General features: G+C 40.0%; 1 protein-coding gene across 1 annotated transcript; it reads right to left on the bottom strand.

Annotated features, from left to right (window-relative positions):
• Positions 1 to 15,101: 15,101 nt before the first annotated feature.
• On the bottom strand, positions 15,102 to 51,858 carry CEMIP2 (cell migration inducing hyaluronidase 2; the record flags this gene model as incomplete). Its single annotated transcript, XM_082335847.1, has 23 exons — positions 15,102 to 16,137; positions 16,888 to 16,994; positions 17,737 to 17,885; positions 19,116 to 19,214; positions 19,838 to 20,057; positions 21,227 to 21,412; positions 21,962 to 22,170; positions 22,890 to 23,105; positions 23,595 to 23,772; positions 25,955 to 26,110; positions 26,804 to 26,839; positions 27,336 to 27,467; positions 29,418 to 29,506; positions 31,188 to 31,316; positions 34,028 to 34,097; positions 34,679 to 34,884; positions 35,271 to 35,480; positions 38,041 to 38,210; positions 41,158 to 41,346; positions 42,654 to 42,823; positions 45,506 to 46,067; positions 46,610 to 46,750; positions 51,534 to 51,858. The coding sequence occupies 23 exons, from the start codon at positions 51,856 to 51,858 to the stop codon at positions 15,941 to 15,943; spliced, it is 4,146 nt and encodes a 1,381-aa protein (XP_082191973.1). The 3' UTR covers positions 15,102 to 15,940.
• Between the last annotated feature and the right edge of the window lie 20,231 nt (positions 51,859 to 72,089).

Genomic DNA, 72,089 nt, shown 5'->3' with positions numbered 1-72,089 from the left:
TGCAAATACCTGCACAATCTGCAATTCAACACTTTTGTCTGTAGGTCAGCTTTTAAGCATCAAACCCACTCTTCTGTACAGGTCTATTTTGGGTCTAGGCCACTTTTGCAAAACAAGGAGAAAGGAACAACAACAAAAATAAAAGATACATACTACAGAAACAAGAATCAAAACAAAGTAGGAAAAAAGGAAAAATGATTTGTTCTGTAAGTTCCCCAGAACTAAATTGTGATAAGACAAATTCAGTTACTTGTGAAGTCCAACATAAACAGGGGAAGTTGAATAGTGACATGTATGGCTAACTTGAATAGCTTGAAGCTAGTTCATGAAAAAATAAGTCTTGCTTCAAAACATTTTTTTCCCCAAAATCTCCATTTGAGATTTATTTACCTGATGCAGAGCTATGATGTGATAGAAAAGTTTATTTTCAGGAAAGGCAGTTTCCTCATCAATATGATATGTGATAAATGAGTATTGAGCTAAAGAGAGAAAAGTCTTCTGCACCAACAAGGGGATGAAATCACAGTTTGGATACAGAAGCTTTCATGTAGTTATCTCCCATGTAAAGGAGATAATTTCAAGAATCTGATGATGAGCAAATGAGGGCCCAAAAGAGGAGTGGTAATGCATGCTGCATGTGAGCACTGAGAGCCAAAGTTACCTCCAGGATCCCACAAGTATTTGTATCTTTAAAGAGCTATCCATTTGCATCCATTTTTACTCTGGACAGTATCTCTGTATTTGAACAGTACCTCTTGCCTGCAGAAAATAACATGTTTAAAAATATTTGTATTGTAATAACTACCTGTTTAACCATTCTCTCCTGGTAAAAGCAACCATCAAAACTCTTGCCACAATATAGTACCAGCAATTGTGAAGCAAGAACATCTAATTGAGAAATAGAGATGTTACAAAGCAGCACATTCCAATATGGATGCCTTTTCCATAGAAAGGCTTTTTCAAAATGCCATCGCTTAATTAGATCCTGGTAGTACTACACAGGGTCACTGGAACAGGCTCCCCAGGGAAGTGGTCACGGCACCAAGCCTGTCAGAGTTCAAGAAGCATCTAGACGATGCTCTTAGTCATATGGTTTAGTTTTAGGTAGTCCTGCAAGGAGCAGCGATTTGGACTCAATGATCTTTATGGGGCCGTTCCAACTTGAGATATTCTATGATTCTGTGTGAATATGCCTGGAGATCTTTGTGCCATCAGCATTAAAGGGTAATAAAGCTAGGTCTTGAGGTAAACATAATTGCTGCTCTTGGCTCTAAACTGTGCTGAAGAGCATTTATAATACAGTGTTGCCTGCTGGGTTAAACATGTGCTTAGATTGTAAACTAGTGGGTTTGAAGGACATACTTCTGCAAGCAGCCTCTGTTGGGCTGACTCAAGATTTTAGTCTCCTCACCATGCCACTCTTTTTGTGTCAAAGTTTCCAAGCCTCAGCACAGAGAAGACTCTTCTCTTTAACTAGTGTCCATATTCAACAAATTTTCATAAAGACTTGATTGCCTTGTACCCCACTTAGACTAAAAGAAGGAAACCTCTGCTTGGAGAATTAAGTCATATTCAATCACAACATCCAGGGCCTGCAAACATTTGCTAGCATCTGAGCATTCAGAAAACAGGTATGCAATTTTCAGCTACCTCCCTTTATATTACACAATGAAATGTATCTGTTGTCATCCAGAGAGTTTCTAATAGCTAGACTCAGTGTGTGTACACGGCAGCAGGTGTTACAAAAATCTGTTGTGAAAAATACTGCTGAGGGGGCCAACCAAAAATCCGCAGAACTGTATTAAAGACTGGGAGAAGCAGAAGCGGGAGACCAGAAAGAAATCAGCAAGAATTGGTGGATTTGTGCACAAATTATAATGAGAAACCATAACCAATGTTAAGTGTGATGGGGAATCACTTTCACAGCTATCAGATCTAAATTAGGTGAAAGTGATTACAAAATAAATAATCACAATTTAATAACACCCTTGTATCACTTTTAAATCAAAACCTAGCCATGATCACAGAGTCTGCAATATTTGTAAAGGGAACATTAAGCTCTGAAGGAGCCATTTAAACCATTTGCAAGGAAAGAATCAAATAGCATTGACGGTTAAATGAATTAGCATATTCAGAGTCATCAGCACAATTAGTCTAATGGATATGGACACTGGGAGAGAAGCTACCTCTGCAGGAGGAGCATGTAAAGAAATGAAGATGAGGGGCAGAGGAAAGGAGCTGATGGGGAACAAATGGTGAACTGGATCATCTTTCTCTTTCCTGACATCCCCACCATAGTCTCCTTGCCCTCTCTTCTGCCGTGTGGGAGCTCACCACTCCTTCGTTTGCTAACAGCCACAGCAGAAGTGTGCCACAGGCATGTGGCTGAGGGGAGGTCTCACAGGTTTCTGGTGGGACATGGGGTGCTCTTGGGCACCCTGCTCTGGCCCTGGGAAAGCCAGCTCCGCCACCAGCCCCAGTTGCCCATGGCCCCTGTGAGCAATGCAGCGTTTCCCCCAGCGCCTGCTTGTGGCCCCCCGACCACTCCTGCAGCCGCTGGGGCCACCCAACCTCGCGCACATGTTTCCCATGTCTCCAGCACCTGCTCTGCACCACAGCTGCTCATCTTCACTGTTGTCCCCCTCTCAGACTACCTCTTCCTCTGAGACACAACTCTGTGAAATGCCATTACACCCAATGCGTTTTTTTCTGTGGTCTGCTGAAGCCTGACAGGGCACGGCTGTGCTTTCATGGGTGCAATTTGCAAGTTAACCCACAAGAAATGCAAGGTTATGATCTTACATGGCCAAAATGCTATTTACACTGACAGACTGGAGTTCTAACTTGTTTCTGTTGCAAAGGATTTCCTACAAATTATTAGAACTCAACTGAAAAAATATGGGGATTTTTGAGAAATCCATAGTTATAAATGACAACTTGGCTACATAAATTCGATCTTCACATGGAGGGAAGGGTTTATGCCAGTCATGTCATGGTTTGTTCTCATCATTGTGGTTATCACCTGTTCCTTTTCAAGCCAGTACAGATGCACATTGTGTCTCTTTTCCTCCTTCTCCTTACCATAATGTTTAATCATTTTAGAACTTTCTTAAAAAATTAAACATCTAACCTTGTTTTCCATGCCTCCCATTTTATACAGGCCTGGGGGTGGCAAGTAAAAGGCAGTGTAGTAGGTAGGATTTCTTTGTATATTTTACAAGACAAAAAACAATTGAAAGAGTAAGTGGCAGTTATATTGTAAGTGTTCAGTGTACAGAGGCAAGACTGCTTTCTTTGGAACCAGCACTACCTACAGACTCACAAGACACAATAGAGAGGCTTTTGAACATGATGGGAATTGTGTGATTCAGAATCATGAACCAATGCTGGGGTCAGTATAGTTTTGAAGTTGCTTGATTTTGCCATCCTGGCCAGAGTGGCCACAGAGGTTATTGCCAGGGGGCTGTGGGGGACTGTACCAGACAAATAGAGCCATGCAGTGAAACCTACTGAAAGCAGCAAGGGTGGTAACATGTCAAATGAAAAACAGAAGTAAAAAACAAGACATTGTTCTCACATTGTCACAGAGCATCCCTGTTAGCTTCAGCTGTCATGTTTATCCCAAAATCAAAGACATAGAAAAGGTCAGAGAAATTGAAGTGCTGCAACACTTCCCGTGAGTGCAGTGGGTGGAATAGGAACAATAATTAGCTAGAGGTCACTGTTTCGTGGCACGTGGGTTTTATGTGCAGATAGATCTGTTATTCAATGTGTCATGAAGAAATAGTTGTCTCATTAGAGGGATCTTGCTGACAGCTTCTAGTAGGACAGCCTGTCAGCAATGTGGTGGACAATTTTGCCACAAACTTTTGGCTACAAACAATGCATAACTATGGTGCTTGTCAGGTATGTTGCATGCCCAAGGGGCTAGAAATAACTCTCAGGACATTTGACTCCAGTATGGCGAGACTCTACCATGTTGCCCACAGGAAAGTCCCATTTTTGTATTACCTGTTTCCAGCATTGGCATTAGATGCCTGTAAACCACAAGGAGCCTCACATTCCCAGAGGTCTTTTGGTACAAGCAGTGTATAAATGGATCACAACCAACACCAGCTGGTCAACTATATGGAGCAAGTCACAGGTCACAGAAAACTAATACGTGTCTAGCATCACAGCACATTTTAGTACCCAGGGTTATAATCCCACAGTCTAAAGCACAAGTGACAGGTGCTGATATTTCTGTTTTGCAAAACCAGCATGTTTAATCCCAGAGAGGGAGGGAAAGAAGAGGGTCAGTCTTAGGAAACAAATTGGTTTTCCTAAGACATATACTGGCATTAAAACCAAATGGAGATACCTTAAATAAGCAACCGTTGTACCTCCTGCCAAGTTATGTATGATCTGTGAGGAACATAAATACCACCTTTGGATAAAATAACAGCTGAAAGTTTTGGATATAATCCATTCAATGCAGAAAATTTAAAGGATGGGGTTACTAGCCTATATTAGTCTTTTTTCTTTATCCTGACCTCATCTTTCATTGTTAATAGCTACAAATATACACGTACACACCTGAAAGAATGACTGATTTCTCTTTTAGGGAATATTATTGGCTATCTAAACTGCCCCACATGAAAGATCTCCTTCTATTACTACCCTTTTACTGGCATTTTCTGTGTAGCAACTGAATAAATTGAATTAGTAAAAGTGCAACTGCAGCAATGCCTTTGCTTCCTATTCACGCAGGAGTTGTTCATCTCACACCATTTGACAAAGTGGGTACAGCCTCACAGCCAGCTCTGCAGCCCCAGAGACGCGGTGGTTGGTATGCCTTTGGTTAGAGCAAGGGCTTACTGCTGGCTTGCAGTGGGCAATGCTAATGGCCTCACTGCACCACAGGGCACCATCTTGCGCTACATATGCTGCTTGTAACTGTGCCTCCCGTTGTAGTTGTGAGATGCTCATCAAGAAATGCTCCACAGCAGAGCAAGCTGGCATAACACCTGACATCCCAGCCCAGTGGGGAGACAGGTGGCAGAGACCCTATTCCTCCTTCTTTTTTCTTCACATCTTCCTCATTTCAGCAAATTCCTAGTGCCTACCTACTCGTTCAGTGATCAAGACTCAAAACAAGCCTCAGAAGCCAATGTGCTGGTGCCAAAATGCAAGAGCTGAGCCCAGAAGGAAGCCAGGGGCTGGCTGAGGCTCACAGCATGGGCTTGGCTCCCAGAGGAAAGCAAGGATGCCAATTTTACAGTTTGTCCTGGCCTCCCCCAGGTTTAATTGCAGTGGAGGTGTATTTGGTGCTTTTGCCCTTCGTAGGTGGTAGTGCACAGCAGGTTGTGTTGCAGTGACTTGTACACATCAGTGAGGTCTGGGAGTTTTGAAGGGTTTTTTTTGTTATCCTCTGATATAGCAGCTGTTATAAAGTCTTCGTTAAAATGCCTACACCAGGGGTTGTACTGTGGGAAACTATGTTACCCTAGAGGAAAAAAGTCCAAGCCTTTATTTAGCTAATTTTCCCCTACAGAAAAGTAAAGAGATTTTTTTTTCTTTTAAATATATTAATTCCATGAAGTGGTTTTTCTTACTTGCTTCCAGTCTTTTAGCCACAATGATGAGGTAGTTATGGAAATAGACAGTAAGTAAATCCTGCATACATAACCCTGTGATTTAAGGACTGATACTGAGGAAAAATGGTATAATTTTTTTCCATGCTCAAGAAGCCCAATTAACAGATTGAGTTCTAAGTAAGGTCACAGTGCCCTCTGCTGAAATAAAAAGCCCTACATGAGAAAACAAACAACATTAAAAAAAAAACAAACTGGCATAAGAATAACATAATTCCTATTGAACATATAAATGATAAAAATAGTTTTAAAATGCTATTTGGGACCTTAGGCTTTCCCTTCACAGTAATGAAGTTGGGAACCATTTTGATTTCAACTTTGTTGTTCTGCTATGTAAACTGTGCAGCATGGGTCACGACAAAAACCTCAGAAAGCATTGCTGATGTTACTGATGCAGACATAAATGTTAGTGGAAATGTCTTTCCCTTACATAGATAGAGGAAAGAAATGGTAAACTGGTGGAAGTCTTTCAAAATAGGCAGTAGAAAGTCCAAAAACATTTTTATAAATGTTCTCTAGATTATAGTTAGTGTTTAACCTTGCCCTTCCATTGGAGAAGGAAGGGTTAATAATAAGTGTCATTTTGCTGACTGCCTTTTTTCTTAATGGGTGTGGGAAACCATGATGACTAAGAAGAGGAGAGAGAAGAACATCTAGTGGATGTTTAAGGCTGAACTAATGTCGACTCATCAGCTTTAGACATTTGACATCTGGAGAAAAACTGATCTGGGAGGAAAAACCCTGGAACAGGCAAGGAAAAAAGGACTCAGATGACAAAGGTGGAAATGGCCCCTTCTGATATGCTGTGCCAAGAAATGCATGGGGCCTGAACCCCTGCACAGTATTTAAAGATACTTAGGCACTGGGTTAGGAATGAACAACTCTGTAGGGTCTGCTACAGCATTTTTTGAACAGGCTGCTATTGCAGTTATCAGCTGGCACCAAATATCCCAATGCAGTTGCTGTCCTCTGTCTCCATCTGTATCTTTCAATCTGATACTGAAAGACTGAAGCTATCTTAATTGCCCATGCAGATCTGCTGCTCAGAGTCTACAGGCTAATAGCCATTATTTTGATGGAAGCATAGCTTTAAAAGAAAAAAATCTAGCTTGCAAAGAAAACCAGACTCCTACCTCCCAACCGAGTTTAATTTATCCTAGTTTCCAATGCATTTTTGCCATGTTTTATTCAAGAGGCAACAGCTTCTGACGTTTTGTTGATGTGTTTTTAATTACAATGTAAAATGGCAAGAGAGTTATGGCAGAGCTATCTGAGAACATCTTTGCTGGTTGATTAAACCACAATCCTCAGTCATGCTGAGAGACAGCCTCAGATTTTACTCAACAGCCTACTCACAGGTTTTTGTTTGAAGATGGACGTCTGTTGGAGATTTTCAGTGGGGAACATCTGGAATTCAATGCTCAAGATGGAGTGGGAGCTAAGAGGCAAGAAAAATCTCTTCTTCAGTAATTCGTGTTGTCTCTTTTAATCCTTCCTTCATTTCCCCAGGGCCCCCATCCAAGATACTCTTTCATCTGTGCTCACAACAACCCACGCTTTACATTTCTTAATGTGAATCTCGGCAGATAGCTCCAACTGAGGTCACCCAGAGGTTATTCTAATTCCCTCCGTCGAGATTTCAATTTAGAATCTCACATTAGCCCATTAATTAAAGTGACCCCCATTTCATTATAGAAGCTTCACCTTAATCATTTAATGTGACAGCAAGCCTTTCTTTGTTGCTTTGCCTGGCAGGGAGATCTTGTTAAAAGGATGCAATATCTGCTGGACAGGTGCCAAGTAGTAAAGCAATACGAGATCCCTGCCATTTGGCAGTGTCTCTTCTGAGTCCAAGCATGCTGGAGCTGCAAACACCCCAGCAAGTGACTGCTCCTCCTAGACGGGCTCCTATTAGCTGACCATTACAGGCTGTAGCTGAGACACACCAAAAACACTTTGCAAATAAGCGCAAGCGTCCCAGGGTCTGACATACCCTGTAGTAGTTAATGCTCCTAAAAGGCTCAGAAAAGCTGTACTTCAAGAAGCCTCACTCCAAAACATTTCACTTCAGAAATATTTGGCTATGGATTCTCCTTTATTTCTGGGCTGCTCAGCCACACCATTTCCCTCACTGGCTGCTGGCTCTGGCCAGGCAGATGTGACACCTCTGCTTCTCTTGTGGGAGCTTGTGTATGCTTCCTCTGAGTGTGAGACCACAATATGCACAGGAGGGCTTTTTCTGCATCTGTTGGCAGTGCTCATAAAATCAGTAGGGGTAGGTTTGGGTTTTGCACATCATAGCACTTCTTGCTGCATAAGCATTAGCTAACTGGAGGTACAAAAATGTAACTTCCTTCAGTCAAAGCACTCTGTAGCCTCATGCTAATCTTTTCTTGAACAATTTCCTTCATAGGAGAACTTCCCCTTTTCTGGTAGTATCTCAGGGAAATTTATTTTGACAGCAAATATATTCAGCTGCCTGCATTTGTTTTGCCATAGCTCTTACCTTTTGATCTAAGTATCTCTTAGGATGAGAGCATGCATTACTCTCTATCATCTGCATCAGAGGTGATGACTGTGTTGAAAGCTGGAGTAATTGCTTCTCTGCAGCTCTGCAATATATTATGCTGTGGCATGATAGAGGAAGGAAACCAGTAGCTGCTGTACTTGTTTTGTTTGCTCTGCCACTGCCTTGGCCTAATACACTCTGTTCCCTGAACCTTTTTACGGAAGAGCTGTTTCCTGCACGGGAACCCATTCCTGTTTGTGACATACTTTATCTGAAAAAGCAAAATCATACCAGCATTTACAGACATTTCTTTCCTAAACTTGTCCTCTTCTGTGATGAATCAGCTCTCTTTCTGGGTATTCTGTGATCCCTCCACATTTTCTCTGGGACAGTCTCTACATACCCAATGAAAGAAGTTTTCTGGATGAGCTTTGGCTATTTGGCTGGAAATTAAATTATTTATATATATAATTACTGCCTTGCATTTCAAAACCAGTCCTGAAGATCTGGGTACTCCATTCCTAATGCATTATATATGTGCCTCTGGACTGCATTTTCTTGGTACCAGTATAATTGGTTTTCCATCTTCCAAAAAAAGATGTACAATTGTATCCATGCAACTTATCTGTCTCACATGAAAAATAAGCCATACTACCGCTATTGTATTAATGCTAGGGAAGATGCAAACAAATATGCAAAAGACTCAGTGAACACACACAAACCCCATGCTCCTTCCTACCCACTGTTACATTGGGAAAGAGTTTTGTTGGGTTTTTTTGTCTCAAAGATCTCACTGGTGACTTCTCTGCAGGTAGTTGGGTTCATTAATTGTGTAAGAAGGAGATTTACAGATCCAATATAAGAACTTGGTTTGCAAGCAGTAGAAGTTAAAGCAAGAGTTAACAGACTACAAAAAGAAAAGCAAAATTAAACACTCTCTTTAGGTACAAATTGCCAAATTACTTCTGCAACAATTCTCATGAACAAAAAACCACACTTACATTCAAACACTTGTTCCTATGACCTTAAGCTCCTGTAGCTGGTTATTCACAGGTTAAGCATTTATGGGATGACAACTTTAAAAAATTACAAAGATGTCAAGGGTAATGACTGTCTTTAGAAATCAAGGATTTGCCTGCACCTATATTGTCGTATCATCTCTGCCTAATGAGAAATGTCATCTCACTTTGTACTTTCACATCGCAGGTACATTCTAGCAAATGGCATGTCTCTGTTCAACTTTATTACTTTTGCATAACATTTCTAAGAATTCTTAATGTTTACAATCAAGACACAGTGTTTGAGTCTTTTAAGTGCTTGATCAGAATTTGGTTAACTATAGATGTGGGTTCACATATTGGTTTTAGTCTATGTATACCCCCTGTGAAGAGGGAAAATATGATTTTGACTCAAACTTACAACACACTGTGCTAACAGAGCATTTGCTTCCCTATTAAGCTCTGTGTCGGGACTTGTGTCCTGGGGCCCTCCAGCAAAAACGTTGCTTAACAACTTCAGTATAGATTCCTAGAAATTTGCAATGTCATTTACCTTTTCATAGATCCTGAACACCAGGCTTTCACAGGCAAAGAGGGGAACTGTTTGCACAGAAAAATATTTTTGTAATTTTAGGGTCTACTTTGGGAAACACATTAATACAGTTATTTACACACTCACGTATTAAACACACATTAAATCTAGAAACTGCAGTTCACTTAAGACCCTGGTTTACTACTTGTATAATCAGTAACTGCTAGGCATATGCTTATTAATGAACTTAATTTATTAGCTTCATTTTAGAAACTGGCTTGGATGTCAGTATTAACAATGATGTCATGGAGTTTGTGTAGGACTGCCTGGGGCAGGGGAAGGCAGGGGGAGGGAAGAGTGCACAATGACTGAAGTGTGAAAGTAATGAAACCGAAGTATCATAAGAAAAAAAAAGAGCCAATTATTCCTATAAAGAGTGGATATCAACATTTCTAAGCTTCATATTGGTACTCATTCTAATTCTATACTCTGGAGCATAAAGTGTTTAATCTGGTTCATTCAACACGATAGCTATGGAAGAATTCAAACCCATGCTGACTCCCGAATTACAAAGGGCCTGTTTAACACAAAGCAAGCAACACTGCACACAAAAACAGGCAGTAGAGATGAACATTTTTACATAAGTTCTGTGGTGTTAATTTCTTCAGTTTGACATGGGCAGCATCCCCACACCTGATGCTTATTTGCAAAAGATGTTTCCATGCATCTATCTGATCTTGAACACGTTGCTACAATGGGAGTCACGGGGACAAGAAAATTTAATAGAAGAAGTATATTTTGGGTAATGGCTCTGTTAAAAAGGCAGATTACATTTTGAAACTCAGGTCAGGCTGGGTAGACTAAAAGGGTGGGAAAACAGGAGAGGTCCAACCCACTCCCCAAGATGCTTTGGAAATTGAGTTAATGGAGAAGAAGGATGGACAATTACTCAGAAAAATCCACAGGCAGAAAACATTGGGAATATCAGAAATAGAAAATTGTATGGGAACAAGATACTTAACCAGAGCAGCATCCCAGCCCTTACAGAATGAGAGGGAAGTGGTGAGGAGAACGCTGTCCCTACAAAGCAAAAGGAGACAGGTGTGTACGGCTTATAGGGAAAAGAGACTGCAAACAAATTTTTCTTGAACCTTCATTTGTTTTCTTTCATGTCCAACTATTAAAGCCTGATATGAGCTCTTATTTTACATTTGTCTGCTAACTAGCAGAGGGAACACAATGGCAATTATGCATGCTTCTATGATTCATGTGAGTATACATACTCCTATCTTCTAATACTTTGCATTTCACTGTTGTGAAGGACAGAAAAATCTGACATCAATATAGGAATATTAAAAAGAAAAATTTAACTCAGAACATGCTGCCATATGGGAATTTATATTACACTATTAAGAAAACTATTAAAAAGAAGAAACATGCAATATATACTACTGAGTGATGCTCATCATAGAATCATTTCTCAGAAACAGAAGTAATATGAGACCACAGATAAATGGTGTTGTCTGTTATTACTGAGAACATGCGCCAGTCATTTGCACCAGAGATGGAAGAAATCGATTAGATCATGGTTCACATGCTGCAGATGCAGTAAACCATCTTCTGCTGAAGAACATCACGGATATTAAAAAGATGATACGTCATCACCTGAGATCCATCCCTAAAGGCTACCAATTACACAAAACACACCCTGAACTGATCCTAGTGTGTCTGTTGAAAATGTCACTGGAAATGCTGCACAGGAAAAAGTAGTTGTATTTCTGTTTATAGCAGTACTGCAGTATTGCAGTATTGCAGTATAGCAGTATTGCAGCATTATTACTTACAAACTTACATGCACACACAAATAATCCTGAAATATCACTTTGTTTTTATGTTCTGTTTAGAATACATTATATATAAAGACAGGCCATTGCATGTTCTAAGAACATTTCCTCGGAAAAATATTATAAATCAGGATATTCAGCCGTCACCCCATTCAACTTGGACAAACATGAAACAAAGAATTTGCCTCCCAGGCATGGCAATTAAGTCTGCTTTGTACTTTTAAATACAAGAGAAATCAGAAAACTGAAAAAGTTGGCCTTTAAGGACAAAGTTTTTACAGACTGATTACTTTTAAATTTCTCTGTGACCTGACCAAGCCAATTTCTCACTAGTATACAAGTCTCTGAATTTTTTTCAGTATGAGTTAAGGGAAGGACACAAGACCAGGCACAAGATAACATATCAGAAATGACTAGGCTGGTCTCAGGAGATCCCCAGATTGTTATCTCCCAAAATTGTTCCTATTGTATCCAAAAACTACTTACTTTTCAGAGTTTCATCACATAAAAAGGAGAAGTGGGCTTCTGTGACTTGCCAGTACCATCATTCCCAGTCATGCAAGACAATGGCTAGACAAGCCTTTTTTTTTTTTTTTTTCCAAGTTACAATTGTTAATACAATTTAATATACAAAATTGTGGTACTCCCAGGCCATATAATTAAAAAGCTCATAAATTCTCTCAAGTCAAAGGTGGCCTTATATACTTCAATATTGAGTATTGTTTTAGAATTTTAACCACTGCAAGACACAGGAAAAAAAAAACGGCATTAGGAAAAAAAAAAATATGCTTGTGAACTCTAGGAAAGGACAGAACCTTCCCATAAGTGCTAGAACAAGTATGACCAGAAGAGGTGGAAAAGTATTTACTGGGAAAATCTCACATAAGTTCAGAAGTTACTGCTTTTCTTTACACTTCACAGATGTTTGGACACTAGGATGACACTAGGATCACCTTAAACAAGTATAGTCGTGACATACCCTTTTGACCTTCATTTATCACTGCACCATATGATACATCTATTATCAAACCCAGTGGACTGGGCTTTTCAGTCAGAGCTGGGTAACTGTCCTCAGATGTACATCCTTCCTATGTAATGTGAAAAGGAGTTGAAGTGAAGCAGAGGAAATCACAGGACTTGCCCCAAACAGGAAAACTTATTTTCCTGTCCTGGGTCAGAGTTTATCTGGGGCCTCAACTGTCACTACAGTCCCACAATACGCAGAATTAAGTCTGTCTCTTCCTAAAGCATGTTCTTGCCATCATCCCAGCTTTCTAGGGATGGATCTCCAGTCCCTCATGTAGTGGATTTTCAATGGTGCCTTTGACCAGAGAGAGTGCTTTATTGATAGTATACTTAATGTGATCCCTGCTCCAAGTAGTTTATTTATTCTTTTGTTCTATCTTTGTTTTCAAAACATTATAACAATTACAAAATAAAATGCAAAAACAAACTGTGGAGCAAGAACACGAGCCCAGATGTGCCTTAAAAAGCTCTAACATGTTACATTAGAGCTTTAAACGCACCTTCCTTTCTCTAGCCTGGTGAGTTTTTTTAATTTCATTACTGCAGAATGACGCCTTTTGAGAAAGGAATGGAAATCAATCTATTTGTTTACAAAGAGGCAATTACAATACCTTTAAAACTGGGTTTGGGGCGGAGATGCCTCTTTTTTAAGATCGCACTGAGTTTCAGGCATGAGGTGAAAAGTGTGTGGCTCAGCCCTGGCAGGCTGCGATAGTTGGTGAGCTTGGAAAAGAGTGGTACATTGGTAATTTTAATTGCACACAACCACAGCAGCACCTGGGCTGGCAGCCACCTCTGGAGATGGCCCAGGACACTACATGTCTCACAGCAGAGTCAGCTGCAGCTGCTCCTCCACAGACAAAGACCCCACAGCCTCTCTGGCAATCTGTTCCAGTGCCTGACCACCCACTCAAAGTTTTTCTTCTGTTTATGTGGAATTGCCTGCATTTCAATGTGTGCCCACTGCCTCTTGTCCTGTGCCACCAAGCACCATCGAGAATAGCCTGGCTCTATCATCTTTACTCGCCCACCAGGTAGTTATAGACCTGTATAAGATGCCCCCAAGTAGGTAACAATACTGCACTGGCTGCCACCAAGCTGAAATGACTCTACACTCAGTTAGCAGCTCAGACTTTAAGATGATGCAATTTGGAGACACACCCATAACTTCAGTCACCATTAGTGTCTCCTTTCCTAGTATTCCCAACCTGTCTCGGAACGAAGAGTAGGATACACTCCATGAACTTCACAGGTCTATTGGTGTTTGAAATAAAATAGTTTATAGTACTCACACAACACGCATTACAACATCACTTGATGCAAGAACAGAAGAGACCCAAGATTTTATTGCCTTGTCAGACGTAAAAATTTATTTATGCTATTGATGAAGTGTTTAAATTTACACAAAAGACAACACTTCAACTTCAGGTCCAATTTTCCATCAGTAAGCCCTACATCAGAATATCCTTGACACTTCCAATACAATTTTTACAAGATGGCTTAGAACAGCAGAATCTCATAAATAATGGCCAACTTCACAAGCCTGAGGGTCACTACCTCATCAGTATTTCTCTGCTGAGCATGACCCACAGAACAGCAGAAGTCTTAAAACCATTTTAATCCCCAAAACACTATCTCTACTGCACTCAGAGCATTTAAATCACATTGCCCTCCATTAGTAACACCAAACATTATAGCTAGTCTTAAAGATTTACCACATCTCCCCCTAACAAAATTTTTTTTTTAACATTGTAAGAGAACTGTGCATCAAAACAACTGCAAAATACACAATCATCCATTTGGCTTGGTTTTACAATAAAAATAACATCAGTCATCTATTTGTTAACTTCATGTCTTGTGTTGCACTCCTTTTCCCTCCCCTCTCATGTAGGAAACTACACTAGACCAGGCAGTTTAATTGTAGCACTGAGGTAGCATATTTTAATTGAACAGAATAATAGGTCTGCTACTGTGCCTCCTCTCCTTTAAAGCACAAAAAAAATCCCCAGTTTTTCAACTTCTTTGGAGAAGACAGGCATACAGTTAATTTCCAACAGCCACTCCATTTTGAATTCAAAGCACAAAGCATCTCCAAATGCTAGATACATTATACCAGCTAGAATGAATGAGAACATATACAAGAAGGAACTATGTCAGTTTTATTAGAACTATGGTTACATTTTAGCTCTATGGCACCTATTGTTCCCTATTATGAAATGCATCTTTACAGTCTCTGAAATTTAATTTCAAAGACTAGGATCCTGAAAAAGGGCAGCCGAGCCTCAGTTCTTCTGATTTTCACACTATCTGCAGAAATGGTCAAATAATTGCAACAAAACCAAAAGAAATCAAACGGACCTAATATAAAATCAACAGGAATTAGCAACATGAGTATATTAAAAGAATCAAAGTTAAGGCAGAAGATAAAACATGCCTGAATGAACTGAGAGCACTTTCCATTCACTTAAAAGTTAGAGCTGGGACAGCCTTTAAAAAAAAAAAAAAAAAAAAAATCACTGCAAGAGTAGAAGCTTAGTTTCATAACAAACTGAGAATAACAGTATCTCAGCTTTGCCCTTCTGGCTAAAAACTTTAGAAGAAAAAGCTGAAGCCAAGCGGTACCCAAGACTGCAGCCTTAACACTGAGACTGTTTACTGAAGTAACTCTTACAGACACCTGTGTTTTTAAGGGTGAATAGTAAACAGTGACCCCAAAGAACAGTAGTCATTTTCTGCTCTGTATGCCATGCTCATACACATAGCCTTGTTAAACTCTGTTGCATGGTACACAATCCTCACCCAGCCCTGGGCTGGATCTTTGAATCCCCCCTCTCCACCTTTCATAGAGCAAAGCAAAAATTTTACTGCAGTTAAAACCCCTTGAATCAGCTGTATGCATAAGGGAAATTAGTTTTTAACACCTTGGAAAGCAGACTGAGAATGTAACTGAGCTGACTGCTAAATAAACCCTCAGGAAAACAGCTAAACAGCTGAGAGAAAATGCGTAAATTATAATGACCAATTCAAGCTGTTTGTGGAGACTTTAATGTTAATCTTTCAAGTAATCCAAGATGCACTCCAACACCTGTTATCAAAATTTAAGGCTTTTATGAACACCCTCTTACATACAAAAGGAGTATTAAACAGAAGGAACTTGTTTACAGTAAATACAAACATCTGAAAAATCTCTGAAACCTGTTTATACAAATACTAATAAATTCTTTAATATTTTGTACAACTAGAAGGTGCACAGATTGGCATTCAAGCAGTCAATGCTGGCAAACATCTGTCAGACAATACCATGATTTACTTGGATAACAATATAGTTTAAAATGCCATAAATTAAAAAATAAGTTAGTTCACATTTTTTTCCCCAGCTTTTATGTACATCTTAGTCTTTAATAAGATCGTGTAGCCTCCTTCAGAAGCTCGAGGTCTTTCCGTCGGCTTTTGATTGCTCTGGCACAGCCATACTCTTCCAGTTGTAAAGGGATATACTTTTCTATCTGAACGAGCCCATGCTCAGCAGGACCGGTAAACAGCTTAATCCAGGATGGCTTAAAGTTTCCTCTGAAGCCCAGAAAGGCCAGGCTTCCTGCGACAGAAACAGCTCAGTGTTACTGAACCAGCCAAGCCCATCCAAGCACAACACAGGACCGACTGGGAAGGAAACGGCACACTGCTCTTGCATTCCCCCCCCAGATTATTCAGGACATTAATCCACTCTTCAGCTTCACATGCACCTCACAAGGAAATACTGATTTGCAATTTCCTTTTTCACTATTCAATATTAAATACTCTGAAATCTTAATTTGAAAACACGGCCATCGGGACACTGATAAAACCTGCTTTCTCAGACAGGACTTGTGCCAGGGACTTGAATGGACAAGAGCTACCCCATGTGGCCTATAAAGTGATCATCCCTCAAAATACCAACAGCTTCTCATCTCTACCTTCAAATTTTGTTAGAACAGGAAATACTAGTCTGGCACAGGAGATTGTTTAAAAATAGATTCACTGGGTGAGGCACAAAATACAGGCATTGAGAAAAAAAACTGGGGTTCTTTTTCTGTAATCCACAGGCACAAAGAACTGCTAGTCACTTAGACAAGCTTCACACAATGCCCTTTGGGGTAAGAGGAAGGATTTTCTGCCCCATCTGCTGCAGGGCTGCTCACCCCCCCTGCTCAACACGGACTGAAACACAGCAGCCCACACCAGTGCAAACTGGCAACCATCCTCCGCCAGCTGCATCCTTTTCACACACCCCATGAGAAACCCACCATGCCAACATAAACACACAGACCAAGGTGGTGTCAGAGAAACGTGCAAAATTTCTACCAACCGTTGCTCTGAAGATAAGGCGGTTTGGCTGTCCCCAAGGACATTAAGGCTTCTGATAAATTATTAGGAATTGCTACATCACCTCTTGTGCTCAGTAGAACAACAGACCTACAGCAGAAATGGTGCAGAGACAGCAGCTGTTACAAACACAAAGTTTTCTTAATATTCTGCTACATGCTTTTACAGCCAGCTGGCCTCATGGTCCACTTGCTTAATAAGAGTACCCATGCCATGTCATTCATGGCATGGAAATAGTCAACCCTCGCTGAAAGTTGCGCCTAGAAAAGCACCTATCTAGAATTTTTTTTTTAAACTGACTTTTAAATTTAACTTCAAAATCGCTGGTGTTATTTAAATATAGTTTAATATTTTGTACCAAAAAATCAAGTTTAGCTATTGATCCAAAATTATAATATTAGAATGCTGATTTTTCTCACACTAACTTTTTACCTGCAATTTTCTCCCTAGATAGGAAGAGAACAGTATGATATCTTATCACACATTTCTTGTTGGTGTCCTTATGTGACCTTATTAATCAAAAGGTTATTCTTGTTAAAAGCAAAGAAGTGTTATTATTTGATGTTTAGTTAAGAAAAAAAAAAAACTTTTTGAGGTGAAAGACAAGCAACACTGGAAAACTGTAAGTGTTCAAAATTTGAGTTGCTTTGTTTTCTCAAATAAGGCTAAATTGTCTGTTAAAATGCTCTTATGTTTCTCCTTTCCCCTCAACTTAGATACACGTTCTGCTCACTTTCAGTGCTCCTGTATAGACATCATTATTTAAATCCTCATTAGAGAGCAGAGCTACAATTTACATGACATACTGGAAATAAATAGTCATTACATGTACCTTTGTGGAATTCCAGATTTTAAATATCCATCTACACGCTTAATGTCTGCTCCAGAAAATAATTTTTTTCCCAACACTGTGCCAACGCAGGCATCAACTACAACAATAAGTATACCATTATCCTTGTAGGAAAACATTGTGCCATTGACCTGAATGGGATGAGAAAAAGAGAAAAGACGTTTTTCTTTCTTTCATTAAGTTAATATGAATTTAAACAGCGATTCTAGTGCACTCAGTATTAATCGTCATCTAGTTTAGACACAGTGATGTACTAACTTCCTTACAAATACTTGCTTCTCCCTAGCATCTCTTCATTCTTCCCCTTGAGGGAGGCTTTCAGAGGGACTTCTGAAATTGCATAGGAGCCTTCAGTGCCTGGCTTCCACAGGGAGATCATACATTTCAGGTGACTCACTACCTGCCTCATTCATTGCTCCTCCTTCAGGAAGCTAAAATTAAGATACTGCACCACCTGGACTTCTTGGCAACAGTACAGTTACCTGTCTCTGCAGCAGCCTAATTCCAGCCCGCTTTCTTCCTACAGAGTGCTCTTACTGCTTTCGATACAGCACACACATTCCCGTAGAAGTTTGCAGCTGCTAAGGTTACACTGCTCACGTTCCATTTGCCTATCTAAATAATTGACGAGTGTTACTATTTCAACCAAGCTAACACACTGACATTGAGAATGTAAGCCTCACACAGACTTCAAGCTTTCTGGTTTGAGGATGTCTGCAAATGCTATTTCAGCATCACGTGCAAGTCTCCTTCAGCATCCAAACAGAAAAGTTTACTTAAACTACTTTTTGTACAATATCACATCACTAGGCTTATCAAGACCATATCAGAACAAATACAGAAATCTCCATGGATTCTTTAGTAATTGCCATTTTGAAGGAGTTTAGCAAAGCTTAATGGCTTGAATGACTCATCCTGTTAACTCACCAATCTGTTAGCACAAAAACAATTTCAAGTACATGGATTTAAATAATAGGTTGTTTGGTTTTGGTGGTGGTTTTTTTGTTGTTGTTTGGTTTTTTGTGTGGGGGGGTTTTTTTGTTTTGTTTTTGTTTTTCCCCCAAAAGTAGCCATCAATAAATGTATATTTCAACATGAATCTGAAGATTCTGAACTCTCCCTTACTGGTACAATTTTCTCCCCAGCTGGAAAGGATTTGAATACAAAATGGAGCTTTGGAGCCTCATTTTCTGAGGTTAAAATATCAGGTTTTTGACTGTTTGTTTTTTTAACTATGAACCAACACTTTTCATTCAAGTGAAGAAAAGCCAGGTCAGCTTTATGTAGAGCTGTACAACCGTTGTAATACAAAAACTGCTAAAAAGAAAGATAGTTAGAAGAAAATCATAAAGAATACTTACAGAAATAAATGCTTGCTGACCTCTGCTTAACTCTTTTTTACCAGATGAATTAATCTGCACAAGGAGGTAGTTTTTGTGAGGATCGCTGGTGAATACGCTCTGGATATCAAATGAAACACGTTAAGCACACATATCCCCATGTCTTCAACACTTTATCATGCCAGACAGTTTACAACAGACCACCCATGCTCCAAAGCAAATGCATCCATTTGTCAGTGGCACTATTTATGGTACTAGCAATGCTAATAAATATCATTATGTATAGCGTAACTCATTTTATTCCTTACTTTCAGTATTTTTCTCAGCTTACAAGCTTTCTTTTGTTTGTATAGCTAAAATGGATAATGCAATTTCAAGTTCATGCTAATAAGCAAAGATCCAAAAAAGAGAGAACATTGGCCAATAGCATATAGACCTCTGCAGCAAAGCTGTTCTACATGCAGTAGAGCCAATACTGTAGCACAAGACATCAGATCTACCTATGTCCCTTCTCAGTAGCACTCGGTGTGAGAGGTGAAGCAGTATTTTTCAAAGAACAGAAACTGAAACCCTTGTGATACAAGAGAGTCCCCACCTTCTAGTGTACAGGAGATTAACAATGTGACCATTGCAAACTCGTAGGTGCAGTGTTCTGGGCTGAAAGACTGAAATTATGCCTTAAACCAAGTAGACAGCAACATCAACTCTACAGGTCATGAAAGTTTTTGCTTATTTTATTTTACCTGAGTTGTGCCACATTTTGTACATGGTACAGTAGTTTTGACTGGCATCCGCCTGATGACGGTTGGTCCTTGGTAGTACTTTGGGTAAGCTTTTGCCATGCAGTTACTGATCCCTTTTGCTGAATCTTTGGTCACAATCTTGATCCTTTCACATCCCTGAGATGAGCAATAACTGTGACCATCCCTATTATATTTGGCTTGAAGAAATAAAAACAGTAATCTACACAAAAAGGGGAAAAAAGAATCTAGATCAACTGCTGGAAAGACAGGTATTTATGTTAAACCTTAACAGCTCTATTTCATGATTTTCAGAAGCAGAGACACTACAGTATTCACTTCTGCACCATTGTTCAAACTTTTTCAAAATATTTACAGTTTACTAGAGGTAGGAAGTCTCTACTGACATATCTGAAATTCCCAGCAATTAAAGGAGACATCATTATGAATGCATAAGCTTTGAAAAGAATAGCCACTCCTCAAATCAGTGGCTGGCAGGAAACAAAAACCAAACTGCAGAGCATAAATGTTTTCTTTGATCATAGATCTTTGCAGATACCCAGCAGTAACTGTGTGGATATTCAGCTTCACCCACCAGCACTGGACAATGTAATTGTACTGTTGCAAATGCCTGGAAATGCAATTTAGGGGGTAGTGGTACACAGAGACTGGTAATTCTATTATATATTTGACTGTTATCACTGTAGCTCTTAAACAAAAGAAACATACTTGTCTTTTCAAAAGCTATATTCATCTGCATATTTACTACAGACAGACAAAATAGCAGTTAAGGGAACAAAATAAATAGGAGAACAAATTATAAATTAAAGATCAACATTTGCAAAACACACAAGTGATGTATGTACTTATTTTACTCAAAGTTCAGCATAGCTTAAACCTCTCGGATCTCAATGGGCTGTGTCAGAAGTACTTTTGTAAGAGAGACTAGGACTTTTAAATACTTTTGAGAAGGCTGAAAACAGATTAGGGTTTTCAGAAATACATTCTTAAAATGATGTTGGAACAGAAAACTTCTTGTTAAACTGAAAATTCTAGAAATTTCCAAGAAGGCACAAATTTTCTTTGAAGACTTGGAAGTTACCTCCTGAAAGACACTGCTCTGGCAGCACACCAGATACCACATTTTCCCTGGGCACAGAGTAGGAAATATCTGTGGCAACTATAGCGCTCTTGGAGAAGTATTTCAGTGACAACCACTGTATTTTGGAGATTCAAAGTCACATGAAGCATTCTTTCAAATAGGCTTTGGGCTCCTTTGCAACAGCTTTCGTCTTACACAGGTGTCTCAATCAGTTGCTTTTAACACTTATCAAATTGGACATTTTAAGGTTAAACAACATCTTCCAATAGGGTCAAATTACAAGGAGTTACCCAGTACTGTTGTCAAAGTAAAACTTCTTGTCTGATCGATTCTTTTCGAGCTCCATCATTGAAGACACAGGCATGTAGCGCTCCACCTTGCTTGACAAAGCAGATGACCGCCTTTGAAAGGTTTCCAATACTATAACAAAATCTGTATTTGGTTGATAACAAAGACCGACACGAATCCAGTCATTCCTGAAAACAAAATAAAATGTACGATTCACTGTTGGAACAGTTTAGATGACAATACACAGCAAACAGAACACTCAAAAAGCCAAGTAACAGGAACACAAAAAGCTCCCAAATCCTCAACCAGAAGATCTTTCTTCCCCTCTCTACACAAAGTGTTTCATTAAGTGTTATAGTAACTTTGATACTCTCAGGATATATTTGATTTTATAATTTAGACGTTTAATAAGTTTATCTGACAACAAAATCAAGTATGCTAAATTATTCAACTCCAATTCTGCTCAATTTCACTATTTGCACATTTTCTTCTCCAAAGGGTTTTCCTTAAAGACACTGTACTGGACAAAAGTTTAACTTTAGGTGGAGGTCTACTGCTTAATCTCTTGCTTTTCATACTTTAGTACTTGTAATTATGAAAAAAGGAAAAAAAAACCACCCAAACCAAACCAAGATCCAGTCTTACTGATGGTTGCAAACTTTCACACATGCTAATTCTCCAGGAAGTTACTTCAGTATTGCCTTACGGATCAATGACATGAATGAAAGTAAACATACTTGTTGAAGTTAATCAGGTAAAGATAGGTGACATTTGGAGCTTTTCCATTCCAATGTATTGTGTAGCCCTTTTGAAGCATCACTACTGGCTGGTATTGTTGAAAGACAGCTCTCTGATTAATACCTCGAAGAACCATGGGATTGGCTGGGTACTCATCTCGTACAATAGTCATGGAAAGATTCTGTCCATTCCAGGTTTGGACATAAACCTATATGATATTAAGGAGAATGAAAAGAAAGAGGAAAGATTTGTATGCTGTGCAAAAGGAAATGAAATAGTGAAGAATAATCGGTACATTATTAGTCAAAATGCTGTAATTTGATGTTCCGAGTTACGCAATACACAAATATCTCCTGAAGAAGAGCCCTATGTGAAAAACTATTGTAGATTTTGCCCATTTTACAGATTAAAAAGAGGAGGGAGGGGAAAAAAAAAAATAGAATCAGCTATGGTACTTGGCCAAACTCATATAGAACAGGAACTAGAATGGGAATCAAACCTAGGTGAGATTTGTATTCAGAAGGTGGTATTTAACATCTCCATTTAAAAAAAAAAAAAAAAAAACCCAAACAAAAAACCCTTAAAACCCACTCTGTGAAAAAAAACACAGACAGAACTCCAGTGGAAGAAAACACCTCCAATACAAAAATGTTTTAGCAGATAGGGCTCCAACACAGAACTCCTGGCATGCATACACATTTGGTTTTACCTTGCAGCATCTTATACTGTACTCCCAGTTTGTGTGCTGAAGGGAACATGATATACACAACTGGCTGAAAAGTGTAATATGCATAAAAGTATTTTTAAAACATCAAAGAATTTTTAAATCCAAAGATAGGAAATTTTGTAGTTCTTAAACTCCCCCTGCCCCCACAAGTTGTTCATATTGTAGATTTGCCCCAAACAGAAAGCTACAAGAGCACTAGCCTGTGCATAGGTCCCACTGCAAACCACTCCACTCCATTCTGTAATATTAATGCATTTGGGGTGTTGAATCAAGTAGTTATCCATTCTGCCCACATAGGTATCCTTGTAGTCAGTCACTGAACCATCTAGATCATGGAATATAGAGTTCTTGTCACCATCCAGATCTCCTTCTTCAAACCAGGGACCAGGTTTTCCAAAGAAGGCTTTCAAAGAAACCTGTCAACAACAATTAAAATATTTATTTTCTGTCCCCAGGCAAAGCACAGACTAACACTTGCATACCTGCAGAAACACAGGAATTTGACAAAGTTGATTAAAAACCTTATGGCAAGGACAGTGGAATCTTGCAAAACAGACATTTTGATTTGTAATAGGCCCAGGCTAGCATCTGCTTCTGAACAGTGTTAGTATTTGCAACTGAAAATTCATTACTAAGAATATACCAAACCTTACAAAAATCTCCTTTCAGCTTTACCTTTAGCCATGAAAGAGATCATTATTGCAACATATCCTACATCTGCCTTGGTATTATTTTTTGCTCAGGAGACAACGGATGCACCTTGGGTGACTTCCAACCAAGAGAGAAACTCTGGAGTAGGGATGTATGGAAAAGATGACCTAGGGCCCTTGGATGTTTATTTTAAATACAGCAAGAAGAAAAGAAAGCCATTTGCAAGAATAAAAGAAAACTTGTAATAAACTTACATTCGGACCAAACTTCACAAGAGAAATGTTGTTTTTTGGTGTCATCTGCCATGGATTTTTCATCAAGAATCCAACCGCACTGGTAAATCTATCTGGAGTTGGCACAAAGTTTTTGAATGTGCACTTGGTAAGGTGAATAGGTCCATCATAAATTTGAAAGCCTCTGATTGGAAATGTCCTGTTAATGAAAGCAAATATTTATAGCATCCTGTAACAAAACCCATGATAAGCCTGAATCTGTGTCATAAATACATTTCCTCTCAGAGGAATTAATAAAGCAATATTAAGAGAATGACTTGCAGGTTAAATCTTAGCAAAGGAAATCTTGTTTCTGCACTTATCTAATGAGTCAAAGAATCCCCCACTCTTTTTAATTTTCCTGTTAGAAGAGCTATTGCTGTCCATTCGCAAATGTGTTCCTTTCCCAATACGGGAAATACGAGAATACTACTACCTGCTCTTTGATTAATCATGGCAACTGGGAGAAGTGCCTGTAGACTGGAGGAAAGCAAATGTCACTTCTAACTTCAAGAAGGAACACGCAGGGAACTGCAGGCTGGTAAGCCTCAGTTTGATCCCCAGGAAGGTGATGGAGCAGCTAATCCTGGAAACCATTTCAAGGCACATCAAGGACAAGAAAGTCATCAGGAGTAATCAGCCTGGATTCACCAAGGAGCTGTATGCTTGACCAACTTGATAAACTTCTCTGTGATGAAATGACTGGCCCGGTAGCTGAAGGGAGAGCAGTGGACGTGGTCTACCTAAACTTCAGTAAGGCTTTTGACATTGTGTCCCATAAGATCCTCAGGAAGTATGGGCTGGATGAGAGAACAGTGAGCTGGACTGTAAACTACCTGAATGGTTGGGTCCAGAGGGTGGTGGCATGAAGTCTACTTGGAGGCCAGTAACTAGTGGTACATCCCAACACTGGGTCCAATCTTGTTCAATATCTTCATTAATGATCTGGATGATGGGGCTGAGTAAAGTCTCAGCAAGTTTGCAGAGGGCACAAAACTGAGCAGCTGACACACCAGAGGGTTGCACTGCCATCCAGACAGACCTTGACAGGCTACAGAAATGGGCAGATGGGAACATCATGAAGTTCAACATGGGGAAATGCAAAGTCCTGCACCTAGGGAGGAACAACCCTATGCGCCAGTGAAAAGGACCTATGGGTCCTAGTGGAAACCAAGTTGACCATAGGCCAACAACATGCTCTTGCTGCAAAGAGGCAAATGGTATCCTGGGCTGCACTGGGAGAAGTGTTGCCAACATACTGGGGGAGGTGATCCTTCCCATCTATTCAGCACTGGTGAAGCCACACCTAGAGTGCTTGTCCCCAGTACAAGACAGACATGGAGCTACTGGAGAGTCCAATGAAGGGCCACAAAGATGATCAAGTGACTGGAGCATGTCCCATAGGAGGAAAATATTGGGAGACCTCAGACTGTTCAGTGTGGAGCAGAGAAGGGTCAGGCGGGAATCTCAAAATATAAGAATCTCTGAAGGAAGAAGGCTGCAAAGGAGACTGAGCCAGGCTCTTTCCAGTGGTACCCAGTGACAGGACTAGAAGCAATGGGCACAAGCTGAAAAACAGGAGGTTCTTTCTGAACATAAGGAGAAACTTTTTCACTGTGAGGGTGACTGAGCACTGGCAGAGGTTACCCAGGGAGGCTGTGGAGTCTCCATCCTTGGAGATATTCTAAAGCTGCCTGAAAAAGGTCCTGGACAACCAGTTCTAGGTGGCCCTGCTTGAGTAGGAAAGTTGGACAAGATGACCTCCAGAAGTCCCTTCCAACCTCAACTGTTCTGTGATTCTGCTCAACTAGACAGAATACTTCATATATCACTGCCACATTAAGTTCTTCGCTCTAAGTGGCTAAGCACCAAAAAAATAGGGTGGCCTAGAACTACCTCACCCTCCTTTCCTATTCTGTGGCAAGGGTAGGACTTGGCACTATGTTCAACAAGCATTAGAGCAAGCCAGAGAGAAAAGAAAAGGATCATGGTCACAGACGGGCTGTAGTCTCCAATTCTAAACTGACCCTTGAAATCCTTTTACTGGAAAGCTTTTTCTCTTTCTCTCTTCCAGGCCCAAATGTTGTTTAAGACTAAGGTTTCATTAAAGTAGGATAACATAAATTGTTATGGAAAAGCGACCTGTGGTAGCATCAGATGAAAACTGACTCAGCAAAAAGCAGAGAGTGACACAGCTGCACACAAAGCGTTACAAAGAAAAAGAGAGCTTCACCTTCAATAGAGTCCTAATCTCTCGCAGCTCAAGCAAGAATGGTGTTTACATCTGATACAGAGAGCATTTCTTGCATAATTTCTACTTCCTTCACTCACAACATACTTACCGATTTCTAGGCAGAGTGCGCGCCTTGTTGTCTATTCCTCCAGTTCCCGCATATTTATTTTGGCCACCTGGAAACCCATAATTCTTGCTCTCACCTATGAACAGTGACTCAGATACCTCCTGGCTGGCACCTTCATCATTTGGGAAGCTCCCATCACTATCAAAGCAATGTCAGAGATAAGCTTTTAGCCAAGACTCTCCAGCAGATGAACACACTGAGGCACAACAGTCCTCCTAAAGCAGAGCAGTCTAGACTTCATTTACAACACAGAGAATAATAAATTTAATCATTAACAGTATTACAGGCTAACCATGAAACACCAGCAGAGAGCTAAGCATTAAATTTTCTATCTCCCTTTGTAGTGCAGAACTCCTCCTTTCACAGCGCACTTTTGCAATCCTAGGACCAGTTTGTCATAGCCTAAATGGCAGCAATTTTGGCTTACTACCCAAGTTACTTGATCCTTTTTTATTAGAAAGAGACTTTGCCCCCTTTAAATGCTCATCCCCTTTCTCTTCCATTACTCACTTCCAACTGCTCAGGAGGAAAACCAAAACTGCCTAAGGAATCATACAATACCAAAAATACCTGGATAAACATAACCCTTCTGGTAGAAGAGGCAGCAAATTGTGGTGTAAACCAAGCACAGACTGAATTAAATTGCAAGCCTTGGCAGCTGTGTCAGTTTACAGCCTTTATAACATCATCTGCACCACTGGAAATAGAACTGGGCCCAAAAATAGAACTACAGCCTTATGAAAGTATACCTATTAATTTTAATAGATAGATGTATATTTTCTAAGCTTCTAGGCAAGAAAAAACAGGTGTAATTAACATAAAAGTACTCACCTAGCAAAGGTCAAACCTATTCCATTGTCTGCAAACCTAAAAGAAAGTTCAAAGCTTCAGTCATGTTTTCTGGATTATCCTACAATAAACTACTCCAACAGCACATCCCGCTGTGTACTGAAGAAAGCCTGAATTTTTCTATTAATGGGATTTAGAACCACCACAAAATAACGCTTATAAAAATGTTGCTGTTAAAAAATACCAAGTAATTTTTGATATATTTTAAGCAGGAACACGAGAGCTGCAGGGAAACCATAGATACATCAGTATAATTTACTGTCTCTAAAAACTTTCAGACTTCCTTTTATTACATAGTTTCTTTTCGTCGTTTAAGGCAGACTCTCATCTAATCACATCTAAACTTGTTTCATTTAAAGTAGTGGGATGGTGTGAAAGTGGTTCAAGATATTGAGAAGTTCCTCGAGTTAAGCATCAACCTCCTCTTAAAACCCTGTTGTAATGCACTTCCAAAAAACAAAGCTTCAAGGGACACTTCTTAACAACATGCAGCTGTTTGCTTCCGAATACCTACCCAGAGTTTTGAATGAGGATATCCCCTCCCCTGACCCAGGCCCCATGATCATTGTTTTTGAAAGAGATTAATCTGTCAATCAGGGCAGCAACTCGGGGCTTTTCAGGGTCTGCATCTTGATGGGGTCGAAACCTGGGACAGATAAAAACCCAAACACTCAATATAAGAATACTGTTTGTTTTACACGTGTCATATATGCTGGGCTGAGAGAGCCTGAAATATAAACACTCATGCTCATCTGATGGGCAAAATCGACTCTGCTTCATGTTTGGAATGATAGAAGCCAAAACGAGGTGCAACTCTAGCTCTCTCTCTCTCTAGAAAAGTGTCTTTGGGGTATAATGAAGCAGGAACATAAGACTTCTCTTTTCCAGTAACTCTCACAGGCTTTTGCTCAATCTCCCCGAGTTTCTTTAGCTGCATCTCACCTCCTTTTGTCCCCTTGCTTTTTCTTTTTGCCCTCCCCAAAGTACTCCCTCGCCACTTGTACTGCAGCATTAACATGCAAGTTTGATGTAGGGAATTAAATCCTTGGAGGGATACACAGGGCTGACACGCACTATACAACACTATACAAAAAAAACACTGGAGGTTTGTCTAAATGCTCCTTTAGATCTTTCAAACTGTTCTGACGTTAAGGAGTGCTCCTTCTTTGAGCATGCCTGAGATATTTTTCTATTCCAATCCAGAGACTACGCATTGCTACCAAGATGGTCTCGGACGGTAAGTTATGTCTGGAATCTATTTTAGACAACAGGAAGAAACAGCCTGACTAAAGATGGTGGAACCTTTCACTTTATTATCCTCAAGATCCCAGAGAAAAAGTAATACATTAAAAAAAAATCACAAAAATGTATTTTGAGTGGGTAAAGATATACATGGCCCTTATCCCGATCACCTTGTACTCGAATTTGGATCTGCCCTGCCACCCGCAAGGGGAGGAAGGTGAGAACAGGTGAATGTTTGTTTTTGAGTCTCGGGTTCCTCAATTAATGTTTAATCTTCTCCAGTTTGGTTCCATGAACAATGATTAGCAGTTTCATACAGTTACAGAATGCCTCATTGCTTCTTTGGCTGCTGTGAAACATGAACCCCATCTCATGCACTGGGTTTCTCACATCCTCTGTTGATGCCCTGTCAACACGCTACAAGTTCTCAATTTTTTTTTTGCCCCTCATATGTTCCTCTTGACTACCTGTTATGACTGAGGTAATCCACAAGGGTTATACGTGTTTTCTGTCAAAACTTCGAACTAGCAAGTTCATTTCCAAATCATGAAGTATCGAGTATCACCAAAATTGGGAACTTTCCTCTCTGCATCTGCAACTATCGCTTAACTATCCTCATCCTAAACACAGGTCAATCATAAATAAAGATAATCTTATGAACTATATTTTCAGTCTTAATGCTTTGTTGTCACAATAAAATGTTGACACATACAGTTATTCAATATTGTCATTTGACCACTATCCCAGGCTATTTAATTTGAAGTTCAGGACAAGACTAACCAGGAACAGTATAACCTGGAATTTTCCTAGACTCTCCATAATTTTCTCTCACTTTGTAAACTAAAGAAAATGTGGTTGATTGTACTATCTCTGCAAATAGCCTTCAGTAAAACTGTACCACTGAGCTATGATCTCCAAGTCTAGAAGGTGCGGCAGGAAGCATTCTGCAGTAGGACAGGCAAGTGGATGTATTACTTGGCTCTATTCAGCCTTTTTCTAACAATTATTTAAAACTGAGTCATAAATCAGAAGAGCAGATTTTGCTTTTAGCAGCAATTCCAGAAAATACTTTAAGCATGACAGTAGAGCATGTTTAAAACAATGTCTTCTAAGAGGCTGAAAACTACCCTGGGCAAGGGCTCAGAAGAAACAGCCAGCTCCTTTAAGGCACACCATACTCTGTTGTTTCCAAAACAGATGAACAAATGAGGGGAAAAGAATATATATGAACTTATTGTTCCATTATTATTTACAAATAATTATATTGTTTTAAAAATGTTTTTCCTCACGTGAATGTAAAACCAATCTCAGAACTTTGCCATTTTTCACTCACTTGAAACACAGTATCCTTTACCTTGCATTGTTGTCCAAACAAAGATATTCTCTGGGATCATCAACGCTAGCATTAGTTGTTTTAACACCCTTATCAATGAACAAACCAGCCTGAAACAAGCAAGGAAAGAAAATTCATGCTATCCAAAACTAAAGATAGAATAAACATTAAATTTATAAAATTTAAACTTCACATTGCATTCAGTACATGTATTAGAAACTCTTAGGTCTTTCAGTTTGGCCTTAATTGACATACTGTCTAAGGGAAAAACAGCATCTGTCTATGCAAATTTGGACAGAGGAAAAGAATTGTCTGGGATTACAAAAAAAAAAAAAAAAAGGAAAATCATTAAAGTTCATTTCAGATTTCTTTCACAACATCTAACTATTTGAGGTTTTACACTTATTTCCAGATGCTGTTCTGGAAAATCTGGAAGCCAACCTTGTGGTGAATTCAAAATATCCTCACAAATGGAAAAAAAAAAAAAAAACAAAAAACCAAAAAACCCAAAAAAACCACACTGTGAAAAAGGCTTTGTATTTCACTTTAAAAACTAAACTACCTTCACCACTGAAGCTGCTTTTTGCCCAAGCAATCATCAACTTGAAACTCCATAATCCAGTATGAAATAATTTACTTGAGAAAATAGAAGCAGAAGGAAGCATTTGTATTATTTAACCTGAGTTACATACACAAATATCTCCAGCTGCTTTCACCTCTAATCCAAATTACAATTACAATTGAGTGCTCCGATACAAGTAGATCCTCAGACCAGCTAGTGGAATTTGCTGTTTTAACATGGAATTTTAGCTCACAAACTCCTACCCTTGTTTAAAGACAATGCAAGCCACACAGCTGAAACACTTTTTTTCTTTACAATGCACTTTTGTATTCAGTATGTTATAATTCCAATCTGAACAAATGCCCTACAGTTCCAAACACACCGTTAACACCACTTCTATAAAACGGTGCATCATTTCTTGGTATCCCAGACACCCAACTGTCAAGTAAAATCAGTTTCACTTCATAAAAAAAAAAAATCCAATAGTGATCCTGAACTTTATCAGGTAAACTTCAAACACACATAAATACTTGTTAGGTAGCTTTGTAAATGTAATTATTTTATATATATACATACACACACACACAAAGCATCTAGACTCCAAATTAAATCATTAATTTCAGGACTTTAACTCCACTTAGCTGAATGTGGAAAAATACTAAAGTCACATTAATAAAACAATACTGAATGCCTGTATCTAGGCTGATAACCCTGTAACAAAAAACTGTTGCCAATGGCTGGGCTCCTGAAGGCAACCTGGAAACTTAATCTCTAGTCTGAGTCTGTACCACCATGTGCAAACACCTGAGTTACTGAACATTAGAGATTGAGGAAAACAAGTCACAGCTATTCCAGGAAGCTATTAGATGAATCACAACTGTAATAAACTTTGATGCTTCAAGTGTCAGCTTTCTTCAGAGTAGAAAACAATGCCATCAGTAAGAGAGTAGCATCTGAAACGGTACTTCTGAGAAAATGTATTTCTTTAGAAGTATTAATTGATTTTAATTGTTTGTGCCTTACAAGGACATTAAACACAGTGAATACTCAAAATGTGGTAAGAAAATACACACATGCTGATTATCCACCGTTCTACAATACCTAGGTAGAATCATGCAGTTCAAACACAGCATGAATCCATCACCTAACCAGCTTAATATGTAAACAGACAAGTGCTAATACAGAATAAAAAGCTTGAATTTTTTTTTTTTTGTAAGATAATAACTTACCTTAAAATTAGAATGAACCCTGTTGTTATAGAAGATTCCTAGGGGTGTAAGCTCTGACTTGGTTTCAATGGCTAAACTATGAGAATCTCCTGTAGCAACCCTGTGGAATAAATACCATATTCCAGCATCCTGCAAGTAAGGAGAGAATGACATTACTTACAAGTGAGCCTGATACTACTATCGGTGGTGATGTATCTAATCACAAAATAAGTGTACGCTAAGTTGAACTTGGATATTTTAAGTAAGGAAGCAAATAAGAACATAGCCCAAACCAACTGTGCATAATGGAATATATTTTTCAAAATAAAGTCTCCAAACAACTGCCCAGTGACAAAGTACAAGTTTGCAAATAAGGGTATAATCTAGTGAATAATATGCACGAAAAAGTGTTTTGCTTCTCAGTGAAGCCATGCAACACCACACGTTTAAGATCCTCTAATATTTCAAACCAGAAAAGTGTCAGAGTTAACGTAACTTTTGCATTTCAGTTATATTTCATCACACACACTTGATTTTCCTTTACTAGTAAATCATACCATTTACAGTAAAATACTCAAAACCCCTCCTCTCCTCCTTACTCTTACAGTCTGACTAAGGTTTGTTCATCTCTGCTCACATCAGAATTTAATGACACAGCCAAAAAACCCGCAAGAGCTTTCAGAAGAAGGGAAAAAAGCACATCAAGAAGTCTGGCCAGTTCAGAGCACTGTGCCAATAACATGCAGTAATAATTTCAGCATCTGTTCATTTTCTCCACTTCAACATCCCTGCTCTTAAAGAAGCTGGATTTATCTGCTAAATGAGACCCACAGAAGTTCGCCTTTCAACCACATCTGGGTTCACAAGAAGTGGCATCGCAATAGTACCTGCATAGCAGATACCTACAAACAGAAAAATTTTGCCTGACCACATACTCTGTGCTGTGCCCTTATAAAATCAAATCATTGCATAAGGCACATCAAAGGGTTAAACAGTAGCTAAAGAAACACTGTGTACTGAGTGCTCCATCTCACAAAAAATAGTCACCAATCTCCTGTTCAAAAATGTGGATAAAGCCAATTCACTCTGGCTTTAAAGATTTCACGCATTTCGCTCTGAGAATATACTCATTTTCCAAACAGTCGTGGAAATTCTGCTTCTCAGTAACATATTCCCATCCGTAATGATGACACACTTTGACATCTCTGGCGATTAATAACTCCAAAGCCAATGTGGATGTTCCATTAATAAAAATACCAAAATCTTACTTCACATATAATTAAATACAGCTCTCTGCTTGGCAGACTAAAGTAATTTTTATCCAAAACACATCCTGGTGCTTGGAAAAAAGTTTAATAAGCTTAAAAGCTCCTTCAGCACTTGCAAGCGTTCAGAAAAATGAAAAAATCCCCCCCCCCCCATACAGCTCAAACAAAAGAAATATCCATTGCTGACACACCCTTACAATAGGCTTCATTGTGTAATGAAGGAGCTGGGGGGAGGGAGGGCAATGGAATTATCTTATTTGCTTGTGAATTGTTATAGTTTATCCCAGCAAAAGCTCTACAGTGCAGAGTTTGTATCAACACAGTTGAAGTATTTTGTTTCTGAAACACAGTAAGTTGTAGCCCCTTTATACCAATGTGTTTACATTCGTGCAAGGGAGGTGTATCAAAGTGGCAAAGCATCGTAACATGAAGAAATGCTTGCTGTGACCACACACATTCAGGTAACAAAAGGAAGTGACATTTACTGGGATACACTACAGAAGCAGAAAAAGACCTTGCAGGTTTTAAGCACGAGACCAGAGAAGCCATTTCCTTTAACTTAGCCTGCAATGCTAAAACAAGGTGAAGGATATTACATAAAGCAGGCAAAATGGGATGACATTGTGTTGGGAAGAGAAGAATTGTTTTGATTCAATAAGTGTGTCCAGACCCTTAGACAGCCAACTAGAAAAGTTTGTCAAAAAAAAAAAAAAGCCAGACCACACAAAAAGCAGAACAAAATTTTCAAAACTTTTTTAATACTCAAGGTATTTCAACTCATTTTGAATCCTGTTCTATTAATAACAGTTTATTATGTATTCTGTGCCTAAGAATACACTGACACACACTCACGTTCTACTTCCACCACTGGAGCCTTAGCAACAACAACAAAAATAATCTTTCCTGTTTTCCATTCCCACTGATCTCTTCAGAAAAATCCACTCAAAACCACGCACGCTGCAGCCTCTCATCCAGCGTAGAAGTAGAACAGACTGAAGCCCCCTCCCTCCACATTCTGTACCGAGTAGTCCAGCTTTACTTTGCAAGAAGCTATGACAAGAGATTTGCACTAATGTAAAGTTCACAAGAAGTAAAAACATATCAGCAGTCACTGATGGGAAACAAATGACTAACAACTGACACTAAAAGTGTTCTAGCTGTTTCTTACACAATGAACATTTTTCATTCCAATGACCACAGCTATGAAGACAACTCTTGCAGAGCAATCACACAGTACACTCATGACAACCTACAGAAAATACAAAAGGCTTAATACGAAATGCACTAGTTCTTTGGAAACAGAAGTATTTATTTCTACATACACACATTGACACTATTGCCAGGTCTATTAACTACGAAGAGGAAGACACCTCGTCTGTTCCAGCCAGAACAAAGATTTTTGGCATCTCTTAAGTGCACACCTGGACAAACCACTTGTAATGCACTTGTAATGCCAATATGCCACCACACTTAAAAAGATACTCATATATAAAAAAAGAAAAGTTTATGTATTTTTGGCAGTGTAAATGTTACAGGTTTTACAAATACCAGTGGCATGAGTACTTTGTGTTGAATTACATCCATACACCTCACCTGTGAACCTGCTGCTGCATTATTTATAAGATGATTGTTGGGATGAGAAATCCAGAATGTCGAAACTGCCCTGAAATATTATTCAGAAAGAAGTTATTATGGAAAAGCTCTAGCTCCTACAGAAATATCTCCCCTTCATAACAAGCACATCAGAAAAAGCTAAACTGATGTCTGAAGTCACTACTTCACATATGAAATAAAAATCACAACACCGCTCCCCCCCATGTAGAAGTCAAATGCTTCTTTTTTTACTTCAGTGCACAGTATTTTATTTAACATTGTCCAGATACTCTGTGCAATGATAAGCCTTTTTAATAAGCTTCTACAGGAGACAATTAGTATGCAGAAAAACTAGCAGTGACAACTTGAGAATGTGCATGTCTTTACACCGAAGATGCAGCCTTAAAAGTCTATTGAAGAAGTATCGCAAGAAACAAAAATCTTCCTACAAACCATCTTATTTAATCTCTAATAAAAGACTAAATGCCTTTTTTTTTTTTTAAATACCACTACTATATGAACTACATTTAAGGTGTCCACACTCATTAAATTATACATAAAAATGTTCCCATCTGTATATTGTCAGGAGATCATCAGCAGTTTAACTGCTGCAGCTGGTTTGATTTTATTTTTTCACCATGAAATACTCACATGCAGTCTGTGGCTGGCACTGGGACATAACTTCCATACACTTTATCCCTAATACCAATACACATGCTGCTGTTCCTATCTGTAGGAAGAAGAGTGCCTGGTTTCGTGACTAGCCCAAGGTTGTGGAACAAAGTATTCCTCTGCTCAATGCCATCTTCTGTGAAGAAACAGTGACCTAGTGTGTCATAGCCAATGGTGTCCTTTATCTGCAGAAATACAAGTTCATTATGTCAGTAGCAACAGCATTTAGTGAGATTTATTTGACAAGTACCATTTAGTTTTACTATCTTGGCACAGCTGCAGAGTGAAGCTTCAGTATCAGCAGTTCAGATGATTCAAGCATACAGTTTTATTTATCCCTTACAAACACACTACTATGTCTGGAGAGCTTAGCTGCCTGGAAGAATCTGAAAAAACAGAATGGTGAGATCTGTTTAAAATAAGTCACTGTTTGCACTTGCTCATTTATTCGTTGCAATAAAAAAAACATTGCTGAGCATTTAACTTGAAGAAGTGAGGGAACTATTTTTGCTCTAAATGCTCTTTATAACATTTATTTCAACACAGTATGTTTTACTCTCCTTGCACCTACCAGCAAGCCATTAGTTGCATGAACAGTCACACATCTGGAAAAACAGTGATGAATGGAAAGACCTTCCAGGTAAGTCTTAAAACTATAACCTCCTTTTTCATCCACATCCCCACACAGGTGAAAGTGAACAGGGTAACTTCCAATCTGCTGCTGGCCCATTTGCTTCAATTCCACATAGGAGAGATGAACAGATGTAAAATTCTTCAAAATCTAAAAATATAATGAGAAGTCCAGAATGAATAACCAACTATTTGCTTTTTAAACAATGGAAATTTAAGTTAATACATAATCTACAGCAGATGTACAGAAGTTACATGTACACAGTTACCACAGGCAAACACAATAAAAGTTAGAACAATAGTTACTGTCTTGCTCTATATCCTGCCTTACAAAACAGTATCCTTCATAAATAAGTGTAAAAGCTAAATCTCCATGTGGCTAAAACAGGGCAATTTTCACCAGACATGTTGCCACACTTTACTGTTTGGTCTTTACCAGCTGGCATGTTAAATATTCTTCACGTATAACCACATACTGTCCAAATAAACAGAAGTCACCCACATCAGCGCCTGTCTATACTGAAGCTGTACTAGCGTAGCCCACCTGGGACAGGTTTAGTTGAATAAAATCACAGAACAATACAGATTCAAAAGAAACCTGTCAAGACACCTGGTCCAAATCGCCAGCTCAGCACAGGGTCAGCTGAAAGACAGCTACTCAGTGCATTGCCCAAGGAATATCTCCAGCCACAGAGATGCTCATATGATGTCAATTGGTTCTTCCCTTTCATTTTCCTGGTATCTAAGCAGAATTTGCCTTGTTGAAGCTTGGTCCCATTGCCTCTTGTCCTACCACTGTGCACATCAAGAATTGCTCTGGCCTCTCTGAGCCCTCTCCAGTGCCTGAAGACAGCAACGAGATCCCTCCTCTCTGCCTTCTCAACACCAAACAAGCCTTGTTCTCTCAGCTCCTCCTCACTCATCATCGTGTACTCCCACACACCAACTTCACTGGACGCGCCCCAGCACATCTACATCTTCTTTGCAATGGGAAACTAAAACAGGACACAGCACTCCAGAGAAACTTCTTTATTAAGGAAGATAGGAAATTGCCTTCAGAATTGTACAACTTCACAGTAACACTACCTAATATAAAGCAAAAACTTAATGGGGCTGTACCAGTAATACAGGAAAGCAAAAGTATTTTCTTCCATCTAACCTGCTACGAAAACAGAAACCAAGTGCAACAGCTAAACTGCAAGGACCTAAGCTGAGAAAAAAAAACTTTTTAGTTATTTCATTAACTTACCTGTACTGGGTATTTACCAAAAATAACCATTTTCATATGTACTTTGTCCTCTAGGGAAATTAGTAATATGGACTTTTTTTCCCCCCTCCTTTAACTGCACTCCTAAGGTTTGTATGCCTAAAAAATAGAGGGATGGTCAAAACCAGGCATCCCTGAGATCTCTGACCTTAACATTTAAAAGCACTAATGCAGTCATAAAACTACAAACCAATGCCTCTCCTCACTGCCACTAAGCCTCCTTTATGCTACTGTCCCAGTGACCAGTAGAAAATCCAGGATGATCAAAACCCCTGAGGCCATTAACATTTTCTAGTGCCTAGGCTCCCTCTGCTTGAGCACACAAGATTAACATAAGCCGAAAATGCTTTTAGTGCTGAAGTCTAGGTTTGGCAGCAGACGCTCAGTTACTCTGAACAGTCTCCTGGGAACAGTTTAACAACTTTGATGACTCAAAATGTTTGTTTTCTGTTCTATCTTCCAGACATCTGAGGGGTCTGCTGTATTTGTGCTATTGTGGCAATCAAGGTCACGCCTTGCAAGATTCACAGCTTGTCATTATCTTCTTTCATTACATTATCTTAAACACAAAAGAGTGCCTAGAGCCCACCTACTTCTCTTCCACAAAACAAAAGCTGCCACACAGTAGGCAAAGGGCATATTTTCTTTCCCACCATTATGTCCACCACTATAAAATTAAAATCTGCATCCAAATATACTAGAAAGAGAGATTTAAACTGTGACCAGCACATAATGAGCACAAACACATTTGCATTTAAAATACAAGGCCTCAAACTTCTCCAGCATCAGTGAAGAGCTGATACACTGCTGCTCAATCCTTTCATCTAAAACCATAACTGAATACAAGTTTAAATATTAGTTTGTATAATACTACTTTCCCTCAGCTTTCTTTATGTTCATGGTAATACAAGAAATTAGAAGCACTTTCCTTTACATAACCCTAGTACTTTCAATTTTTAAAAAAACTAAATAAAAAACCACCATGGTCCAACTCAGTTTCGTTCCTCTCCATGTCCCTCTAGTGCCCCATTTCAGATGAGGCAGATCTCTAGGATTCAATGCTCATTGCTTGGGGATGTGAGACAGTCAGTGAAAAGAGGGAAGACAGAGAAAAGGGAGATCAAACTTTATTCTGTAATATTACAGGATGCACATGCATGGACATCACTTGTAAGGTTTAATCCCTGCCATACCATGTTGCAATATATGCTGAATACTTCTGCAACATTTCACACATTGATATCCCTTCCTCTAATTCTGCAGATTAAGTCTTGATGAGATACAATTAATTTTGGGAAAGCTGAGAACAAAGTCATTTCTACACAACGCAACTGTATGAATTGATGTTCTTGGAGGTTTCAAATCCCTCCAAGTTTAGCATTAATCTTTTTGTCCTCAATATGCCTTTACATGGCAGAAAGCTACTTTAAAATGTTTTTCAGACCTTGATATGTCCACCAAATGTATCGTAATTGAAGAACTGACACTCCTTTTCACGATAGCAGGTATTTTCTGTCTCCCCCTTGATTAAGATGTTCCTCGTAAGAACTCCGACTTCTGCCCTCATGTCCACTCCATCAATAACTTCTCCTATGTGAGGAAACTGAGGATTCTCTGCCCAAAAAGAATTGGGGAGGGGGAGGAAAAAAAAAAAAAAAGAGTTGCCATTGATATTAAACCCAAAACCAACTTATTTTATATAAGCAAGCTAATTGTAGCAACAAACCCCATGCATTCTGATACCTTAACACGCTGCTCTCTCTTACCTTTTCTTATGCTAAGGCACACAAAAAACACATAATTCTTAGATGATAAATATCAACCCAGCTAACACCAAGCAAATTCACCCCTTCCAGACTGAGGTTGACTCAATGATAGTTAAGAATCTTGCAGGATGACAAATCAAGTATGCTACTCCATGTTTCCTTCCAAAACAAAGTGCTGCCTATGTATTTTTCGTTTTAGTAAGACAACTAATCCTAAACAAATCTCAACATTTTATTTGCAAGTGCATCTTAATTTCAGTCCAATAGTTTGTGAACAGAATGGATAAAAAACAAAGAAAAGTTTAAATGAATCCAAGGTATCTAGAAAACTTTTAATGAAACATAGATGCAGATTTGCTTTAAAAGAAAAAAAGATGCTGGCTGCTTAATCTGTTTTGAAGAAAAACTAAGAACTGAAAATGAAGTCGAAACATCTTTAGAAAATACTGTATTCATCCCTCTCAAAGAAAAAAAGATTTACTTTCCTAACTAAATTTGCTCTTTCCTAGATAGCTATTCTGAGGATGCATGAACTAAAAACAGGGTAAACAAGATACTCTAGTTTTACACAGTTCTTGCAAAGAAGCAATCCATCTCTTATTTGACTGCTCCAACTGAAAAAATTATCAGGTCCTGTAAACCTTAAAAAAAAAAAGCATTTATGTGTTTATTTTTTTAAAAAGATCTTTTTCTCCTCTTTTTTTTTTTTTTTTTTTTTCTTTTCTTCTCCATTTATTGATTCCCTGAATACAGACTTGTCACTTCAAAGCTTACAAAAGGATACAAGCCTAAACTGGTCATTACCACAATATGAAGCAGAACCAAGCATGGTATTAATTCTGTACCTGCTGTTGAAGATTTAAAAAGACAATAGATGTCTGTAAATGGGACTGCACTCCTCTCCTTGAAGGCTTACCTATTGTTTTTCCCTATATTTGACTAGCATACATAAATCAAGCAAAGAAAGAGCAACTAAGCCTGCTAGAAAACAGTACTTTCTAGTTTTCCTACTACAAAGTGGCCAAAATAGCTAAGAACTTAGCAAAAAATACAAGAAATAGTTTCAAAAGATGGTGAGTTCTGCAGCATGTCAAGTTTGCCATTCCACAGAAAATTCATTCTTTGTGGAACAAATATATAGGGTGGTTTGGGGATTTTTTTTAAACTGTATCCATTACTATGACAAAGGAAACTTAATATTGGGGGTGAAAAAAAAAACCAGGATAGGCCAGTTCACCTCCTTTAACATCTTTTAAAGATCTATATACAGTGCAGATAGCATTCATTTTCAAAAAAAAGCCAAGATTTTGTATTTTATGTCATATTGTTAATCTTGTAAAAAAATTTTTTTTTTGAAGTCTTTAAAAGCAGCTGCTTTTCTACAGTACATGATCTCCAAGACGAAACTGAGCTTGCACGTACACTATTCAGTAGCGACAAAAACCACCTTAAACTTCACACTGCAACCTTCAAGTTAAGCTTGCTCTTTAAAATACCACGCTCAATAACACACACAAGGTGAGACACTTAAGAACAAAGCCCAGGAAGCATCATGCTCAATGGCACTACGTCAGCTCTGTGGCTTCACACACCCTGGTATTCTCCAATGCATAATAAAGTGAACTTAGATCGCTTTTTTCCATATCTAGGACTTCACACTGCACTAAAACACGTCTGACCTATGCTAACAAATGCTGTGGGATGCAAACTGCACTGCAAAGTGGACATACAAGCTGGCAGTCCCTTAAGACGCAGGGAGAACAGGAAAGTTTGAGGGCGTTCACAGAAAATTTCCGAGAACGGACAAAGAGAAGAGCGGCTTGAAGAAGAGGAAGTCGCACTGTACAGAGGTGAATGGGACAAAACCAGATCCTGAAGAGCACTGATCTAACTGCAAACTAACACTGCAAAATAACACTAGTTAGCTTGTGCTACAAACTGATGCTGCAGCCCACCAGAAGGGAGCGAGAGGGGAAGCTTAAGACCCGAGGCCGGTGGAGCACCAGGAAGGAGGATGCTGGCATGGAGGGGGCACAGAGGGGCAAAGGGAAAACACAGATGCCAGCAGAGCAGGGGAGCCAGTCCCACGGGAGGCTCTTCTGAAGTCAAGCAGAGTGACTCAGATAATAAAAAAGGAAACTGTCAACAACATGCATGACCATTTTGCGTGCATCACGCCCAAAGGAAAAACAGATTGCAACTGCTCAGGGATATCCTGTGTGAGCAGAGGCTTGGAAGTGCCACTTACTTCATAACTGTTTTGCTGGTGGGGGGTGGAGGGGGAACTGAGAAAAAAAAAAAAACACAAAACAGGTTCAAGGATTGCCATTTTATTTTTTCTTCCCCTTTTCTTTTTCCTTTCTCCTTTCTTAATAACAACAGAAAAAAAATATAATGATAACACTTCAAAAGATGGGAAGAGCGCTAAAGGCAAAGGATATGGTAATGACCACAACATCCACTCAAGCACGCATAGAGAGAACTAGTGAAAAGACAGAAAGGAGCCAAGAAAAGAAAACAACCATAATCCTTTTGGAAGAAAACTAAAGCGTTCAATGAGCCTGGGAAGAAAGGAGAAAGAAAAGTTAGTACAGAAAGCTGTTGAGGCAGACCTGACATTATACAGAGCAATTTTAAAGCAAGGAGAAGTACACGTTCCTGTATTTGGCCACAAAGCAATAGAGAGAGAGACGAACAGCCTGTTCTTTACTGCTCCTGCTGAAAGGAACCGTCTGGGGTGTATCATCATCAATATGTATCTGACACGAATCTTCAGGTGGTGACTGCTCTCATACCTTTGACTTTGACCTGATACTTGGTACACTCTGGACAAGGAAGGAGGGTGAATTCCTCTGTCTGATACATTGAATAGTCTGTGCTTGCAACCACAATCCGGTCTCCAGGCTCCCAGCTACTAACATCATCCAGAAGATTCAGTATCACTCCACCTACAGCTTCTACCTGGAAGCCTGAAACTGGGACACCTAATTAAAAAAAAAAAAAAAAAGTAAACACAATGTAAGATTATATCCACCTTCATATGAAACCTTCTCCAAGAAGATACTAAGAAATGTATGAGATTTCACAAGCTCCAAAGCCCTCTGAAGTACAATTCTGCTCTGAAACATGCCAGTGTGAGATACCATTACAGCCTGCTTCTTTGGTGGATCTCAAATAAAACAAATGGAAAAGATGGAACTAACAGTGACACGGGGGAAAAAAAAAAAAAATCTATTAATTTAAAAAAAAAACAAACCAAACAGCAATATCACATGGCAACAATTTGTAGGTCCAGCTACCTTTACTTGTTTCAAGTGACATTTTTCTGCCATTTAAAACTCTACAGATGTAATCAAGGACGTGGCAAAACAATGTAGCGGGACCTTCCTTTTTATTCATAACTAATAAAACAGTTTGGCAGGCTAAATTGCACACACATGCTATTTCACTGCCTTGTGATGGATTTGCGTAAGTTCAGCAACTCTTCCTTACTCTTGACCCTAACTCTACAGTATCAGCAAGTAAAAGATGTATTTTGGTGGATTTTTTTTTTTTAATATAAGTCTAGACATTTTCATAGGGCTGTAACGAACAATAAGTAAATAGTATCATAGCTCAATTACTTAAGAAATAAATATCTGACTACCTTAAAAAACTCTTCTGAGGCAAATACAACATTGCTTAGTAATCCTACAGACAGAAAAAGATGACTGCCCATAAAAAGCAAAACTCAGATCAAAGATATATTAAACACAAAAATGAATAAATGATAAAAGTAAATGAGTGGTAGGCCTCCCAGGCTCTTCATACCACAGATTCAACTTGGTATAAGAAAAGCTGCCTAAAGTTCAGCATCAAACAGCAACAGAAGATTGTAACAAGAATAAAACATTTCACTTGGCTTCTACCAAGTTTTCTTTTCAGGATCATAATCACCATCTCAGAAGCTTAGATTTAAAATATACATGACTGACAAATTACTAAAAGAAAAGAAAAAAAAAGTCTGTCTCAGCCTTTTATAAGACCCCTTATCTCTATCTAAATATATTGAAAATGAAGACTCTTAATGTTACGCTGTTCACATACTGTATAGAAATAGACTGAGTAAATAAGTTGTACTGAAGAACTGTGTCCTCATACTTCATCCATAGCAGAAAAACAAAAATACCCCAAAAACTTACAGCAGCACTCAGAAATCTAAATTGCAACCAACAGTTCTAGCAAAAAAAGCATAGACAATATATTTTTTACTACTACTCCAACTGCAGGATTTCACAAAATGCTTTCCTACCATCATTCCATTCGCTGTAAGCTCTCACAACAAACTTCTGACCATCTACTGTGAAAAACTCTTTTTGAGCAAGAGCTTTCCCACCAGTGCTGTGATTTTCATAGTTTCTCACTGATTCATTACAAGAAGAATTACCACCACCTATGACACCAACGAAAGCCCAGGCTTGCCTGTGAAAAACAAAAGTAAATGTTTAAATATAATGGTCCTTAACAAATTCTTCACAAACAGGTAAAGGACAAGACAAGGAGCACAGAAGTCATAAACAATCCTTTTGCTTGCTCTTCCAAATTATTTTTAAAATCCAACTTGAAAATGCAGAAGGAAAGTGGGCAGACCCCATTGAAAAAAAACATAGCTTAAAACAATTGGATGTCCTATATACAAATTGGCAAATACAAGAGCTCTCTTAACGGAGACTTTCAGATATATTTTTAGTACAACATCCAACAAGACACACTTTTTCCAAAAGCAAATGAGCGATAGAAGTGATACAGGATCTTACACCCAAACAGCTTTACCGGGGCACAGGAAGACTAGGAGCCAGTGCTGACGTTCCTGCCGCAGCCCGTTGCTATCACGGCGCCGTGGCAAGCGGCAGCCAGGAGTCCCTGGAGACCATGTGTGCATCAGCCCAGGAGGGATGAACACAGCCAGCAGCAGCCGCTGGCAATCACTGTACTGGACGGGTAATAGCTTTTGAATCTTTCAAGATGCTCAGATCCAGAAAAGGAACCGCATACTGTTACACAACCTTTGCACAAGGGGATCACCGAAGTTTCTGAAGGCTGATACCAAGGATTTTTGCTTTTTTCCCCACGCTGGCCCTTCCCTCAGCTGGATGCCTACTTGGCTGAGCACCAGTGCGGAGCAGGGAACTGTCCTGGATGTACTTCCCGTTCCTACAGCTCCGCTCAATGCATCCAAGTTTTTGGAAATGAAAAACAAATCACACGCCACAGAAAGCCACCATCAAGTTCAAAAAACAAGACTATTTTGCAGTCCTTTACTGATCTGTAATGCCATAATTATGTGTGTAGAGGAAGCAGTCGAGATCATCTATTAGAAAGCCGAACAATTTTGCAACATTAAAGTTGAATCATTTCACCCCAAATGAAAACAGCGTCAGCTAGCTGGACTGTAGTCTGTTGGTAATGATTGATTCAAAGGCAGGTATCAAAACCACCTTCAATCCAGTTGGCTTTATTTCAGTTTCCTCATGATGTTCTTACTGATTGGGATTAAAACGCCAAATGAAAGTGTTTAGTGTTAACTTGTTCATAGGAATAGTATGTACTGGGGCAGCTTTTCAGTAGCAGCAGCAAACAAGCTGAACATTTCACATACCAACATTTAAAACAGATATCAAGAGATTTTAATGCATGCTATTTTGCAGGAAGAGGCAGAAAGGGAGAGGGATGTAACGAAGTATTCACCTCCATGCCAAAATCTCTTTCGCTACCTTTATAGGTTTAATAAAACAACCCTGCTTTTCCTCAGTGAGCACTCGGGGAGAGCTTCTCGCCCATCTTCCACAGCAGAACACCGCAATTTTATGTGCCTCTAGTGACTAACGAAAACACACAAGAATCATTTCAGCAGAGAAGGAAAAAAGGCTGCTTCTTGCCAGCTGCAGCCTGAAGAAGTTCCCCATTTCAGACAAACTGGCGTGGAGGTCACGGGCAGAGACGAATGCCAGAAACCCACACCCCTCCAGGCCAGGTTCGGGGCTGGCTGCACAGTGACCTGAACAACTGCCACGTGGGCTTCACTGCTTTCAGGAGGCAGCACTTACTACAGGACATCCAGGCCTCAGCGCCTCTGACCAAACTGCTTCAGAGGCAGCGCTGCAAGTACTTTCTATCCCATGACCATGTGCTTACACAGTCACCGACACAAATGTGCTCCTGATGGGAACCAAGGTCAGAAGATGCCATCTGACTGACGTCCCAGCCTGCCTCTGCCAAAGCAGAGGGAGGAAACTAACTGGAATCCAGATGTTGGGGCGGTACTGAGGGGTAAGACTAGAACTAAAAAAATTAAATGACCAATTTCCTGGAAAATAGAAACAGGTCATACAACATCATCTTAATGAAAGCTGCAGAACAGCCTGACAGTTAGTTAGGAGACTTGGTGTCCCCTTCACTTGTATTGCTAACACTGAGCAGCACAAAGCCAAGTTGAGAACCTGTACTGCAAAAAGTCATTTGCAACAACTAAATGAACAGCACAGCAGTTTAAGTTTCCCGCTTTAATAATTTCTATTATACCTCTTCTTCTGTCCTACCATCCAAACCCTGACCAAGTGAAAAGAATGCTCAAAAGATACAGAAACATCTTACAAGTGTACTTCAATAACAAAATACTTTTACAGATCAGTTCCCTTGCAGAATCAGTGGAGGGGTAATATACTTTCATTTCAACAGTGTACAGGTATGAATAAGATGCTGTTTGATATACAGGATTAGCATCCCTTTCCTGTATTCATTTTCTGGCCTATCATTCCTTGCTCCTCCAAACATAAAGTCATATGCATTAAAAGCTACACCTAGCAACTGTTTTCTATCTGTGTGTTTGAACAAGAAAAAAATTCCTCGCTGCACCCAGTTTTAATTTCTGTAAAGACAAGTGAAAGAGAGCAATTATGAGTAAGTAATAAAGTCTATCACACAGATATGTGTAACTATCAGTCTTTGCACACTGAATACTACTACTGCAGTACTACGTACAACACCAAGAATCCTCTGAAGACTTTAAGAACAGACACTGTCAAAGTTTAACGAATCCGCCAAAGGTGGCAGAACCTGTATCTAATCTCTACTGAGCACAAAAGGGAAAAATAAATTATTTACCTGTAACTCAATCCTCTGACAAATTTACTTCCCAGAAGATTTTGAATAGTCACTCTGGTTTCCTCCAGTAGATTTTTAGCAGCTGAATCTCCTACAGCAATAGCAACAATGCGACCAGGACTTCCATTTTTCAGTAAGTTCTGGAGCTTCAAGCTTTCCTCTGAAAATTCATGCGTATCAAACTTCAGCACTTCCAAAATCTCTGCCGTGTCCTGATCAATCACTCTCACATTTAGTCCCCGGGAAAAATTCTTTTTAAATGTATAATGACCATAGGCCAGCCCTGAGAAATACATAGTCTTTGACAGAAGAGTCCATGATAACTTCTGGTGCCCGTGCAACTCCAGCGTTCCTTCAGGGCCCACGCCAATAAATTTTTTGCCAAATTCTGGCACATCAGCACCTTCGTTTGACTTCCCATACAAAATAATAGTTGCTTTGGATTTATAGCGGCATTTCTCTGCTCCAACATGAAGCATTCCACCATCCTTTATCAGGATAAATCGAGTTCTCAAGGTAATATTTTTAGAACCTTCCTTATCATCACCAAAAACAAGTAACCCTAAAAGAAAAAAAGAAAATATTTCTGTAGGTCAAAGAAAAATTCAGATAAGACTCACAGAACCAAGTTCTGCAATAAGAACAACAGAAAAATTACAGATTTATTTTCCACACCCATGAATTAAGCTGTTATGCTGTTATGTATGCTTAAGAATATTTGGGAAATTAACTTCTACCAATTGTGATTTGTCTTTCTAATAATTTGGTCAGTTTGTTCCTGATTTTTCTGCCATTTTGGTAGAATTACTAACATACCACAGTCACCATCAGAAGACAATCAGATCTTGTACAAGGAAGGCTACTATACAAGTCTTGTTTTACTATATCCTACAGAAAACCACATCAATGGTCCACTGAAAAGACTCTACAGTGTTCATTCATCTTTTTAATGATATTCCTGGCCTGGTAGCAGGCTGAAAAGTAAAAGCAGGGGAACTCATCAATAAGCTGCAACATAAAATTCCAACACATTTTTTCATCTAATCACAGAAGTAAAAACTATGCAGTAAACTGAAGCATGATGTTCATCTTGCCATTTCATACCTCCATCCTGTATAACTATAGAGTGTACTGTAGCATCTGAGTTCAGACGAAACAAATCCCCTTTTTTGATAAAAACTCTCTTTTCAGGATCTTTTCCAGGGCTCCAGTTTTTAAGACGAGGATTCTGATCGGGACAATTCTCTGCAATACAATGTGAAATTCAGCTTTTAAAAAAAAACAAGTGTCATCACATCAGTCAAGGCAGCATTAGGATGAACACGAGCAAGGCAGAGTCAGTCACCATAGAGGATTCCCACCTCCTTCTGTGGCTACAATACTGCAGCCACTGATGCTACTGTTTGTATTCAAGCAGCCAAAAAGATACCTGAAAGGCAGCTAAACTCTCAAGGGTGGGAAGGCATTCTTATACTGAATTAAACTACTGATGACCACAGACTGAACTCTCAACATATACTGTTGACAATAGATACTTTTGAACCCCATCTGATTTTTTTTGAGATTTTCTACATCACCTGCAGTAGATGAGGAGAGGTAAGTGGGAAGCACTCAGATCCACAGCAGTCACACTGAGCACTGGATATCCTAGGCCAGCTACCTAGGCCAACTAACATGGTTGTAAAGCATCTAAATCTCTCACCTCCCTCAAGGTCTCTCCATGTGTGAGAAAGGCCGATCCCTTCTTGCTTTTAAGCATCCAAAACACTTCTTTCAGTGTAGTTTTGCAGGTAAAGGATAAAGAGGGACAAGACATCCTTAGTATATTTAGGATAATACCTTTCTGGTTAGAGCACTTTCTTGGGATACAAGACATTTGTGTCTAAACTCATGGTGTGTATTCCTTAGGAAGACAGCTTAAATATCAAGCTACAAACCACATGAGAGCAGAGTCACACGCAATCCTTGCTGAAACCCTGCTGAAGGTCTGGCACTACAGGGGCAATAACACTATACTACGAGGCCAGAAAAAGAGAAGCAGCAGTAAGAAGTGACAGGGTTTTGTAAATACTACATTGCTGCTGTAACTTCATCTGGAATCACAACATGCACATCTTTAGCATATTAAGCAGCTGAGTAATGCAGCAGCATAAACATACTACAAAAACAGAAACAGGAAGTATATTCCTTGATTTTCTTACCAAAAGTCAGACTGAAAATATTTTTCTTAAGCAAAAGACAACCAGAAAGATGCCAAAATAAACAGGTTACCATCCCAACTGAGAGTAACAGTCAAAATAGCCTTTTCACACCTTATCTTCTGGAGAAAAACACACCCCCATCTACAATGCAACTTTGAGGGCAAAAAGCTATTAGCAATAGCCCATTCTTGCACAATCTGAAAAAAGTGAAACTTATCCACAAGTTTAACACAAGCCAGCCTTAGTTTTGCTGACAGAACTGTTTTTCCTTTGGTGTTACTCTCCACATTTCAAATCCTTTCCAACTCAGGAAACCCACATAAACCAAGATTTGACTACCAATGGGAAAAAATTAGCAGAACTGCATAAGGGCAAAAGGCATCCAAGTAACAATATAAAAATAAAAACAAAAGAAAATCTTTTGGGGGGATCCTAAAAAGATAACATTTAGAAAATGAAATTCAACACGAGGGAGAGCCAAAAAGCATGAAGCACTGTGATCAGCAAGACTGCTGAGCACTTACCAGATAATGCAAGTCTGTTGCCTGACTCATGCAGAGTCACTAAACCCCTTCCCCCAGACACCACACATGCAAGCACTGAGAAGAAACACGTATTTCCTGGCTGATAGCAAAGGGCAATATGAGGAAACCATGAGTCAGCAACTTGATGATTTCTGCTCAGCGTTATTCACAGAAGAGAAGATCTAGTAACTGTAATTCTATTGAGTCAGAAAGAAGAGGTATAGCACAATAAGTGAAAAAAAAAAAATCTATTGTACATCACAATCCAGCAAGGAAGCCATCAGCATCAGAAACAGGCACTCCTGTAATGCAAGCATGCTTCTGAAGCACGGTGGATCAACTTTTTGGCAAGCAGATCAGATGTGCTCAGCAAAAGTACTTTGAAATTCTTCCTTAGCAATTGCAGCGGGGCACAAGAAAACATAAAATATTTAGTACTTCACCATATGTTACCTCCAAAATCAGTGATTAGATTTTACAGACCACAGTCATTGCCTCTACAGTTAAGGTTAAATGAAAACAGAAGCATAGGCCAGAAAACATTAGGTAGTTATGGCCTTGCCAAATTTAACCAGTCATGTTGAAAATTTTTCAAGTAAAGCTTCTGCTTCAGAGCATTTCTGTAAAAATGGGTCAGCTCCCCTTAAGGTTGAGTTGCTTCCAATAGAGTTGGGGGGGGAGGAAGTGATATTTTTGCAAATGGTGGAGGAAAAACAAAAAACCACCAAACCACTCTGCCAAAAAAAAAAAAAAAATTCTAGAATCTGCCATGTACTGGAGCAAGGATATGAAATTTGGCAGGAGAAAAGGCAGGAAACAGTTCTCAAGATATAGTTAAATAGTTCCTTTCTACCTGCTTAGCCACCAAGTCTGGAGTTTTTAAGGCCTCTGGGAAAAAGTTATCAGTGTTATATTATGCTCAGCAGAAGTTTATCACAGTTTGGCAGCTAAATTTTCTGAGGATCCTGTTTACCCTGGGCAAACTCCAGCTGAGAGCTGCAATGGCCAAGCAGAACTTTTCCCTGAAAACCTCCCCAGCTTCTCATCCTGACCCTCCAGCACAAGCCCCTGGAAATGGGGAAGGAAATTGCATTTCCAGTGCTCTCCCTGATCTCCAGTGTTTTCAGGACTCCTTAGAAAAAAAGATGATGACAGGAAGATAAAAGCAAGGAGGAAAAAAGAAACCAGCTGACAGGCAGGAACAGAAATGCAGACAAGTATCATTTTCCCTTTGGGGAAGGTATGCCGGAGGTTTAGGATTTACACGCAATTACTACTAAGTCTCACATTCCCTCTACCGCCTTTTAAACAGCCATTAAAAGTACTGACAATATGGATTTTCAATTAGCCCTTAAGAAGAACACACCTAGCTGGAACTGGTGTCGTTGGCTGCAGTACCACTATGTTGGAGCTTAGCATGCTAACATTTCAACCTGTTGGGAAACTTTTGGGGAGTTCCTGCAACAACAATACTACAAGATTAAAATTTCAGCAGGACTTTCCTTGGTGCCTGTAGGAGTTTCTCTAGTGTCAGGGTTTCCAAAGGATTCTATGGGTGCATGCTGGGTTTTTTTAAATGATAGTGCAGGGAAACTTCAGAAAGACACAATGCAACAATTAATGCTGAAAACTGGTCTGGACTTCCATCGAGAAGCAGTGGGATGTTGAGGGAAAGCCGCCATGACCTTGGGTTACTCCTTAGACCTTATGTAAATCATTACCGTAGATAAAAAAAGGCCGTCTACTAGATCACAGCAACTCTTCCCACAACATCCTAAGTATCGCTGGTGATCCATCAAACACATGCTGCCTATGCATTCAGTGCAAAAAATCTGCACAACTCAATGCCTCTGGAATGAGCTACTGCGGATGAAGCAAAACCATTCCAAAACCACTTACATTTTCAAAAAAGGCAATCCATCTCCTTCACATTATTAGCTTTTAAAGCATAAAGGGACTATTGTTTTACATATCCCACAGCATACGGTAACACCCCACTTCTACTAAAATCATCATCAAAATCTGTAACTTTTAATTAATTAATAAGTTAAAGCCTTGGTATCAAAGGAGAAAGGTTTTTTCCCCCCTCTCAAAGTACTTTTCAGAGTCAACTGGATAAGTCACCCTTTGGCCTCCTCTTGAACCTGGCTGCAACCTAGGTTCTTACTCCAAATAAGTACCCCGGTTACCAGTGATCCGGATCACAACATAGCAAAAACTTTCCATTTACTAATCCCTCAGGTATTTTTGTTTTCCTTCATAATTATTAGGAAAACTCACTAACTTCACCCAAGAAGAGATCTTGGCAAGCCACCACCAAGAGTGCTCCAGTTAGGTGTGTGCATTCATTTTGTACTGTCATCTGATATCTTCAGTTGATCATCTAATTTGTTCGGCCTATGTTGCATTGACTTTGGAAACAGAATCTTTTGAGTTACTATGCCAAAAGCCACTGAGGAGTCTAAGTCTGTTGTGTTACAATAGCCAGCAGTTTCAATTCGAAACCCTGTTTAACTTTTAGAAATCTGACTTCTGCCTTAAAAAAAAAAAAAAACAAAAAAACAAAAAAACAAAACAAAGAAAAAAAACCAACACAACACAACCCACGCTCCAAACTATACTACCAACCTTTAGCAACTGCACCTAATAGCAACCCCGAGCAGTATTTGGCCAGATGGATGTATACTTAGTGATCAGCAGTTAATCACATCACCTGTTCATGCTTTATAACCACTGATACATTTGGGAGGTTTTCCAAGTTCCATGAAACTAGCCCAGTTTTCTAAGATGAGTTGAGGGAAAAAAAAAAGATCACAGCTAGTAGTCCCTGCCCAATTTGTGTATAAACAGAGCAAACACATACTGTTGGTATAAATTCTCACAGATTTTTAAATGTTTTTACTTGAACAATCTTTTACTACCTTCCTTAGTTACTGCTTAAACAGACAGGATTGCATTTTGTCTGCAATTTGTGAATGTATCAGACAACTTCTTCTGCAGACAAAAATAATTACACTTATTCATACTTCTGTCCCCCTCACCAACAGTCTGTATTTACTGCTATGCCTTTTTGCTTCATGTAAGTAAATCAAATCACTCACAGTAAAAACATATTAAAAATGACACTGATAACAGAAAAAGGAGCTGATCTTAGCCACCAAACACTGCTTCCCTCTATGTTAAAATTGCAGTAAGCATCCTATTTTTGCACTTAACTTTCAACACTAATCCTGATCTGAATTATTGAATTATGTTTACAGGGACCATAACTTCTAGGATGATTTTGTTTGCAAAAGAACTTACCATCTGGAGCATATTTTGAAGCTATTGCCAAAAAAATCCCCAGTGCAACAAAAAGTGAAAGGCTAGAAATAGCAAAGCAAATGAGAGTATTTTTATGCCTGTTGGCTTCTGCCTGGTGGCGGTGCTGATCCACTAGTAAGGACGGGAGTCTTGTCCGGGCTTCTTGTCTTGCAGAGGTAAATTCGGCTGCAGCATGGCTCTGCGAAGGCGGTGGGGGACGGAGAGGGGCAATTCTCCCTGGGACGTACCCCGAAGACCTGTGACTGCTCCCGTTCTGAGGCCGGAGGAAAGCAGGGGAGCTCCCCCTGGCATCAGTGTCTTGCATGTTACAAAGTCACTGGAAGATGCACACACACACACAGAGGGGAAAAAATAAGAGACAGGCTTTCAAAATACAGAGTACCATACATGAAAGAAAAAAAGAAACAAACAAACAAGCAATTTTAAGCCACATGCCTTCTTAAGAAGAACACCCAGAGAAACTGTGGCTATTTATCAGTCACTCAGTTGCTACTGGTCATTTGCCATAGTATAACAGCTTGAAACAATAGTGTATATATATCTTCAAAAAAATTAAACTCAAAAGCATCTGGTACGGGAACACAGTACAGCACAGACCATTTCTCTGTAGTTACCATACGTATTTTTCACAGTGTTTTCACAGTTAACTTGTATTATGCGATTAAGAAACAAGCTGAACAATGAGAAAGCTAGCAACCCCTTCTTCCCCACAGTTATGCAAAGAATGCCTAAATGTATTTCTTCTGCACACAGAAGCTGAACAAACTCCTCATTGTTTTCCTTTATGGAAAAGAAGCTGAAAGAGACAAGCCTTCCTTCCACGCTGGAAGCAGTAAAAAAGCATTTGATACATAAAATACCTAACACAATTTTACTTGTATTCATGCTGATGCAACTTAGTGAACGCTTTCAATTAGCTAAGGCGTATGGAGCCAACAAACTCTCAATTTACTCACAGTGGGATTTGGTTGCTAGTAAAGGTGCATCAGGAATGGTCCTGTAAGAAAGTCTGCAATTTGTTCAGCAAACCTCGTGGTTTTTCTCATTGCTGAGATGCCTGGGTTTGGACACAAAGCCTGGAAGCAACATGACTGCTCCAGATCTCTCTACCTATCACCCAGAAGTGAGTGCTACTTTTATTTCAGTTACTACTATTGTTTCTATCTTTTTCTGAAGCAATCAATGAGGAAAGCCTACCAAAAACATCACTGCCTGGCCCATCCTCACCAGCAGTTTAACTTACCACGCTTTTCTGGTTTGCTTTAAGAGACACAAAACTGCATTCGGCTGTTTTCTCAGGCTTTCTGGTCAACTCTTGTATGAAGTATTCACAAAGCTGGCATTACTTTTTTTTTTTTAATTAACATTTCTTAGGGATGGGATTTTTTGAGAGGGCTGCTCAAGTTTCAGTTAACTGAAACCTAACTTTCTGAACTAAATCCTGAAGGAAATTTAGCCATAAGTCATGTGTATTAAATAGCAAAATGAATTATGAAAATAAAAACTAACAATAATGGAAGAGCATAAAGATCCTCTTTCTCTTCCATTAACAAAGGGAAGTCTGAGCAATACTCTGAAGTGCCAGGCACGCTAGTGAAGGAGGAACGTGACAACTGTAATCTTATTCTGAGAAGTAGCAAAGGAGCCTTTTGTCTCACATGCTGCAAAATCTGATACTTCACTGTTTCAAGGCAAAAGAGTTGTTATTATCGAACAGGCTGGATTACCCTTTCATGGGAGACAATGCATCTCCAGATGTACGCATAATGACAATAAAGGCACTGAAACATTAACTGGAGTAGCCATCCCAGAGTGTAAAAATTATGCCAAGTCCTCCAGCAGTGTCTCGCACCTGTTCGTTGTAGCAAATTGATTTTCACCATTCTCCTTTCTGTTCTTTGAGAAACTATTTCCCAAACCTAATCCTCTGCTCTCAAACTTAACTGCCCAATGCATTATGAGCACTGTGGAACAGCTTGCTTTCACCACATGTGCTTTTACACTCAACTAGTCATCTTTCAGCAGTGAAAACTCAATTATTTATATGTTTTAGAAGCTGTGTTAAAAGCTGAGTAGAGAAGGAAATTTTCAACTAATTCAAAGGCAGTATTTATGTCTAGCTGAAACAAATACTGAAGTATCTTTTTGATTAAAAATTTAAAGAAATCTAATCCAGCATTGATGTTGTTTTTATGGTTTGGGCCCCAACTCCTTAAACTTGGTTAAAAAGTTTTCAGATACGGCATTTATCTATCACACTGACAAAACAACTACAGAGTGTTCATTATAAAGTGATACAAAGAGTTAAGTTTGTTAATTGCTCAGCTATATCAACTAAATCCAGAGTGGTTATGCAAAACTTAACTTACTTTTACAAAATAATTTTACCACAATTTTGCCTACTAAGGGCTCTTAAAGTACTGCTAGCCCTTTAAAGAAAAAAAAAGTTATTCATTACAGCAGACATCAAAAACACGTGTCATATTTCAAGCATATTTTATTTTGTACAAAGCATTCTGCCTTGTTTGCAAGCCTCATTTTGCAAACTGTAAAAGTTTTCCAACTATCTCACTCAAGTGAAAACACAGGTCACCCCAAGGATAGGTGGAAAAGAGATTGCAGAATCACTGCCTTAGCCATTACAAAATAAAAATAATGAAACAAAGCCATAAGAAGATAAGATACTTAGCACAATCAAAAGATTTACTATATAGTTTTCCATTACAACAGGAGTAACCATTTCAACACTTCCTTCCCTCTTCCTGTGTTAATTTGAAATTCTCTAGCTGAAAGAAGGATCTTTTCTATGCTGTAGAGCAGCTACTGACTCTTCTTTAAAATTAAGACACATTGATAAACTGATTCAAATTATTGACTTGTTTATTTCCACTCTGTGGAAGTCTTCAGATAGCACCACACAAATGCAAGTGTAGTAATTGGCTATCTGGTCAGTTACGCCCTAGAAAGTGTGGTTATTTGGTTGCACAAATAACAGTTTGAGTAAAATGCAGGGGGGCTGAAAATCTGGCTGAACTATTTAAATACCACCTTCCCGTGCAAGTTCCCATGCACTTGAATTTTTCTATGTAACACTTTCTTTCTCCACCCAAGGTTTGCCATTTCCTTTTGACCTGTGCCTGTGCTGTGTTCCTTTAAAAAACAAAGGAAAACAAAAATGTTGAGATCAAAGGCCCCAGGAGACCATTTGCAACTAAAAACACCAGAGAGGACTGGCACCTGTCACCAGGATTTCCTAAACACACAGAAGCAGGAGGTCTCCTAAAGGAGCTCATGATCTGGGCACCTCCTCCTGACGGTGCAGTCCTAGACAAGAACACCACCACTTTTACAGTTGTACTGTAGTATACAGAGAGATACAGTATTTTACTGTGCAGCTTGCTTCAGAGTGATCTCAGTAAAAGTCAAGTTCTTGCAAAATATACAATTGATTACCTTACCTAACAGAGTTATACAGAATTCTATCTGTACAAATCTGTTATTTGCCATGCCATTCATGCAGGCTGCTATCTCATTATCCTCAAGCTTTTCGCCTTTCAGCCTTCAACAGGGTATTATGCAATATTTTCAAATCCATTATTCACCACAGCTTTTAGTCAGGGCCACACATAAGTATGAACGTCCAGCTCACCAGTATTAGGGAAGCTTCCAACACACGGATTTGGCTAGAGCATCTTGTTACCACCCATCTGCTGGAAGGCTATGCTATTTGCATGTCACTCTTCTGTAAGAATAGTGCTACTCCACACAATCCAGATTTCTGTTTATGCACCCCTTCCCACAGCATAAGCAAGCAAGCAAGTACTTCTCCTACTCATCACAACAGCCAACTCAGCTTCAACCACCTTAAAAAAAAAAAGTTTATTTTGCAGAGCATCTAAGCAAAACTATTGATTACCTGCAAGTCTGGCTCTGCCAACAGAGCATCTGACTGTGTGGACAGCAAACCCCAGCAGGCAGGCAGCAACGAGCTACTGAACAGGCTGCAACATCTCCAGTCTCCTCGTGTATTTCTTCACCACTTTTAACTTGTGCCACTACTATGCACTCATACAAACCCACACCATTCCACACTGGCAGAAACTAGAAACATATGCACTGTACAACCAAGGGATAACATCTGAACCTCCTGAGATGTGAGCATGCACTCAGAAGCAAGTAGCAGGCTTATCTGTTACTCAGTTTGGGGCTGGTTTCCTGGAAACGAATTGGATTCTTTCACGAGGTAATTCAAAACACAACCTGACACCACCCCAAACGTGGGAAATATATCAAGATATTTCACACTTTTCTGCTGTCAAATGGTTAGTGTAACAAAACACGTCAAACACGCTAGAAAACTCCCGCACTTTTGCACCTTCTCAAAACTTTGTAAACAAAGAACGCTTACTTCCATGCAGTGCAAAGAAATTAATGCTTGCCTTAAAGCATATTTTAAGGATGCATAAAGCATATTTTAAGGATGCATAAAGCATATTTTAAGGATGCATAAAGCATATTTTAAGGATGCATAGTTCACAGGTCTTAAAAATAAAATGAAAGAGATACTAGAAGAAACCCCAGTTCTGTTGCTGTGGGCTATCAAACACTATCAGCTGTAGTGCTGACCTATTACCGCACCATTTAATCTCAGAGTATGTAATTGCCATTAAGAAAAAGACTGAGGAAGGGTGGGGGAAAACCACAAACATCAAGAAAAATATTTCCCCATGCAATGCAGCGCCACATTGGTTACTGCTGTTCTCCTGGCACAGGCGCTTGTCTGGTATGAGATCAAAACACAGTGAGAAACCCAAGAGAGGGGAAAGGGACAAGAAGTCAGTATTAAAAAGCTCCCAAGTAGCTACAATTACTGAACAGAACGTGGTGTAAAGCGAACTCCTAAAGTATGACATGCACACCTTTACAAGCCTCCAAGCTGGTCAACTACAACAGAGATAACTAATTCCAGAACAATGTTTCAAGTGCCTTAGAAGTCTGCAGTTCAACAAGTCTTAACCTCATCATTAAGAAAATCAGTGGTGCCCAATAGACACATTGGGTGTCCACACGCTTTCCTATCTGGTTCCACATTTTCTTCCACTGCCTTGTTTTGAAATTACACCTATTCACTATGATAATAGACAGCACTTTTGTAGGAACCTACTTTTCCACTCATATGTGCAAAAGCTGGAAAGAATATGTCCTCGGTAAAACACATTAACACAGTTGAGTAACTGTTGGAAATCACAACGATGTTTATAACAGCCTGAAAAATTCCAGCTGACTTAAAAACGTGTAAAAACTCTGGATATCTATCACATCTGTAGTTTGCTGCATGCCACCACTTCTCCCTTGCCCAGCAGTTTCAGAAGAAAAATCAGAGGACAAACAGCAACAGTCAGTGAGAAACAGAGATATAAACATGGTAAGAATTACAAAACTTTGTTCAACGTAAGTTATATTGCACCAGATTTTCTGAATTTCCTGTGTAGCAATTATTAATTTTTACTGAATTTCCTGGCACAGAGAAAATGCACAGAATTGCATGATATGCAACCACTGGAAACTACTCAAGCTGAGGAACGTATTTCCTAAAACTAGTCCTTCCAAAGTACCACAGATCAAGAGACAGAAGTGCAAGCATGCACAATATTTACAGTATATGACAAGGTCTGTAGATAGAAGAAATCTTCATCAGCTGGTCTAATGAAATCTTTTGAGCACACAAGTCTCTCTCCGGGTCAGAAGCAAATTTCAAACCTATATACAAGTAGGGAAAGATTACTTATGTTTAGGTGATACGCAAAACAATTTACTTATTATCTATGGATTAGAAAGGACACTGGGGCAGGGGAGAGAGGATGATGATAAGACTGCTTCCCAAGGAAAGGAGACAGGTAATTTGTAGCCTGTGGAATATTTGTCTGTGGCAACAAGTATGAAATTACAGCACGCCAAGCAAAACCACTCTTGGGTTCATGGCTTATGGCATACAGGAGAGCCACGAATTTAGTTCCTACCCTCTTCTGAAGGTGTTTGGTAGATCTCCATTAAGGATGAGGCTGAAAGATCAGAGGCAAAGTAGGGTTTTGTATAAGCAAAATGGTTCCCCTCTCCAATGACAACTGGGCTTTTGTCCTTCGCCCACAGTTTGTGTGAATAAGCTCTGCAGCAGTCACTTGGTTTCACTTACATAATTGTCAGGAAAGCATTTGATGCAGCAGATGAAATATCTAACTTTTCAAAAAGTTCATTTACAAAATTTAGGGATTTTCATAGCTCTGCAGAGATGCGCCTTGCTGCAGAAACTACAGGGACGTGTTGGTCTTTTCCAATTCTTGGACACCAAACACTATCCTGCAAGCATTTAAGTGTTCTTAACTGACCAAGACATTGCTATTTTCAGTCTGCTCTAATATGTTTGTAACATCTTCAGATCTTGCCCACTGAAACAAAGAAACATAAGCTAGAAGCCACAGCATTGAACTGTGGTCCGTGTATCTAAAATTATGCCCAACACTTCCAGTGACTTCAATTTTTTTCCCCTTTGTTTGTTTTTGACACAGTTATTCTTTACAAATCACTTACAAATTGGAGAACTCTATTGTTTTTCATTCATTGTTAAAACAATAGCACATTCTGCTGGAGGAAATTATTCAGAAACCATTTGGTGCTTTGCATACAAGTGAATTGACCAATGACTTAATACACAGGATCCAAGAGAGCACACTAGGAAATACAGCACGTGTGCTGAAGTAGACAACATGAATGGATTAATTTTTACCGTTTCTCTCATTTTCAGAAATGAAAGATTTAATAACTTGCATAAGAGATCAAGAGTGGAAACTTGCATTTTAATCATGCATCTGCCATCAGCTTGCTGCGTGAGTCACAGCTTATTTGGGCCCCAAGCCTGTAACATGAGAAAAAAAGCAGTCACTAACCTCACAGGGATGTTGTGAGGATTAGTTTAGAGAACACTTTGGTCTCCCTCAGCTCAGCGATGCATCTGAGTACAAGCCTATTTTAAGCAAATAAATAGCTCTGTTTAAGTCAACAGCTACCACGTGAAAGTAACGGATTTGCAGCATTCACCTTAGAGAACCTGAGGAAGATGGTAAGGAAAAAAACTAAAAGCAAGAAAAAAAAATTTTTTTAAACTACTTCTCATATTGATGATAAGAAGAAGTGGTACCTACAGATATCTGCAGTTTCTAGAAGAACACAAATCCCATCCACAACAGCTACAGCTTAGGACTTCACTGCAGAAATTTTTTCTATGTAATGGTAATAGACTTCAGAGAAGTGAAGTCCAGTTCCAGCACTACCTTGAATCACTGATGAAACAGAGCTCTGGCCTGCAATGCATTCAAGAGGAGGAAGGTGAGATTAGATATCCGTTTTCTTCTTATTAAATTAGAAAACCTCTCATAAATAGATTATCACCATATATGACAGTACAGATTATAACAGGCAGCAGGGAAAAGAGTCAGATCCCATATTTAGCCTTGGTCGGCAGACACAAGCATAAATACTCCAAGAAACTCCTGAGTGTATTGATAGAATCACTTAATAACCAGTGGGTTGTCATGTTTAAATTATATTTAAAACATGAATCAGTAGCATAACATGCTCTCTTCCATATCAGTATACACATTTCTTTCTTCTCCATCCTGGTTCTTTGTACTTATCTCGGTTTTCTTCTCAGGTGAAGCTCTCAAGTTCTTATAATTTTTTTTCAGTCCAACTCAAATTTCAGTAAATGATATGCTACCCCTTATACTTGAAGCATTGTCTCTGCAGTTTTTAATTGTGCATCAGCCACAAAGAAAACAATGCTGCTTGAGAAGCTGAATTGCTGTAGCTGCACACCCACATTCTTTTAGAGTTGTCTTGCATTTGTATGAGCCAAGTAAAATGAGTTTGCATTAAAAGATAATTAAGCTAAGAGCTCCAAATCACATCCACTGAGCAAACAGCTGTGACATCAGCACCTCTTAGCTGTTTGAACCCCCAAAGGATTCTTCATCCTGGAGAAGGATGACTTAGAGGATATATGACACAGGTCCATACAGTCAGTAGTGCTGAGAATGCAAATGACTGTTCATGTCTCTTCCAAAGAAAAAAAGAAAAAAAAACAAACAAACATAAAGAGGTTTCTGAACCTGACGCAGTACTGGATGCTATGGACTTCCAAGAATTTTGTAGGTTCAAAGAGCAACAAGGTTGCAGAACAGAAGTCAGTCGAGGATTATTGCATAAATAATACTGCCTTGAGCTTAGGAAGTCCTCAAACTGTAAGCTGTTGGAAGCTGGAAGCAGTAGTATCATTATGTAGTATCTTTACCAGACATCTATTACTCATCACCGTCAGACATCGCGTAATTGTCCGGATGGACACTTTGTCTGATAGGATGTGGCCGTTCTTCTACTATGCTTTAAGATCTCATTTACCTGTCATCTTCTGCTCCCACTTTTCCAAAATCACACCCTCCTATAGGTGCCAAATCCCCCCTCAGCTAAGCCACTGCAACTGTCTGTTGACATTATCAACTCAAAATACACCTTTACCGGATGGCTTAGATTAACGTGCCTGACATACGGTAGCTGAAACACAGGAACAGTTTTCATTTTGCTGTAGGATCAGTGGCCTCCAGCAGAAGGGCAGGGCACATACCAGCTAAATGCAGGAGGACAAAGCCTTAGAAGTAAGAGTCTTGTGAAAAGAGTTTCTACAGGTAAGCTAACGCAGGATAACTTGACTCTTATGTCTGAATGCCAACATCTTCTATGGCTCTAAGGCATCACAGGAATCACAGAACTACGCAAGTCGCGAGCCTGGTGAATAATGTACAGTGATTTAACTTATACAACACAAAACTCTTGTACAATTTTAGAAAAAAAAAAAATTCCATGATTTCCCTTCTATAAAAATCACAAACAGCATATTTGGGATATCTCAAAACAGAAGCAAGTCTTCAAAAGCAAAACAAAGCCTTCTAATCCACCATTAAGTATGCATTCTGCTGCGCTGGTGGCTGCATTCATATTTTGGATTACTGTGGTAAATTCCTTTCTAGGAAACTCAAAGAACTTTGCACCCAACAGCCAAGCCCTGCAATATCCTGCCAGGTATAGCTAGTCATTTTGCATGACTGCACTACTCTTTTTTTTTTTTTTCCCCCCTTCTTAGTGCCATGCACCAAAAAGATAGAAGAGCTACTACTACATTCCCTTTTGTTAACCTACTTCTCAACAAAGGAATAAAATCAGCTACAAGTTCTAAAGTATACATTCTTTAATGTATTCAGTATTTCCTTTCCATATTGGCAAATACATGACTTTTCTCCCTCACATCTTTCTTCAAGGTATATAGTTTTCTACTCCTTCTCCACTTCCTTTCTCAGTATTACCATTCCAAGAAAATATTTCTGTGGATTTCTACACCCACATGTACAAACAATTCATTCCCATTTATCTTGCCAAAAACATCTCCATTAAATCAGTAGTGAAATCCTTTTTAGTAAAAATAAGCTGAGAATGGATCAAGTCTGATCATGATTTGATTCCAAACAAGAAACTGTAATTTACAATCCAGACTTTAATCATGTTTTGATATATACTTTAGGCGATTTTATAGAACTGCCTTGCTAATGCAAAGAACAAACTTCACTGATATACTTCAGACTATGCTCCTATCATATATTTTTTTTAATATATAGAAAGCGAGATTTACCGGATGATAATTTTCCCTCTAATTTCTGTCCGCAGTTTTTAAATCATTGGTGCAAGCATGCAGAAGGTGAAGAACACGAGTTGCCACAAGCGCTGTGGGACAGGCTTCCTTGCAGAGATGCATGATGTGGCCCATCTGCCGAGGAGCTCCTTTAGCTGTGGGGTGGGAGTAGCAGGGGTGTACCTCCACAGCTGTGGAGGCTGTATTGTCAGCGCCCCCCCTCCGGCAAACACTGGGGAACAGGTTCCCCCTCCTCCCCAGCTCCCCCCCATCTCCTCTGCAAGGCAGAACAAAGAGGAGGTGGAGCTCTGATCCCAGCAAAGAGGGTGGTCAGTGCCTTCCCAGGGGTAAAGAAGCAAAGGGCTACCTCATAGTCAACAGGTAAGATAAACATAACTGAGTCACTGAATAACATCCTTGACATTTCTAATACCTGTTCTTCTTCCACATGAGGAAAGACAGACAATGACCTGCAGAACACTGCTCATTTTCTGCAAACAAGACTTCTACACCAAGAAGCTGAACTGACTTACTTCAAAATGCACAAAAATAGTATGCTAAAACTGTTTATTAAAGATTTTTTTGCAACATGCTGGACACATGACAAAGAAAGTTAATGACGGTGCTTGGTATTGAAAGCAAATTAATAAGTTATTTGTAATTAAAGAACATTTCTAGTCCAGATCGTCCAAGGTATGTAGGCATCTATTTCCATCTTTGGTGATGAGAATGTTGTTTTCAAGCATTTAAATCAGACTGAAAAGCATCTGTCCCACTGCACCCTATCATTACTCAAGTAAACAAAACCTCCTAACCTCCTTTCAAGTACAAGCTATTCAAACATGTATCAACTGACAGTTTTAAAAAAAAAATTTAAAAAATCAAGCTGCAAAATAACTAAGGAAATCCCACAGTTTGTTCTTCAAGCTTCTAGGATTAGTAGATCTCCTTGTGCTGTACCTGCTTTTATATTCACGCCTTAGAGGAAAAAGAACATTTTTCTTCCCTTGTCCCATTCCCTGGTTTGTCAACTTGGAAGAAATGTGAACTCTGCCACCAAATGGTAACTCTTTCAGTCATGGGACCAGTTACAGCTGGGGAACCTTTAGTGGACTTTCCAGGGCCTGCTGAAAACAACAGTTTTTCCACACAGGGGTCACCATCCTCTACTGCTTACTGTCTCCACCAATTAGCAACAAGTCTGATGAACAGGTTAAAAGCTTCCAGCCAACCCTCACCACCACTTTCCCCACAAAATATTGTGGGGGCAAAGTGTTAATGTTCATAATTAAAAAAACCTACAGTCTGCCACTGAAAAAGTACCTATCCTCAAACAGCACATGCCACAGCTACTGTTCAGATCAGATGCTAAATTTCAGAAGACACTCCTGCAATCTCACTTCAGCAAGGATCTCACAGCAGTCCTCTTGTCTCCATCTCTGCCCCCCTCCCTGGTCCCCCTTTTTCTTCTTTTTCTTCCTGAATCCCTTCGTAGCTGGGGGCATTACTTGTGCTTTAGAAACTATTATTCTTCTGGACACTTCACCTCACTCGAGCCCCTGGCACACCTCTGCTGGATGCTGTATTAGCAGGGAGAGGAGCAAGCAGAGCAGGCCCAACAAACTTGTTCTGGCAGAAGATTTCACATTCATGTAGGCAGCGCGCAGGATCCATGTAGACAAAGCACCTCCGAGAGGTATAGACTCCTAAGAACAAAGATGAACCTCCCCTCCTCCCTACTGCTACCCATTGGCCATTTAACACCAGTAATGCAGATATGCTGTTACAAATCTTTTTCTGTGATTCATCAAAACTTGACTCATGCCATCCAGGAATCTGAAGTACTGCTTTATCTTCCTTATTGTCAAGCCCCAGGCACTATTTCATTTTTTATAACTATTCAGGAATATAAAATCTCTTCCCTTTTAAAGAATCCATGCCACTAATTCATGCTTAAAATATAAACAAGGATAGTATTTTCAGCACACACCCCTCATCTAAGCTGTTATGTAGCACAAACGTAGTGGATTCATCACCACACACCCTCTTTTATTAGAAGGCTTGAGATGTACAACTCCCACTCTGTTTTTTCCATGCCTCTGGGCAAGCAAAGTAGGCTGCTGGTCATCAGGCACGGGAAAGGCAATCCACAATAACCCAGGCACTCGGGGATGCCTACCAGGACAGGTCCTAGCGGAATTCCTGCCGTGGAAACGGTCTGAGCCGAGCCTCGCTTCCCAGGGCGACTGCGGGAGCATCTGACCAGGAGCGCTCACAAAAGCAAGGACACCCCGCTGCCCGCGCACCCCCCGCCGCGGCACCTGCCGCCGGGCCCCGCGGCGGGGCGCGGAGCCCACACCTGCCGGCACGGCGGGGCACAGGCCGGCGGCACACGCCGCCTCCGCGCCCAGCGCCCGGGACGCGCTCGCACGGCCCCGGGCGGAGCAGCCGGCTCCTCCGGGCAGCCGCGGCTGCGCCCGCCGCCGGCCGGCCCTGCCCGCCCGGCTGCCGCTGCCGCCTCCCCCGCTCCCTCCTCTCCTCTCCCCTCCCTCCTTCTCTCCCCTCCCGCCGGCCCTGGGAACAAAAGAGGCCGGTGCCGCAGCGGCCGGCCGGGCACCCGCGGCAGGCCGGCCCGCACCCCGGCGGCTCGCCCGCGCCGGCAGCCCGGTCCCGTCCCGTCCCGTCGCGCACCGCCGCTCCCCGGCCCCGCCGCTCCCCGGCCTCGCCGCCGGCCCCGGCCCCGGCCCCGGCCCCGGCCCCGTCCGGGCGCGCACTCACCTGGGCCCGGCGCGGCGCGGCGGCGCGCTCAGGGCGGCGGCATGGCGCTCCCCGCCCCGGACACGGCGGGAGGCCGCCCGGCTGCTCGCCACCTCCCGCCGCTCCCCGCCCCGGCTGCCGCCCTTACGCAATTGGCAGCGGCCGCAGCCCCCCCGGGGCGACGATCCCCGGCCCCGAAAGGAGGCGGCTGCGCCCCGCCGCCGCCGCCGCCCCGCCTCCCGCCGCCCCCCGCCCCCGCGCCGGGGGAGGAGTGGGGCCGCCCCTCGCTCCGCGCCGGGACCGCCCGCCCCTCGCTCCGCCTGGCGCCGCCGTGCCCGGCCCGGCCCGCCCCGGCCCGCCGCAGCGGCGGCTCCCCCGGCCCCGTACGGCCCGGCCCGGCCGTGGAGGGGCCCGGCCGGCCCCGGCCCGGCGGGACTGCAGCAGCCCCGGCCCGCCCAGCCGCCGGGAAGCGGCCGGTTGCCGCCTCCCGCAGCAGCCGGGGCTGGGGGGGGGGGGGGGGAGCGGGCACGGCGGCACTTTGCACCCCTGCCCTGAGCCACGGCTCTCCTCCGGGCGGCGCGGAAAGAAGCTAAATTACAGCTAAAATACCAAACACGGCGTTAGATGCCCACGTCCGATTACAGAAAATTCCCCAATGTAAGCGCGCAGGTGCTGCCAGGGGAGGTGCAAAAGGCCCCCGTCGTACGGGGGCAGGTGAGGGAGCGGGGGGACAGCGACTGTCGGGCTGTCGCCGGGACGGCGGCGGGGGGGGGACGGCGGAGTAAATCAGAGGTAACGCTCGTGAAAAGCAGAGAGGCGCAAGGCGGTTGTCACCACACGTAGGCTCACTGGGCTGAAAGGAGACAGAGAATAAAGTTACTTACAAGAGTCGCAGCCTGGGAAAAGAGTCTCTGACCTGGAGAAAGAGCTGGCTGGAAAATCTGATTCCGCTTTCTGGGAACTTATTATTTTTTTTAAAGTCTGATTTGCAGTAAAATCAAACTAAACCCAAAAATGTTCTGAATTTCAAGGAACCAGAGCCTGCAGCTGTTCCACAGCAAAGAACATCAATCTGGTTTAGAAACTCAGAGGGACTGTGAAGCTCCAGGACTTACCTTTGCTGGGGACCCCGATCTCCAGGTCACCTCAGCCTCCGAGGCTGTCAGCTTTGATGTAGATCTGACAACGGGCTTCTCTTAAGTTTGGGACCTCCCACCGTTTCCAGCGCACCGAGGTTGGGCCAAACTCATTACCAATCAAAAAAAAAAAAAAAAAAAAAAAAAAAAAAAAAAAGCAAGCACCCTAATCAGATTCGAGATGCTTTCAATGAAATGGTTCGGGAAATACAACCAGCGTTTTCCAACATAATTATTTCCTTGGGAAAATTCCAGACAGCTGGAAACGAAGTGGTAACTCGGTTATATTCCCATAAACGCTGCCCCACGTAACTCTAGTTCCAGCGACTCCTTTGTTTACCAGTAAGCATTGCCTGTGTTTGCTTACAGCATATGGAGACATCTAGTGACTAAATAATAAACTGCAAATCAACTTCAATTAGTCTGAAATCTCAGAGATTGTACTAGGATCCTGCGCGTGCAGTATTTCACTAGGGCTGCAGCATTCAGGGTGGCACAACGGCAAACCACCGCGCAGCAAAATAGCAGTTGCCGTATGCGGGGACCATGATGGAATGAGCAGCTGCACTAACTCAAGCAGTGACTGTTCCTGCAGCTCCACCGCACAGCTTGAGCTTCAGGCCATAGCTTTCAGGACTGAGATTTAGGGTAATACTTTGCTCAAGACAGGGATTTGTCTGTATGGACACAAAAGGGGTTGGGACAGTTCCTAACTTGCCCTTCTCACTAAACCACAAAGAAGGAAGCCCTTAGGTGTATGGATAAGGCAGTTTCATCTTCACTTTGATCACGTCTCCGTGTTTCTGTTCCTTCTTCTTTAGCTTAATTTTTTTTTTGAATGCCCAGGAGCACAATCCTTCTAACATGTGTGGTTGTAAATCTTTGCCTCATCTCAACAACTGCACATGCAAACTGAGTAGTTACTTTTGCCAATGACTTTGGCTGAAATCAAATTGAAGGTAGTTTATCTTTGTATAACGTGAAATTTAAATATTTCAGCTGAAACAGATGCCCAGTTTAAAAAAAAAAATCAGCATGGCACTGGACATCCATTTTACACATGCAATATGATGTTTGTCCATGAAATGAGCGTGTCCAATTATTAATTCAGTTGTCTATTTGGATGGGCAAACTGTTCATGTAGAGTGGAACTGTCGCAAATAAGTAGTAGGTGTACTGTTTTTACTGCATGCACTGTTTTTAGTATGTGTCTGACCTTCTGGAAGTTGTTTTTTAATATCAAAACACTCTTTCAATTATCCTTCGTCATATAATCCTGTATAAAAAATAATGCTGAATTATTCCTCAGGAATGCCAATTGTAACAAAATGTTCATGCAGTTTAATTTGTGGAAATCCCTGTATTCCATAAATTATTTAGGATTAAGCCTGTCCTCTCCTTTGAGAAATTATTTTCACTTAATGCAGTACTTCCACAAAAAATATTTGTAAAGGTGATTTTGCCAGATGGATGGGTTTTCTGTTCTCATTAAATAATAGAACTAAACTCTTCAAATGTGTTACTGTTCAAATGCTTTTGTTTTTCACTAACACAAAGCACTGCTTATCCACTGGCAAGATAGGAGTCCAGGAACAGAAAGTATTTACTTTTTATATACCTGTATATGGAATGAAGAAATGCAGACTGCTGATCAACATTCCAAGTCGTAAGACTGCAAGGAGCTCATTTCAGTGATACCTGGGTACATGGTTATTAGTACTACTATATGGGAGCATAAAGTAGAAACACTTCTTCATACTTTAAGTAGTCTGAAGCTAAATATATTGCATTATATATGTGTGCATGTGTGTGTGTGTGTGTGTATTTTAGACAACATACACAACACATACTTGTCAGTCTTAGGCAAATCAGAAATACCTGTCAGCTGTAAAAACACTAGATCTCTTATAGAATGGAATTATCACCCAACAGCTATAATTTTATAAGGTGATGGATACATTTGAATAAAACAATCCCTAAACCCAGTAAGTATGCAAAAGACTGGACTTTAGGATTACCTGAGTATTTGAAATCTCTGTATCAAACCAAAATGGTGCACTAAAGCATTACATCTCCATCTGGTATGACTTCTTTCGTCATACTGCTTTGGGTTTAACCAGACAAAACCTTGGCCAAGTGTATAATCCAAAACTTAAAAATAGCAAAAGATAGACTTGAAAGAGGTCATTGATGCAGTTACTATGGTCTGCTGATTTCAAAATAAGAGAGAAGGAAGCCAACTTTTGTCCTTCCAAACAAAAAGAGGTACTAGGAGATGGGGGGGGACAGTGGTAAGTATATCCAGTTACTAGTTAAAATTATGTCCTATTCTCCGAATTCCCATCCAGACCCCTGCAATTTAGAAAATCTTACTGTTGGTCTATTGAGATAAGAGAGCAAACACACATATTTCTTTCCTTATTTAAGCCTTTCTGGCATATATCCCAGGTACACTGTGGTAATACCTTTTCCATATAGTAGCTGTGTTTTAAATTATGGTACTAAACACATGGGTTTTTAACTACCTCTCTGGGAGTCTAACACATCGGGTGGCAAAAAAAAAGTTAAATTCCTGAAATAATACAAAGGCTGCCTAGGCTGAGGGGAGGTTTTCTCTTGGTAAAAGCCTGTTCCTACTTTGACATGCTGTGCTTCAACCAAAGTTAACAGCAGTTAACAAAATATAACAACAGTTTAAGGGAGAAGACAGGAGTTTAAAATGCATACTGGGGGAATGTAGAGATAATTTGTAACCAGGTTTTAGTAGGGAACAGTTTCAGCATACCATCTTCCCTTGCTCCTTGAAGGATCATGCCTTTTTCTTTACACGTGTCAAAACAAACCTGTATACAACTAATTTGCCTTTTGCAGGTCTACGAAAAAGTGTGAAGAAAGTTATTAGAGAATTCTTTTATTATTACTGAGTTAATAACATTAAAAGCAAACAACGAAAACCTCTGTTATGTGGCAAATGCATTCACTCAGGAGTTCAGAAGTCTGGGCTTAGTCCTTATCTATCTTACACAAAAAGTCTTTTAAATCAGTGATAATGACCTTCTACCACAGCAGTGATGCTGACAAGAGACATGCAACTTCAAGACTGCAGTATCTCCTCTGGGTGCTTCAAGGATTTCACCAACTTCCCTAAAGCTTACCCTAATGACCCATTACTGAGTTCTACCTGAATCCTATCTTTTGTTCTCCCCCCTCAATTTGGCTGTTACCAAAAATTTTACAGTGGGGAAGCATATCAGGATTTCAAGATTCTGGGTCATATAAAGATGAGAAACCATTGAAACCCAACAACAAAAAACAGTAAATTTTTAGTGTCTTTTAGGTTTTCTCCTCTGTAATTAGACACTGACAGCAAATCAGCAAAATAATTTCAAAATTCCTGTTAGTGAAGGGAGTATGGGGTGCACTGAAGGCTGAAAGGAGGATTCATAAATTCGGTTTTTAAAAGAATAGTTGAAAATAAATATAAAGAGCAAATTAGAATGGGGTAACTGTGAGGAACCAGATATACATAGGTGGAAAACATGAAGGGGAGCAGATAATTGAGACAAAAGGAAAAAGAAAAAAGAAAAAAAAAAAACCCACAATGCAAATATGGGTACAAGGAAGCTGTATTTTGCCTTTTATACTTCTCCTAAAGTGCAGTTTGATGAAAGAAATTCATATTGCATTAATTTTTAATATCATCTGAAGAAAAGTCACAATTCTCAACCAAACCAATCCATCCACTCACATTAAGAAACACAGATAATATTTTCTCATTGTCTTTACATTTTAGTTCAATCTTATTAAAAACATGTGATTGTCTTCTGTATTTAAACACTTTTTCCTTGGGAAGACTTCCTTTCAAAGGTGTCCACCTTCCAAGTCACTTCAATATTTATTGTAGTGTGAATTGGGTTGATATTTACGCCAATTTTACTAGCAAACTGTAATAGTAAATTTGGCTTGCATTTAATGGAAATATTGATGGAAACTGACTGCTACCAGAAACATAATCATAAGTGCTATTGGTCCTACTTGCTTGTTTGGTCAAGAAACATAATCAATATGTAACCACATAAACTGTTAGGCTAGTCAATGCCATGAGAGTTGAGTTTGGAGTGCTGTACTTGTAAGTCAAAAGCCACAGTCTACAGACCTTTACACATCTGTCAGAAATTCTTGATATACAACAGATGATGAGATGTTCCACAATCCAGAAGGCAGGCTGAAAATTGTTAAATACATAATTTCCTGAATTGCTTGCCAGACTTTAGTTGAGACTATTTGGAATATCTATGATCATTTGTGTTTTGTCTCATGTGCTTGGTGTAATTGCTTTAAAATTATACACATAATATTTCTATGCAATAAACTTATGTCCTGATTTTTTTTCTCTTTGTTTTTATCTTAACAGGGAATTATTTTAGTTAAGTCTGTGAAATTTACAAGAAGAAAAGCAGAGCTTAAACCACAGATTTCTGATCTGCATTCACATTAGCAGATATATACAAGTCAGCCAGATACATGACAAAATTGTGTTGTTTTAATCTTGGAGAAAGATGGAGAGTCTGACTTCCACTGTAGAGAAATGCATTTTAAGTGCTTAGCTTTTAAGGTTATTTATTACACATCTTATTGAAGAGACAATATAAATATTTTCAGAAGTAGAAATGCTCAGGCATATTACATAATTAAAAAGCATTAATGAATACCTCTGGAAAAAGAACAAAGCTATAATGCTTCTAGATTCTTGCCAAAAACAGATGTGAAAAGTGGTGACAACCTCTATGTTCTGGTAACTCACTTCCTCTGGGAAGAAACATATGCAGGTAGGAATACTTTTTGTGTCTTTGAAAATATAACAGGTAAATTGCAACCTTAGGACTCCAAGGTTACCTTCATTTCCATGGCATTAAATCCAAGTTTGAAACAACTTCCCATCAAACACTGCAAAACACATTTCTTGCACAAGATGATTTGCTAATGCAAATCTTTGTACAAAGCTTTGGGGTCTCAACTCTGATATGCATTCAGACCATAGTCCTGAAAATTATACTCTTTTATAAAAACTTCTCTAAAATTCAGTGAAAACACATTTGACACACTTTAAAGTAATATTATAGAATAAGGCAGTTATGTTGCTTACCTTGTTTTCTACCAAAGCAATCATATACATACGTAAAACTGAAGGGTTTGTTTCCAGTAAATTTTCAGTTTTCTGTCAACACAGTGTGTCACCAAATGGCTGACTGGACCTTTTTCCTTTTGAGAAAGAACAAATACAAAGGCTAATCACTGTTACAGGAAAAAGTTATCTGTTGGGTTCCCTGCATAGGATATCATCCTGACCTTTTGTTTTTTTACAAAAAACAGGAATTGAAGTGTCTCACATGAATGACAGCCAAATGTAAAAACAAGAAGTATTTGTTTGCCCATCAGAAATGAATCCTTTGATTCTCAGAGGTGCATTTGCTGTGCTGCAGAACATGTATCAACTTAAACAACTGGAAGTTCAGGTTGAGATATTCAATAATCCTAAAAATCATGCCACTTTTTCAAAGTCAGCTCCTAAAACAAGAGCTTGAGGTGAAAGTACAATGACCATTACTGGCTTTGCAGATCCATTTCTTTAAAAAAAATCAAGTGATATTAAAATAGGTGTCCCTATTCCAGAGCAGAGGTTCATGTAGCGAAGCAGCCTGTTTCCAAGAGTAGCTGATGACAAGAGATGACAAGAGTATAAAAAAAATGTTAAGTAAACATACTTCAACACTTGGTGGACTACTTCGCCATCTTCCAATGATTTGTAGCCCTGTGTTGCTGTTGATATACTTCTTTTTACCAGCTTCTGTTAAAATAATCTGTTGCTTTCTGCACTCACATAAGTTCCTAGCATCCGTGATGTCCTGTGACAAGGAGTTCTGCAGCATAACTCCTTCTTGTGAGAAGAAATACTTCTTTCTGTTGGGTTTGGAGCTTCCACTTACTCATTTCATATGATACTCCATAGTTTTTATGCTGAGAGAAACAGTCATTCCTTATTCACCTTTCCCATGCCACTCCATCACATTTTCCCATGCTCATCTCTTTTCCAACCTAAACATATTAACAAAATACATTTCTTTGTCCCTTACATGGAAGCTGTTTCATATCGCACCATCCTTATTGTTCTTTTGCCAGTTTTGCTGCACCTTTTTTTAAAGATGACAGAACCAGAAATCATAGAGTCATAGAATCGTTTAGGTTGGAAAAGACCTTTAAGATCTTCGAGTCCAACTGTTAACCTAACACTGCGAAGTCCACCACTAAACCATGTCCCTAAGCACCACATCTACAAGTCTCTTAAATACCTCCAGGGACGGGGACTCAACCACTTCCCTGGGCAGCCTGTTCCAGTGCCTGACTACTCTCTATGTGAAGAAGTTTTTCCTAATATCCAACCTAAACCTCCCCTGGTGCAACTTGAGCCCATTTCCTCTTGTCTTATCGGTTGTTACTTGGGAGTAGAGACCGACCTCCACCTCACTACAACCTCCTTTCAGGTAGTTGTAGAGAGCAATAAGGTCTCCCCTCAGCCTCCTCTTCTCCAGGCTAAACAACCCCAGCTCCCTCAGCCGCTCCTCATAAGACTTGTGCTCTAGACCCTTCACCAGCTTCATTGCCCTTCTTTGGACACGCTCCAGCACCTCAATGTTCTTCTTATAGTGAGGGGCTCAAAACCGTACTTGAGGTGTGGCCTCACCAATGTGAGTACAGGGGGACGATCGCTTCCCTAGTCCTGCTGGCCGCACTATTCCTGATACGAGCCAGGATGCTCTTGGCTTTCTTGGCCACCTGGGCACACTGCTGGCTCATGTTCAGGTGGCTGTCAACCAGCACCCCGAGGTCCTTTTCCACCAGGCAGCT

Source organism: Platalea leucorodia (assembly GCF_965183815.1).
Source record: "Platalea leucorodia genome assembly, chromosome: Z".
Classification (NCBI taxonomy): domain Eukaryota; kingdom Metazoa; phylum Chordata; class Aves; order Pelecaniformes; family Threskiornithidae; genus Platalea; species Platalea leucorodia.
Note: the sequence above shows the minus strand (reverse complement) of the source record. Positions and strands in the feature narration are given on the sequence as shown.